This window comes from Rhinolophus sinicus, linkage group LG04 (assembly GCF_036562045.2).
Source record: "Rhinolophus sinicus isolate RSC01 linkage group LG04, ASM3656204v1, whole genome shotgun sequence".
Lineage (NCBI taxonomy): Eukaryota > Metazoa > Chordata > Mammalia > Chiroptera > Rhinolophidae > Rhinolophus > Rhinolophus sinicus.
In genome coordinates, this window is record NC_133754.1 from 111643645 (window position 1) to 111715733 (window position 72089).

At 43.7% G+C, this 72089-nt stretch overlaps 1 protein-coding gene across 11 annotated transcripts; it reads left to right on the forward strand.

The window, feature by feature from the left end:
* The first annotated feature begins 3514 nt into the window (after positions 1–3514).
* On the forward strand, positions 3515–49173 carry CDK20 (cyclin dependent kinase 20). 11 transcript variants are annotated; one of them, XM_074330230.1, is made up of 17 exons: positions 3520–3845; positions 4275–4388; positions 6764–6952; positions 7195–7316; positions 7506–7568; positions 8321–8444; positions 8885–9040; positions 16431–16468; positions 25324–25487; positions 25904–26022; positions 31046–31255; positions 34380–34538; positions 35728–35938; positions 37416–37594; positions 37680–37807; positions 46801–46916; positions 48531–48960. In XM_074330230.1, the coding sequence occupies exons 1-17, from the start codon at positions 3771–3773 to the stop codon at positions 48551–48553; spliced, it is 2190 nt and encodes a 729-aa protein (XP_074186331.1). In that variant the 5' UTR covers positions 3520–3770; the 3' UTR covers positions 48554–48960. The 11 variants fall into 11 exon arrangements, 10 of the variants coding, with proteins under 10 accessions (XP_074186332.1, XP_074186330.1, XP_019576754.2 ...); XM_074330229.1 differs by having other exon boundaries at positions 3518–3845; positions 34380–34442; positions 46801–49155; XM_019721195.2 differs by having other exon boundaries at positions 3518–3845; positions 37446–37594; positions 46801–49154.
* The last annotated feature ends 22916 nt before the right edge of the window (positions 49174–72089 follow it).

The following is a 72089-nucleotide window of genomic DNA, read 5'->3' on the forward strand; positions in this document are numbered from 1 at the left end:
GTCTGAGGCTGAAGTATTTCTATGTTGACTCCTCTGCCATTACCTCAGCCTGGGGATTCAAATTCACATCAGGGCATGCGGTTGGTTATTCACTCACATTCCTTCACTTTCACACAGACCACTTCTGTCAAGAAAGAACCACTGGACACTGGCCATGTTGGCTGCAGAAAAGAGCCTGCCTCCTCACTGTATATCTGTGCTAATATTTATATTTTAATTGATGAACTTATTAATTTTTCAAATATTTTATATCAAAATTAGAATTTACGATAACCATCAAACACTATCAAAGAATGAGCCCAAATTTACTGAATAGATATGATGTAAATCTATTAGGTTGGTGCAAAAGTAATTGCAGTTTTTGCAATTATTAACCTTTTAAACCGCAATTACTTTTGCACCAACCTAATATTTTGAGAGAGTAAGTATATAAATGTTTACTATAGGAAAGAGAGTGAGAGTAAAAATCTAGCAGGATATATACCTGGGTTGCAGCAGGGGCTATCCCCAGGTGGACATGATTACAGGAATGTCATGTCCTTTTGCTCATCTGTATGTACTAAGGTTGTTTCTACTAAACTTGATTTGAATGGTAATAAGAATGGAAAAAGGAAAAAAAGAAACAAACTACAAATGAAACTTTAAAAGTGACATATTGTTGGACTTTAGCCATTCCAATGAGTTCCCTGCTGCAGGACATTTTGGATCTATGTAATCCTCTGTTTTTGGGAATTCACACTGCACCTAGATTGACCGGGAGAAGTTATGTGCAATGAAATAAAAATAAAAGTTAAAAATAGATTGGAGAGGGAAAACATCAGCAAACTTGGCAAACTAAATCTCCGAAAATTCCCTCCAACATAAAAGCAATAAGAAAACTGGCAAAAAAATGGTCAGAATTAACATTTTCAAAACTCTATATTAAACAAAAATGTACAGCAATACAGGTAGTCTTTACTCAAGGACAACAATGGGATCTCAGTAAGAACAACAAGGTTTGTGATGTTTTCACTTATTTTGTTCCTATTTCCTACTCTCTAACCCCACAGTAGCTTTGAAAGCAAACAGTTCTCAATCTAGGTGAAAACCAGGAGCATGGCAGCTAATGAAGGGACCATAATGCTCTATGACTGTATTGGAGATCCTTCCACATCTCAATGTCAGAGCATGGTCATTATTTGGCTTATCTGGTAGTTCCCTGGAATACTCCATTCATAAGGCTATCTTTATTTCACTTGGCTTGCACCTTACCCAGTGAAAAGCTTTTAGTCTGGGGTGTTTGTTAAAAATATTAGAGGCAATTGATTAACTTTGTGGCTATGTGATGGAGAGCATGACAGTGTGGAAAATAACAGGCTAACCAAAAAGCTTCAAAGGAAAAGCTGAAGAATGAGATGCCTATAGGGGCTTTGCAAAGTTCTGTCATATTGTTGGGACTCTAGAAGGTGAAATGCATATGTAAGGATGTGTGCATGCCCAGGGCTGTGCATGTGCCCAGGAAAGCCTGAAAAGGCTGCCCTTCGGTGTGAGTTGCTGTGGGCTGCCACAGGCTGTTGTGCTGCCAGGAGCTGCCAATGGCCAGTGTGAGTGGGCGGTGGCCAGCGTGAGAGGCTGTGGGCTGCTGTGTGCGGCTGTGGGCTGCTGTGTGCTGCCCTGTGCTGCCATTAACAGCTGGTGACCAGCGTGAGTGGCTAGTGGGCAGCGTGAGCAGCCGTGGGCTGCTGTGTGTTGCCGTGTGCTGCCATGAGTGGCCGGTGGCCAGTGTGAGTTACCGGCAGCCATCATGAGCAGCTGGCCACCAGCGAGAGCTGCCATGAGCTGCTGTGAGCAGCTGACTGACAACTGGTGACTGACTACCTCAGCCGGGGAGAGCACAAGACTCATAATACCAGCATGGGCCAGGGAGCTGTGTCCTACACAACTAGGCTGAGAAACAACGACTTGAATCGGAGTGAGGGGGGAGGCGAAGGAAGGGGGGAATAAAAAAGGCTGACCTTGAGGTTCTGCACCAGCAAGAAGTGAAAGCTAAGACAGAGTTGTCAACTGCCTGGCTGAGTGTTCAGGTGGGCCTCAACACACACACACACACACACACACACACACACACACACACACAGCCCATTGGCAAAGACTGGGAAACATACTGAAAACCTCTCTCCAATTATCAGCTGACAACTAAGCTAACTGAACAGAGATTTTTGAGGCCACATATGATAAAGAAAACAAACATTACACAATTAGGACAGAAAATATACTAAATAAACAAAACACAAAATGCAACAACAACAAACTCTGGCGAGGGAAGATAATCCCTCTGATTTCCAGAGTTGCCAAAATATATTTGGGTTATTATTTGGCCTCTGCTATCATCAAACAGGGTGAACATCACTGTATGGACATCAAGGCCTTCTTCTGCAATTGTTAAAACAGTGGAATTTCTGAGCCAGAAAATATTTACTTTTTTGAAGAATTAATAAATTATATGGTTCAAAACCCAAAGAGTACAAAGAGGCCCGGTGAAAAGTTTGACTCCTACCCTGTCCCCAACTCTTCTAGTCCCTCCTCCACCAGGTAACCACAATCCTGAAATCTTGGTTATCTTTCCAGATATCTTGTAAAGCACAAACAAGCCTTATTTATCTTCTTTACTCCTTTTCATTTTACTCAGCTAGTGGTACTTTTATATGCTTTGTTCTGCATCTTGCCTGCTTAACTTAATATATCTTAGACATCTTCCTAGAACTGTACATAAAAAGTGTCCTTGTTCACTTTTAAGGCTGCTTAATTTCATTTGATAAGTGTATCACAATTTAGTCTCCTACTGATGGACATGTATGGTATTTCCAATAGTTTACTATTCAAACAATGTTTCATTTGATAACTTTGCACATATTATTTCACATGTGTGCAATATACCTGTTGGGGCAATTTCTAGAAGTGGGCTTGCTGAGTCTGAGGCGATATGTACTTGTAATTTGATCAGCACTGTATAAGCTCCTGTTTTCCCATAGCCTGGCCAAGGGTCTGTTAGATCTGGAATCTAGCCATCCCATAGGTGAAAATTTGTACTTTATTTTGCATTTATCTTGTGTGCGAAATTGAGAATCTTTTCAGAAATTTAAGAGCTACTTGTGTTTTCTATCAACATCCTTTGACGGATGGCATGCATTTCTTAAAATTACTCAAGCTGCAAATTTCTCCAAATGTTTCCTCATGAGAAACCTTTAGACATGGACTTTCCGAGTCAGAGTTTGAACTTCTTAATTAAAAAGTATCTATATGTTGCCAACTGACTTTCCAGGAGGGAGACCCCATTAATGCTCCCTCCACAACTCAGCCCCGGCCCGTCTCCCTTCATCATCATCGGCTAAAGGTCGCATAGGTGGAAAAGTGACACCTGAGCGTTGTTGAAGCTGGAACCTCCAGTTACCGCTGGGGAGGCTGGCCTGTCGGGGGAGGAGCCGGCTCCGCCCCATCACGCAGGCCGCCCCGCCCCCGGCCCCCGCTGCGTGCCCTAGCGTAGCTCGTTACGTGGCTCCTGGGGCGGTGCGCGGAAGCGGTTTACGTTGCTCCTGGCCCGGGCGTTGGCTTTGTCTACTCGCGGATGACTTCCGCCAAATGAAGCACCCAGTGGCATGGTGGCTGGGGCCTAGGAGGGCGCAGAAGAGACCCGCACGCCGTCCCCAGTTGCACTAGGCCGCCCGGCCCCGGCACTCAGAGGCAGCTCGGTTGCTAGGCAGCGCGTCTGGGCGCGGGAGGAGGGGCGGGCGATGGACCAGTACTGCATCTTGGGCCGCATTGGGGAGGGCGCGCACGGCATCGTCTTCAAGGCGAAGCACGTGGAGGTGAGCCGGCCCGCGTGGGCCGCCCAGGTCTTCCTCCTTGGGTACCGTTCATTTCTGTCTGTGAGATGTATCCGTTTTCCAAACCCAGGCGTGGGTCTTCCTGGCGTGTGTTCATCCCTTTAACCCCTTATAGAGGGAGGTCGTCCAGGTTGCGGCCAGCTGCCCACCACCAGCAATGATACAGTAGGCATCCCGCGAGTGTCCCCTACAGGCGTGGGGTGGATGCTCCTGAGCTGTTTGACCAGCCCTGCGACTGCTGGGTCCCAGGCTGGCGGTGATTTCCCTCCAGGAGGGGGTTGAACGGAGGCGCTTTCCACCCCCATGGTGTCCTCAGGCCTCTGCGTCCCACCCAGATGGCACATTTCTCGTCCTGTCGCCCCTTTCCCAACCGGGGGTGGGGTGGCAGTGCCTGCATACTGTCCCTCACAGACTGGAGAGATCGTTGCCCTCAAGAAGGTGGCTCTGCGGAGGCTGGAGGACGGCATCCCCAACCAGGCGCTGCGGGAGATCAAGGCCCTGCAGGAGATGGAGGACAATCAGTATGTGAGTGGGGCTTGGGGTCCTGGGACGCCTTTTCCTGCCCTCCTCCACTCACTCCCATTCTGGGGAGGTCCACACCCACTCTGTCCCCCATCTGCTTCCTCAGCCCTCATTTCCTTTCTTAGCCACTTATTCACCCAATTATTTCATTCCTCAGTCATTCACTCTCTTGTTCACCCACTTCTTTGTGTCCTCATTGATTGATTGATTGATTGATTCATTCATTCAGTAACTTATGACTTCTCAAAATGTTTAGCAATTTCTAATGGTAATGATAACTGCCACCTATTGAGCTGCTGTTAGGTTCTGCAGGCAGCGTTAAGTTAAGTGCTTTCCGTACATTGTCCCTCTGAGTTTGCTCCATTACTCTGCAAGGCAGGTTTCAGGATCTCCCTCTGTCAGGCCAGGGGATCAGGCTCAGCCACCGGCTCACAGGGGCTCAGCTTGTCCGTGGGGGCTTTCGCCCAGGTCTGATGGAGGAGTCAAAATGTTTTAACCTTGAGGCTTCCTGTAAGCCCTATCCTGTGCTGGGCACTGGCAACACTGAGAGGAACTGGCCTTCATCCAGCTGTTGAGAACTTAGGTGTGGTAGGGGAGAAGGACAGAAGCTACAGGGCCCAGCTGGTGTGGTTTGTGCTGTGACAGAGCTGAGAGGGGCTGTGGGCACATGAGGAGGGATGACTTACACCCCAGCTTCATTCTCTTCGTGGTTCATTCTCTTGTCCTCGGGGTCTTGTGCTTGCTGTCCCCCTGCCCAGAGCTCCTTCCTCGCTCCCTGCATAACTGACACCACCCCATCTGTTCTCTTCTGTCCTCATTAGAACCTAGACGTACCCCATAGGTTTGTTCACTCATTTGTCCATATCAGGAGTACAGAATGTGCTTAACTTCCTGGGGAGTAATAAGGTTGGGTCGACCTTGGGTGGGTGATTCGTTCTTTTATCTCTGGATATGTCCATGGTATATTGGGGGACAGAGGCACGTTATAGAACTGTTGGTGTCATCTGGTTTTGTATGAAAATATGATACGAGTATATATGTGATATGTGTGTGTGTGTGTGTGTATGTGTGTGTGTGTCTGTTGTAAAGTCTGGTGGAATGTAGGTGGTAGGGTTTTTCCTTTTTTTAAAATAATTTTTTAAAATTATTTAAATGTCTGAATGTCTGTGTCTGTTTTGATCTGTGTATTATCTGAATGTCTGTGTCTGTTTTGATCTGTGAAATGAGTGTATACTACTCTCAAAATCAGAAAAACAGCAATAAGGCCATTATTGGTTTTTGAGGAAAGTAGAAGGGTTTATTGACAGCCTGTACATTGCGGAGGTGGAGGACCCACAAGGCTAGTGACTAGGTCCCACCTCCTGTGGGTGAGCAGGCCTGAAGGGTCTATCTTTAAAGAAACCTTTAGATTTCACACTGACCCAGGCCACCATCACCTCTCACCAGAACAACTATGGCAGCCTCCCCTTGCTTCCCTCACCCCACAGTCAAAAAACATAGATAAAGTTGTTCATTCCCCAGCTTGAAAAGCCCTAGCGGCCTCTGTTCATACCAAGAGCATTGTTACCATCTGCTCCTGCCCTCTTCCAGCTCCTCTTTTTGTTCATTCAACACAACTTCTTAAGTATTTCTTCTGTGACAAGCCCTGTCTAGGCTCTGGGAACACAGAACAGAGCAGGCGGCCTTCCCCTAAATGACCCAACATGTCCCTCCAGCCTCCTTCCTGTTCTTGCCTTGGGGTCTTGTGCTTGCTGTCCCCCTGCCCGGAGCTCCTTCCAAGCTCCCTGCATAACTGATACCACCCCATCTGTTCTCTTCTGTCCTCATTACTACCTGGACCTACCCTATAGGTTTGTTCACGCATTTGTCAGTCGTCTGTCCTCTGTGCTGTGAGCTCCATAAGGTCCTGAAGGACCCACCAGCCCTTGCACTTGCTCACTGCTGTGCAGCCCGACCCCTGTGGCCCCATGGTCCCTCAGGAAGTACATACGATGTGTCTCCAGCTGTCCCAGTGCTGGGGAGCTGTGAGAGAAGGCCAGTGCCTTCTCTCAGTGTTGTGGAGGAAACAAGAGGAGACTTGGGCTTCTGTGTGTGTGTGTGTCCAGGTGATTTTCCAGTTTGTGGGCTGGGTGGGGGACCAGACACTGTCCTAAGTGGCCTCCCTTAAACCTTTTCCCTGAGTGTGTGTGGAGTGTTGGAGTGGGGACCCGCCTTCTCTCTCGAGAGGCGAGCAACAAGAGGGAACCAGCTCCTTGGTCCTGAGCTCAGATCTCATGTCACCTCCTCTGCTTGCCTTGTCCTCTGCCTGGGCCAGGGCTGGGAGTCCCAGAGAGTCTGAGTCATATGAGTCGGGAGCTGACAGGATGCCCTACCTGCAGGTGGTGCAGCTGAAGGCCGTGTTCCCACATGGGGCAGGCTTCGTGCTGGCCTTCGAGTTCATGCTGTCAGATCTAGCCGAGGTGGTACGCCACGCCCAGAGGCCGCTGGCTCAGGCGCAAGTTAAGAGCTACCTGCAGATGCTGCTTAAAGGTGTTGCTTTCTGCCATGCCAACAACATCGTGCATCGGGTCAGTCCCAGCGCTGGCGGGGCAGGGCCTGGGGACCCGCTGGGCTAGGGGTGGGCCAGCCCTTGAAAAACACATGGTCATTCGGTGTGTGGGGTGGAAGGGGTGGGACAGAGTAAGTGTCGGAGTGTGGTACTGCAGGGTTTGGGACCTGGGCTGACCCAGCTGTTCAGCCTTCCAAGTGATGCTGTCCCAAGGTCCTTTGGGGGCTCTGGAGGAACTGACACCTCCTTTGGTGCCCTTAGGACCTGAAACCGGCCAACCTGCTCATCAGTGCCTCGGGCCAGCTCAAGATAGCAGATTTTGGCCTGGCCCGGGTCTTTTCCCCAGATGGCAGCCGCCTCTACACACACCAGGTGGCCACCAGGTAGGGAGGGCTGGCTCCCAAGCAAAACCTTGTAGCGGACAGGCCCCAACCTTCCCACTGGGGAAGAGATGCTTCTGGACCTTCTGTCCAGACATTGCTCATGAGGCTGGTATGGGGGGCTGAGGTGACCTGGGTAAGCCTCCTGTCAGACCAGTGAGCTGCCTGTGACCGCCTGCCCTCCTCTCACAGGTGGTACCGAGCCCCTGAGCTCCTGTACGGTGCCCGCCAGTATGACCAGGGCGTCGACCTGTGGTAAGGGGGAATGTGGGTCATGGAGTCACCTCTTCCTCCTGGGTATTGGGGTCTAAATTTTGGGGGTTTCCTCCTGTGAGCTGTAGGTTGCCTTGGGGTGTCTTCCCCAGTTAGGGTATCTCTGAAGAGTTTGGGATCAGTCTTTCTCTGACATTTTTGAGCTGGGTGGGGGTTGGGTGGGATCAGAGTGGTTGTCCCAGTGGGAAGCTTCTGGGCTGGAGTGAGGGTGGTGGTCTGAGGCGGGAGTTGGGTGGGGGGAGTCTACGTTGCTATGCAGGGGTTATAACCCAGGATGCAAAGTCCCGGAGCTATCCAGGGTCCTGGGTCCCTGGATATGACGGCTCTGAGCCTTTATTTGGGGTAGGATGGTTTGTACATGCTTAAGAATTTGAGATTTGGGGGCTGTTTTGGAGGTCTGGCCAATGTGAGGAGGTGGCTGTGTGTCCCAGAGTGTGAGGCTCTAAGAATTCTCAGTATTGTTGAGGGGCTGCTGTGTGTTCCAGAGTTGAGGCCTGAGAGATTCTTGGAAAGGGGGTTTGTGCTCTGTGTTCTAGGCTTGAAGTCTTTGATTGTTTGGGGGTTGTATTCTTGGCTATGAAGCTTCTAGGCTACTTTGTGGGTGCCTTGACCCCAGTGTGAGGTGGGTGCTGATATGAGGAGACCTGTGTCCCCAGTGGGGAGTGATGGAGCTGGTGTGGGGAGATCCATGTCCATGTGTAGTCTGTGAGCTGTTTGGGTTTTTGTATCTGCAGGGCTGTGGGCTGCATCCTGGGGGAGCTGTTGATTGGATCCCCGCTTTTCCCCGGGGAGAATGACATCGAACAGCTTTGCTGCGTGCTTCGCATCTTGGGCACCCCTAGTCCTCAAGTCTGGCCGGTTTGCAGGGGCCCATGGTGGGGAGGGGTGGGGGCTGGTGTCCTCCATTTCCCCCAACAGCTGGCGGCTCCCCTCTCTTGTACCTTCTCTCATGAAGGTGCCTCCCTGAAATCCCAGACCACTGTCCTGGTCCAGCTTGGGGACTCCTCCTCCCCCATCATGCTGGAGGCAGGAGGGCTGTGTCCTGTCCCCTGTCCCTTCCTGCCTGCTCCTAGCACACTGCAGTTGTCACCAAGCTGGGGATGAAGCAGTTGACCGAGAGGGTAGGGGCATGAAGGACTGAAGGATGGAGTGAGTGTGCAGACAGGAGTGATGGGATGATAGCAGGGCACATGGATGGGGGAGCAGCCAGTAAGCATGAACAGGTGGGCAACAGAGCGAGGACTGACAACAGAGGGAGGTGGCAGGCTGCTGGTCCTGAGGCACCCCCTTCTCCTCAGGAGATCACAGAGCTGCCCGACTACAACAAGATCTCCTTCAAGGAGCAGGCACCTGTGCCCTTGGGGGAGGTGCTGCCCGACGCATCTCCCCAGGCCTTGGACCTACTGGGGCGGTTTCTCCTTTACCCCCCACGCCAGCGCATTTCAGCCTCCCAGGTAGGGTGACCCCCCGGTGTCCTGATCTCCTCTCTCATATCCATGTGTCCCAGGACGTTGAGGTCACTTAGAACTTGTGGTGGAGGAAGAGGAGCCAGTATGCCTGTCCTGAGCAGGCCCCAGAGGGGCACAGGTGGGAAGGGGTAGCCTGTTAGAAGGGCATGCTGACCGGCAGAAGAGCACACCGCCAGTTACTGGTGACTTGCTCTTTAATCCCTTCATTCATTCAGGAAGTATTTACTCAGCGTTGGCATGTGCTGGGCACTCTCCTGGGCCCTGGCTCAGTGAACAAGCCGAGGAAGCCTCTTCCCCATGAGGTCTCCACCCTGTGGTGAGCAGGGCAGCCAGGCTATGAGAGTTGGCAGCTTCCTGGAGGAGGGCAGGTTTAGGCACGGGAGGTATTTCCCCAAGAGAGACAATGAGCAGAGGCCTGGAGAGGAGGACTCAGGAGGGTGGGGTGTGGCAGGGCAGGAGGGGAGGACCATGGGCTGATGGCCTCTGTCAGGTGTACAATCCTCCTCTCCCCGCCTGGGGTACTAGCAGTGTGTGTTTATGCACACATCTGGTGACCAGCCATGTCCAGGGCCTTTCAGACCATACTGAGGCTAGCTGACCACTTCTCAGCCCCCTGCTGCTGCCCCCAGTCTAAGCCACCGCCACACTCCTACTGCCTCCCAGAGTCTGCTCTTCCTGCCCATCCAGTGTCTCCTCCACCTGGCAGAGAGTGTGATTGCGTCCAGGCCTGCCAGCACACCCTCCTCTGCAGGGCCCTCCTGTGGCTCCCTCAGAGGACAGGCCCAGGTCCTAGTGGCCCACAGGTATCACACACTCAGGGCTATGTCCTGTACCTCGGGGCCCAGGGCCCCCTCCATGTCCTGGGGTCTGTGTACTTCTGTCCCTGGACCTCACTCACCCACCTGTCCTGTCTCTGCTCAAGTGCCACCTCCCAGGGGGCCTCCTCTCACCACTCTTCAGACCGGCCATCTCTCCAGCACTAGTCATCTGACACTGACTGTCTTACCTCTTTACCTTGTTTATTGTCCCCCACCCCAGGCTTTGGGGAAGGTTCTGTTCACCGCTGCGTCCCCAGTCCCTGGAGCAGTACTCAGACAGTCAGCACTCAGAGATGTGAGTCAGCTGAGTGGATAAGCAAATGGAGGAATGAGCCTCTGCAGGGCAGTGCTCAGTCTCCCCATCAGGGAAGCGAGCTGAGGCTGGGATGGGGAGGTGACTGGTTTCCTTCCGCTGTCCTTTGCCACCCTCAGGCCCTCTTGCACCAGTACTTCTTCACAGCTCCCTTGCCTGCCCATCCTTCGGAGCTGCCGATTCCCCAGCGCCCAGGGGGACCGGCTCCCAAGGCGCACCCAGGACCCCCCCACATCCATGACTTCCACGTGGACCGACCTCTCGAGGAGTCACTGCTGAACCCGGAGCTTATTCGACCCTTCATCCCAGAGGGCTAAGCCGTGAGGCCCGGCCCCACCAGCCTGTCCCCCAGGGCCATTCGGGCCTCTTGTTCCTCTGCTTCAGGAACCTCCCACGACCTCCCCATGGCCACCCTAGGCTCACTCCATACCTGGTCCTGTCCCAGGCAGGCGATGAGAATGTCCAGCCCCAACAGCGCAGGAGACCGTGACTGTGCCTTTGGCCTCCTATCTGTGTGCTGCTGACGTACCAAGTGAGCAGTGAGTCCGCTGCTGTGCCCGCCGTAGTGCTGCTTCCTGGTCAGGGAGGGTCCTGGTAGAGCCATCTGTGGGGCCATAGAGTAGGATGTCCTCATGTCGAAACCCAACTGGGAAGGGAGCTTTGGTTTGCTTTTGTTCTCAGAGACATTAAACAATAATTCAGTTTTGAGATTTATTATAAAACCCCAAGTAGCTCTACCTGGTGTCTGCCTCTCTTCCATTCCTAGCAAGGGAAGTGGCGTCATCTGGCCCTCACTTCTTTGTGGTCACTGGGAAAGTGGCCCCATTCATGGCTACTCTAGTATTAGGGGCTTCATATGATGGAGCTCCCATTTGGAGTTGAGGTGGCAAAAGTCAAGGCCCAGGGATGGCTCAGGTTGCAGACTTAACACCTCAGGAGAAGGGTGAGCCAGGACCAGATGTGCCACCTCCTTACACAGAGATACCGAGCAAATAAGGAGACAGGCATTCCTGGAACTCATTTGTAAATCCCAATAAAATTCCATCTGGCTCTTGTTTTTCTTATTTAATAATTTGATAAGGTGAATGTAAAATATACATGGAAATAAAAGGGTTGAGAGGAGGAAGTGGCAGAAACAGAAGCGAAGAAGAGAAAAATGATGAAAGGACTTAAACCCTATCAGATACCAAGACATATCATAAGGCTGTAATAATTGAGACAGTGGTGTTGGTTCGGGAATAGATAAAAACAGACTAGAGAAATTTATTCATAGTAATCTTTATTCTTAAAAGACTTGTTTTATGCTCTATGTGGATAAACTTCTGTAAGCACTGAGGGCAGAGGTGACTAACATTGCCACAGTCACTGCTTTTAGAGGGAATATAAAACAGTAAACTCTAGTTGTTGCTTTCAGGGAAAAGTCTGACTGTCTCAGGTCTTGAAAGATGTTTTCGGGATCTGGCCTCTGCCTGTTTCTCCAGCCACATCTGTAAGCTGCAGTCTAGCTCAATTTGTGGTAGCTCTCACTTCCACATACATGGGAGCCTGTACCCACACCCTTGACCACTGACTCTCAACCAACCCTACTCACATAAGACCCTAAACTTTACCCCATCCTGACCTTGACCTTCCCCCTCACCTTAAGGCTTACACTGAACCTGACCCTTACTCATCACCCTGACGCTGACATACATATTCACCCTCACCCAATTCTTTGCCAGACCCTTACCCACCCATACATGACCTTGATTTTGGCATTGCCCTCACCCTCACCATAATTCTGACTCCACTTAACCTAGAACTTAACCTTGTCCATGAACTTGGTCATCATCACCTTCACCTTAACCCTCTGACATTCATACTGTGATGCTCATCGTGACCCTGATCCCAATGCTGACCATTAACATGGCTGTCACACTCATCCTGATCTTGACTTACACTTGATAATGAGAATTTGTCACACTGGTCATGACCCAGAACACTAGCATAAATCAGACTCTACCCTCAGTCTGATTCTCACTCTCAACTTCACTCTGCCCCTAGACTGAATCCTTACCCTAACAAGGACCCTCATACTGACCCACCCTGACCCTGAACTTGATTTGAGCCTCACCTTCAATTACACCATATACTCAAGCTGAAACTAGTCTGTACCCCCAACCTGACCATGACCCAGACCTCAATTTCACCCTGATTTTGGTCCACATTCTAATACTTTGAGCAGAACCTGAACTCACACTAGGCTTGTCATCGATTCACCCTAATCCCATCATGACCTTGAACCTGACCTGAAATCAAACTTCACATTGACATTAACCTTCATCATTATGGTGATTCTTATCCTCAGCTTGGTCATAGCCCACATCTTGACCCATCCTTGACCTTGACTATAAACCTAACTCTGACCTTCTGCTGTAGGTGGAATAAGGCCTGCCCCTAAAGATGTTCATGTTCTACCCTATGAATAAAGGAGTTTGTGGATGTGATTAAGGGTACAAACCTTGAAATGGAAAGAATATCCAGGTGGGTGTGCGTTCAAGAGAGAGAGAGAGGTATGGGGAGAGGTCTTAACTCTTTCCAGCAGCAATAGAAAACGACCTTCACCTTGACTTTTAATTGACCTTGACAATGAACATCCTGCTCACTCTAAGCTGAAAACTGACTTGAACGTGACACTGACTCTATCCTCACATTGATCTGGACCCTGAACCTGAACCTGGCCCTAATCCTGAACATCAACGTCACCCTGACCTTGACTCTGAATCCTACACAGAATTGGACATTCACTGTCAACCTGCGTCCAACTCTCAATTTACCTCACCTGACAATAACCATCCTGACCTTCATATTTTCTTATCCTCTAATGGATCCTCAGCGTGACCTTGATCCTGACTGTCACACTGATCTTGAGTTTGATCATGTACATAACTTTGGCCTAAAATTTCCCATACACTGATTTTAACCTTGAATCAAATTCTGGCACTGACCATGACACTGACCTCTCTCTCATACAGGCCTTTACTTAACCTGATGCAGAATTTTACCCTGAACTGGACACTCACCCTCACTCTAACTCTGACCCTTATCATCCTATCCCTGACCTTACCCTCATCCTGACTGCGACTCTGACTTGCTATGACCTTGAACTTGATCATGACTCTCACTCTTACATTAACTGATCTGAACTTGGCCAGGACCAAGTCCAGAGTGTGGTCCAGGGTCAGGGCCCAAGGCTAGGGTGGGGGCCAGGTTAGGGACCATGGTGAGAGAGACACCAGGTTTAGTTAGGACCAGGGCCAGCCAATATAAGAGGGAGGCTGAGGGTTAGGGCCACGGCAAAGTTCAAGGTGAGGGTGAGTGTCAGGATCAGGGTTAAGTGAGGGTAGGGGTGAATGACATGCTAGCAAGGACTAGGGTGATGATCGGGACGAGGCTGAGAAGAGGGTCAGAGTCAGGGCGAAGGCCAGGCAGGAGCCAGGTGAGAGGTCCAAGTCAAAGGCATGTATATTTGGCAAGGGTGAGGTCAAGGAGCAAGCCAGCACCACCGCAAGGGCACAGGGGGTGCCAGTGTTAGAATAAGATCAGGGCGACGGTGAATGTCAGTATGAGGAGATGGGCGAGTGTTAGGACAAGGGTCAGGACAAAGGCGAGGTCCAAGGGTAAAGTCAGAAGCAAACCAAAGGCTACGGAGAAGCCGGGTTGGTGAGCTATCGCATGAGGCTTCAGCTCGGCAAGCGGTGCGGATGCGCGGCGCGCTGGGCGGGGATTGGTTGAACCGGGTCTAAACGTAGCAGGCTGGGCGGGTTTTGCCTGCGGGGAGGAAGCGCGTTGGGCTAGGTGGGGATTGACCTGCGGGGCGGAAGTACGGGGGTTGGGCGGGGTTTGGAGGCTTGAGGGGCGGAGGGGCGGCGGGCTGGCCGGAGTTTCGCCTGCGGGGCGGAAGCGCTGCGAAGGCGTGGCGGAGCTGGGGCGGCGGACGAGATGGAACCGCAGCTGGGTCTGCACGAACTGTTGCACGTCTTCTCCTTCCTAGAGGCCCGAGACCTGCTCTGCGCCGCCCAGGTGGACAAGGTAGCGCGCCCAGGAGGGAGGCAAGGCTAGGTTCATGGTTACTGGTTGTCCAAAGCCGGCCCTTTGCCCTGGGCCCCATTTTCCCCATCTGGGAGGGGGCGTTCGACGGCCCTGAATCCGTGATCAGCAGAGGGCGCTCTTGGCCCTCGGGGTGATGACCTCGGAGGCCTCTGGAGGTGTCTCTCTGAAAGCCCCCTGACACTCCGCGTCTGGAGCGCCCGCGCGCTTGGTCTGCGGCAGGCCCTTGAATCAAGCGCCCAGCCATCAAGGTTCACCCCTGAGATCGGTTTTCTTTCTCCTCCCACTTCTGGAATTTCTCTCGCGGCCCTTCCCCGGAAAGTCACACCGACAACCCCCTTGAGCGGCGACCTCCTCCTCCGGACTCAGGGATGTACCCTCCCAGTGGCTGGCATCTTCGTCCTTTATGTGCTAAGTGCCCATTGAGTGCCTTAGTGTCATCTGCGCATCATCCCTTGTTGCGCTGAGCTCTTCCTAGGACTCAGAACAACTGTAACTAAACGGTCGTTTGTAGGGTGCATTTGTTTAATGTCTGCTTTTCCTAGACTCAATCCTAAGAACAAGGATGTAGTCTTTTATATCACTGTGTCTCTAGCACCCTGTGTATGGCTTGTCATTTAGTGTAATTTCAGTAAATATTTGTTGATTAAATGAATTTCTTTACTTTCAAAATTCTTTGTTATATAATTTTACAAAAAGATTAATAAACAGATCCTTACCTGAATTCTGTAATTATAATTTTTAAATGTGTCAAGTAAAATACTGGGTTTTCATCCGCATTTTTAATAGTAAGGAAGGTATTCAGTGAATGTGTTGTCCAAGATCACCCAGGTAGTCCAGAGCAGGGTTGGAATTGGATCCTTGGTTTTCACAGCAGCAGACTAGGGATAGCACAGGGACAGAGTTTGAAAGGGAGGTGACTTATACCTTTTGATGTCACCAGCTTCTCCAGGTTTTAGTTTCCCTGTTAGGTGAAATGAAGTCAGTTAATTCCAGTGTCACCATGTATAATTAAGGCCAGAATCTAACAGAGGGATCCTTAAATGTGGGTAGCATTTATTTTGCAGGTTGTATTACGTATTATAATTCTATATGTGGTAAACAAGATTTCAGTTGGGTTTTGAACTGGGAACTATACAAAAAGGAAATAAATTTCCTCGCCTGGTTTGATTTTGCAAAATGTCATTCAGAAACGTTACGTTTGTACCAGTCAAAAGGACTTCTTACGGGATGAGAAACTTTGATCTAGAAGGTGAGCGAGGGCTGTGGAAGTGAGAGCCTGGGCTCAGAGAGGATGGTCCTTTGGTCTGCCAGAGCCTGGAGAGCCATGTTTCTGGGATGGGACCCTCAGTGGGGCTGGGCCACAGAATGCTCCAGGGTGGTTTCCATTGAAGCTATGTAGGCTCCAGAATCCAGAGTAGCCCAGGTGGAGAGGCCAGGAAGTTCTAGGTTGCAGGTGTGGGCCTTCCAGAGACCACCTGAACCTCTTCCAAATACTTCAGAAGGCAGTTTGTAGAGCAGGGCTGGCACAGTGCCCTCTCCCTCCCTCCCCCCACCCCCGCCCCGCAGCTGTTCCGTTCCTCCATCTTGTCATCTCTAGGACTTAATTTACTCCATTGTAGCAGCCTTCTTATGTAGCCTGTTGCTCAGCCCTCATTTCCAGTCCTCACAGCAGCCAGAGTGATTTTCCTAACCACAGTTTGACCCACCACTCCTCCATTTGCAATTTTCAAGTAGCTTTTCACTGTTTTTCCCATTACAAACTTCTGGAAATTGGTGTAAGCCAGTCTCCAGCTCCTTTCCTAGAACCTTATTTTCTAAGTAAGGCAAATTACTCACCATCTTTCTCACCTTTCTGAATCTGCTGAGGCGGTTCTGTCTCTCCCTGGAACACTTCAGCCAGTCTCTTAGGGTACAATGACCCATCCTTTGGGACTTGATCAGCAATCAGCCAAGGGACCCCATTAAGTTGGTCATTCTCTCCTTCCTCACTCATTTAGTGATTTTTATTTATCTGAATATGTCTCTAATTCCGCAGGGTAAGTTTTCTTGAATGTAGGCACTGGGTCTAATTTACCTTTCTGTCCTCTCCACAGGGCCTGGCAGGCTAGGTACTAATTTCATATTGACTCTCTTCTCTCCCCTCTTGTTCCAGGTCTGGAATGAGGTTTCAAGGACCAAGGAATTGTGGAGGTGAGTAAAGGAAGAGCCAAATGTTGTCAGAAGACTGTCCTGCAAAGGAGAGATCGGTGCATGGATAGGTTTTTTGAGAACTCACTGTGTTTCTGGCTCTGTTGAGTACACAAGAAGGGACAATCCACAGCCCCTACCACCAGGAAACTGTTCCCTGGTTGGGAGCATAAGACTGTTTGTTTTGTAATAGTGTATTGAAACATAAGAGATTTTATTAATCAAATGGGAGGTTGATATAAGGCAGAGGTACCAAACTTAGGGGCAGAAATGTACGGCTAATGATCGCAACTGGCTGACGGAAGACAAATCAACAGTCAAATAAACCACTTTTATTTTACTTCAACTCTGATGTAACAGCCTAGCTATATAAAAGCATGTATGGTATAGGAACTTAAAAAATAAAACTCAAAAAATTAAAGTTGAAAATAAATACTTTAATCATTAAATCATTGAATTTTTCTTTCCTATTCATTTCTCGTTTGGAACCTGACATCTTTTCTTTTGCCCCAAGATGTGTCAGATCTTCTGCCTCTTGTGGAATATAGGACAGATTATAGCTTTGACTGTCAACTAGGAGCTATACTTAGAGTTTTTGTCACTCATGATGGAAAACAGCTGTTCACACATGAAGGTTCTTCCAAACATAGAGGGAATCTTTGCTTGATGGTTTTTATTTTTAGGATAACTGCATTAAGGTATTTTAGAATTGCGGAATGCCAATCTTGCCATATTTAGTTTTCAGTATCATATAGCATTGTTGTATTTGTTGCTTTTCTTTCACTTTTTATTGCTAATATTAGAAAAATGTCAATCTCTTTAGTCACTTTTGAAGTAAGAGAACTTTTATTGGATTTCAGTCTGTATGTATCTCAACAATTTGGGGAATATACTTTAGATATAACATTTAGTTCCGGAAATTGATTTATCTGTAGGTAAATGGACAAGGTTACGTCTTGCCAAATGTGACTCTCAAAGACATTGTGTTACTAGGAATAAATGAATTGACTTATGCATTGGTGTGAGTATTTGTGGAAGCCTTTGCAGAGCAACGTTCACCTGTTAAAATGGGTAGGATGCCAACTCTAAACCCTAGTCTTTGTTCTCATCTTTGCTGATAAACTGGAACAGGAATTTCCATTTGAGTGACATGAGTAAGTATATTTCTGTCAGCACACAGCCTGGCACGTACGTGGTCAGTGAGTGTACAGGCTATGGTGGATAGAGACTCCTTGTTGTATTTGTTTGGGCCATGGGCTGTTAGCTAGTTATTTCCCACCTGACCTCGTTCTCCCCTGTGAGACGTGAGTGCTGGACTCAAGCCCTGCGATGCCACATCAGCTCTGGTGACTGGAAATACTGAAAGCCTCTGTCCATAAAGCCTCCCTCATTCTCCCCCAGCCAGATGTCCACTCGTGCTCACGTCTTGTGGCACCATAGCTGCCCCATGTGAAACTTAGCATTTCTCCCCTTAATTTTAGTTTTTTCTTATCCTTCTAACTACCAGCTGAGAGTGCCCCTAGGGCACGAGCCATGTCTCACTCACTTTCATGCCCACAGAGTAGGTGGGGATTTAGTATTCTCTACAGTGTGGATGAGCTGATGTTTTGTCCTCAACAATCTTATGAGAGTAGTCACAAGTTAAGGATGCAGACTCTTGGAAAATGGTGGATTAACGATCCCTGAAATTTTTTTCCATAAAAGTAATGAAGAAACTGACACATTGTCAAAATCAACTTTTATAGAACTCTGGAAATTAACCAGAGACTTGCAGTAGTCTGGGAAGTGTTTATTCAAGGAAAAATGGCTTAAGCTCAGTAAAGACAGCAAGCTTTTATTTGCTCCATTCCTGTAACCGCCCTCCAGCTTTGTGTTAGCCTTGAATATCAACTGCTCACAATCACAGTAAAACCAGAAGCCTGACAGTCACTGAGGGGGAAGAATGTGATTAGAGAGTCTTCAGAGTGTCATTACCAGAGAATTGTCATTATTTGACCTATCTGGTGTTTCTTGGAAGACCCCACATACTGGTTCTCTTCATTTTGCCTGACGGAGTTCACCCAGTGTGAAAAGCCTTTACCTTGGGACATTTGTCAAAATAATTACAGATAGTTGGTTAACTTTGTGGCTTTCAGAGCTGATGGATGGCAGTTACAGAAACAATAGTCTAACCAAAACACTTAAAAAGCTGGGAATCTGATGTCCTTAGGGGTTTTGGAAAGCTCTGACATACTTCTAGAAATCTAAAAGGCCACGAGTACATGAAGGGCTTTGTGCGAACTCAGGAAATACCGAAGAGGGTTCTAAACTCTCACCTCTGACTGACCTTGAGGTTCTGTGCACACAGGAAGTGAAGGCTAAGGCAGAGTAGTCAACTGCCCGGCTGAGTGTTGAACGTATGCCCCAACATGCACAGAGCCTTTGGCAATGACCGAGAGACTTAGTGGTTCTAGATGTTTAGGAAATCTCTGTTAAGTCATTAGCACTAATTTAACTGAGCAGAGACAAGTGACCAGACATAATAGAATACAGACTTTACAACTGGTTTAGAAACATCACTAAACAACAACAAACAGCAGAAACAACAAACATGGAGTAGGGGAATCAGATTTCCAGAGTTCCACATTATGTCATTTAAAAATGTTCAGTTTTCAACAAAAGTTACAAGTCATACCAAGAATTAAAGTATGGCTAATAATGCAAGAAACAAAACAAACAGAAGCTGTCCCCAGGGAAGACCAGACATTGGCCCTACTAGACAAAAGACATTAAATCAGCTGTTTTAAGTACAGTTGACTCTTGAACAATGTGGGGTTTAGAGGCACCAACTCCCCATACAGTTGAAAATCCGTGTACAACTCCTGACTCCCAAAAAACTGAATAGCCTACACTTGACCAGGAGTCTTACCAATAACATAAACAGTCGATTAATACATACTTTGCATGTTACATATATTATATACTGTATTCTTACAATAAAGTAAGCTAGAGAAAAAAATCATAAGAGAAAATACATTTACAGTATTGTACACATTTATTGAAAAAAATCCACTTATAGGTGGACCCTTGCAGTTTAAACCCATGTTGTTCAAGAGTCAACTGTATGTCCTAAGAACTAGAGGAAACCATGTACTAAAGGAAAGTAGAAGGATAATGTCTCGTTCAATAGAGAATATCAATCAAGAGAAATTGTGAAAAATAACTAGAAATTACGGAATAGAAAAGTAAAGTATCAAATTAAAAATTTAAGAGCAGGTTTGAGTAGGCAGAAGAAGGAATCAGTGGACGTGGAGTTAGGTTGATTGAGATTATCCAGTCTGAGAAATGGAATGAATATAAAGATGAAGAAAAATGAATCGTGCCTAAGAGACCTGTTGGACACCATCAACTGTGCCAATAATGTGTAATAGGAGTCCCAGAATGAGAGGAGAAAGTATTTAAAGAAGTAATGGCCCCAAACTTCTCATATTTGATGAAAAGTGTTAACTTACACATCCAAAAGCTCAATGAACTGCAAGTAGTGAAACTCTGTTTCACACTGAGAGACATAATCAAACTTAAAAGTCAAAATCAGAGAAACTTGAAAACATCAAGAAAGAACAATTCATCATGTAAAAGGGACCTTCCTCCTCCAACGAGATTAACAGTTAATTTCTCATAAAAAAAAACACCACGGAGCCCAGAAGGTAGTGGGATGACTTACTGAAAGAAAAAGACTGTCACCGAGAATTCTGTATCTAGCAAAATGAGGGAGAAAATTAAGACATTCCTAGATTAATAAAAGCTCAGAGAATTTGTTGTTAGACTTGCCCTGCAAGAAATACTAAAAGGAATCTTTCAGGTTGAGGACATTAGACAGGAACTTGAATCCACATGAAGAAATAGCGCTGTAAAGTGACTATATAGGCATGTATAAAAGGCAGTATAAAATGTATTTTTTGTAACTTTTTCTCCAATGTGAGTTAAAATACAACTGCACAGAGCACTAACTATATAAATCTCTGTTGGATACATAATGTTTAAACATGTAATCTGACAATGACAGCATGAATGAGGGGGCATGAAATGGAGCTATGAGGTTGGACAATTAAATTTGCGAGCTCACCCTAGAAAAAGTGCGGCATACCTCATTGCTGAATATCACTAGGGTCACCTTCAAAGTACTCCCCTTGGGAAGCTATGCAGCGACACCAGCGCCTAGTCCACCCTTCAAACCAATTTTAGCACTCTTTTTCTGGAATGGCCATCAGAGCTGTCGTCTTATTACCCTTGATGTCCTGAATGTCATCACAATGTCTTCCTTTCAATATTTCCTTTATCTTCAGGTAAAGAGAGAAGTCCAGGTGAGTAGGGAGGGTGTTCCAATACAGTTATTTGTGTACTGGCCAGAAACTCCCTCACAGACAGTGCCGTGTGAGCTGGTGCATTGTCGTGATGCAAGAGCTGTGAATTGTTGGCAAAAAGTTCAGGTCGTCTAACTTTTTCATGCATCCTTTTCAGCATTTCCAAATAATAAACTTGGTTGACTGTCCAGTTGGTACAAATTCATAATGAATAATCCCTCTGATATCAAACAAGATTAGCAACATCGTTTCAAGAAGTTCACAAACTTAATTATTAGACCTTGTATATATGAGCAAAGTTTTTGAATACTATTGAAATTAAGTAGATATTAATCAAAACCAGATTGTTGTGAGTTAAGATTTTAAGAGTAATCCCCGAGGCAACCATTAAGGACTCCAGAAAAATATTGTGTGAGAAACGGCAAGGGAATTCAAGTAGTACACTAGAAAATATTTAATACAAAAGAAGGCAGTGATAGAGGAAGAGAAGGAATAATGCATAGAAATACAGAAATAAGCAAAATGACATATGTAAATGCTACCTTGTCAGTAGTGACATAGCATGTCTGTAGTCACACAACAGCCTAGCCAACTGTCCCCCCGTGTCTTTCCTTAAGGAAAGAAGAGTCTGTGAGACTGTGAGACAGGCTGGTGAGCTGCCAGACACTGTGAGTCAATGGCAGTCATATACGGAACTTACTCAAATAATCCGTGAAATGGGTATGAGACATGCTATTTTTAACCTCAACATGCAGGGCCCAGATGACGAGCTTTTTACAGCCAGCATGAGAGATCTGGTTTTGGACACTGCACCTGCGAGTGCTTTTGGATCCTTGGTTGCTATTCTTACACCGTATGTAGGGCGACGGATCCATGAAGTTACAACTGCCATGGCCACCCTAGGGGATGTTGAAAGCTGGAGGCGAAGGAAGTTAAGACAGGAGGTCCACACAGTTGAGACCTGGAAGCCCAAACCAAAGGTAAAGGGGTGAGGTCGCGGGCCTCAGAGAGTAACATGTGCACAGATGTGGCGCGATCTTGTGGCAGCAGGGGTCGATAGGAAGAAAATAGACCGACAACCCAATGCACTCCTGCTGGAACTTTGGAAACAGTTGCGTCCGGAACAACAATTCCGGAGAAGCATAAAGAAGGAGTCTGGGAAAGCACGACCCGTGTCCCTCCAGGACTTCATGCAGCCGCTTGAGGCCGACTCCTTTCAGCTTGATTAGGGGTGGGGCCAAGGTACCCGGTCAGAGGGGACGAGCAGGGACCAGAGGCCCCACGTGGAACTGTCCATACATTGGTCCCCTTCGAATGTACAGAGGGTTTTGGCTCTAGTTGACACTGGCGCCAACTGCAGTCTCGTTTATGGGAACCCAGAACTGTTCCCTGGACCAGCAATCTGCATTGATGGCTACGGGGGAAAAACTGTGACTGTGAAAGCCGTTTCCTTACCACTGGGTATAGGAAGGCTTCCTCCTCGTACCTACAAGGTTTATGTCTCCCCCGTTCCGGAGTATATTCTAGGGGTGGACGTGCTACATGGCCTCAGCTTACAGACGTCGGTAGGAGAGTTCCGTCTCCGGATCCGGGTGGTGAAAGTGGTGACACGCGGGCATGCTCACCACCCTCCTCAAGTGTTGCCACAGCCCTGGCGCGTGGTTACAGTGCGACAGTACCGCCTGCCAGGAGGACAGGAGGAGATTGGTCGTACAATATTGGAATTGGAAAAGGCACATATTGTGAGGCCAACGCACAGTCCCTTTAACTCCCCAGTATGGCCTGTCAAGATGCCAGATGGGACCTGGCGAATGACTGTAGACTATAGGGAGTTAAATAAGGTGACGCCACCCTTGCACGCTGCAGTGCCTTCAATTCATGATTTAATGGATCGTCTGACTGTCCGCCTGGGGACATATCACTATGTAGTGGACTTGGCCCTGGCAGGTCAAACGCCCCCATTGTCGGTGGTTGGGCCTGATAGCCCCATGGGGGGCCGGTTTGACTCATGATTTGCAAGCGACACCAGGGGTGGTGGCTGAGTGGCCACCGCAAGTGACTGTAGTATACAGAGGTCCCGATACCGGGATGATTTTGCGAGGAAACTATGTGCTCTCACTATGGCCTATTATGGGGTCCCCTGTTCTGTTACATGTTGAAACTATGCAAGGGACCCCAAGCACTGCCATAAAGGTCTGGTACCACAAACCAGGAAAGGTGCCAGTGGCAGCGACCCTCCTTTCCCAGGACAAAAAGCTAGCATGTATCCTCCCAGATGGAAGGGATTTGCCATTGTTGGTTCCTAAGACTACTGTTTCTTTTCGTCCGTAGGTGTCAGTAGGCTAATATGGCACAGGGACCCTCGCAGAAGACGCTTGTCGCGTAGATTGTGAGGCGAGACCCTGTAGGGGTGGAGTGTGGGGACAGAGCCCCAGAGAGTAGTTTACAGGCTCTCGGCCTCACGTGGAAGGGTGCTGGCTCGGGTAGTGGATGGCCGTCGGCTGTGGCTGATTGGCCGTCAGCTGTGGCCGGTTAGCCGATTGGCCGCTGGTATAACTGCTGCGGCTACGGAGGACTGCCGAGGAGAGAGGAAGAGAGCAGAGGAACAGAGTCGAGGAGAGTGGAGGAGAGTCGTTGGTCGGTTGGCGGAAAGGCGGACGGCAGGTCGCGAGTCCGGTGGGCCCAGCCTCCAGTGAGACCGTGGTGGTATGGCTCCCCTGCCTATGGCTCCGTGGGTGTTCCTTTTTGGCCTCACCATATCCTGCGTTCTTATGTGGGGAGCGGGACCAGAGACCCCGCAGGCCGGCCGCCCCGCACGACAAATGGCGCAGCAAGCAGGGTCTCCCGCACGACACTGTGCCTTTCTGGGACTCTGTTCCATCCTTGTGTTTACACCTTATGTCTCTCTGTCTGGTCTCCAAAAGATGGTTTGCAGCCAAAGACGGGTAAGATATCTCACGGGAGATACAACCTAAGCCAGGTGGAACCGAGTGGGGACCCCAATGAGCTGCCTTAGAAAAATATGGGAAGGGGCCTTGCCTCCCCTTCCCCCTGCCTGGGAAAAGCTGTTGCCGGCTCTGCCTTTTCCCTGGCACCTGTTTGTGAGAGAAGTTACAAAAACAGTAAAGATCAGTTCTCTCCACTTAGCTCAATGGAACTGTTACAAAATGAGAGACTTGACCCTGAGAAGGTACATACCTTAATTAAGACATTGTGGGACCTTGTGCTTCAGCTGTTGACTGACAAAGGGTGATTGAGATAAATATTTTTCTGTTATGATGTGTGAGTTTCAGAGACCGTGTAAGAAACAATGTTGCTTTCTCTTGTTTTTGTACACCTATTCAATAAAAACCCCCAGTCGGCCTTATCCTGGGCTCCAGTCCTTTGAGACTGAGAGATCCCTGGCCTTCAGAGAGATTTAACTGCATTAAGTCTCTGTTTGTTTCTTTCTTAAGAACTTAACCCAAACCGCCCCTTCTCGCACCCTCACTGCCTGTGTTGCGCTGGATGCGACACATGTCTATAAATTAAACTCTCCAATAAAAGGCAGAGGTTGGCAGGAGGGACTGAAAATACCCAACTTTATGTTGTCTACAATAGACACACTTTAGATTCAAAGGCTCAGGTTGAAAATAAAAGAACAGAAATAGAAACACCATGTAAACAGTAACCAAAAGAGAGCTGGAATGGCCAAGCTAATATCAGACAAAATAGACTTTAAGATAAGTGTTACAAATCTTGATTTTTCTGTTTTCGGCGTTGTCTGTTGACTTAAGAATATGAAAACCAATTATTTAAGAGTTATCTTTCTTTTTCTGCCCTGATCTCTCTCATGTGCATTTCTACCTTCTCCAGTATAAATATGTTATAATTTAGGTGACATACATAAGCATGCGGTCTTTACATACGATGTACATTAACCAATTTATGCCATTCATGACTGCCCTATGTGGTATGTACTATAATTAAATTTCCTTTTTTTGCAATAAAAAAAGTGTTACTAAAGACAAGGATATTTTATAACAAACAGGTTTATCCATCAAGATCTAAAAATTACAAACACATGCACCTAACAACAGCAACAAAATACATGAAGGACAGAAATGAAGGGAGAAATACAGTCCAACAATAAGAGTTGGGTACTTCAAAAATTGCTGACCCTTGGATTCCAGTTGCATGACCAAGGCTGCATAACCTTGTGTGAGTTGTTTGCCTTTCTCTGCCTCTGTCCATAAGTGTAGAAAGGGGATCAGGACCTACTTCACAGGGTTGCTATACGCAGATTGACTGGATACACAAAAAGCACTACACCTGACATGGTGAGCACTCGTCTGGTGTCATCATCATTTTCCCCATTTAACCGCGAGGAAACAGGCCTGCGTAGGCAAAGTGAGGTGTCCAACCCAATATGTAGGTGGTGAAGCCAAGAATCAAAGCCAGGCCTGGTGACACCACAATGCATTCTAATGTCTGCTCTGTCCTGTCTGGGACTGTGTCTTTTTCTGTCTTTTTCAGGCAGCTGTGTCTGAGACGCTGGTCCTCTTGTAAAGACTCCCAGATAACCCTGGGCACACAAACATGGAAACAGTACTATCTCTGCCGATCGGAGCTGGAGTTCCGAATGGAATCTGGGCGGCCAGAGAAGGACTTTGTCTGCAAAGTCATTGCTGGGCACAAAGGTATGGGGTGGGGAGTGTGGTAGCTGTGCTCTTTCCCAGCACTCAGTCTTCCTGGTTGAGTCTCATGCGGTTTTGTGTTTCAGCCAGTAAGTTTGAAAATGCCACTTGACTGGTACATACCACGCCATGTTCTATGTTTGTGTTAAGTCATTTACTTGTCACTCGAACCCTGTGAGGAAGGCATCATTACATCTGTTTCATGGTTATGTGGCTGGTAGGTGTGGGCAGTCCTGGGCATGAAACCCAAGATGTAAGTCTAAAGCCCTCCCTGTTCTGTCTGCCACTGTCCCCAAATCAGCACCTGTTGTGCTGCTGACAGGAAGAGGAGGCATTGTCTTACCTGCCCTTTACCAGGTTGAGTGTACAAGTTCCAGGTATCTGAGTGCACATTCAAGGCAAGTTTTGTTCTCTTTCAGGAGAGATAGATGAGGTAGCCTACATCTCCACCAACGAGTACCGCTTTGATGGGCAGGCGAAGTCCGTGGTGTGCACTGTGTCGTCGGATGGCACCGTGCGTGCCTGGGATCTGCATGAGGTGAGCAGCTGGAGGGGCCAGGACAAGTAGAGTGCCCTCAGTCTCATTTAACCATCGCAGGCAACTTCTGAGAAGGCGTGGGAGCTCCATTGTACAGGTGAGAAATCTGAGCTGCAGAGGCTCAGTCGCTGTGCCAGGACACGCTTGACACTGGAGTCTGACTGATCACAGATGACAGGCCCCTGACTTCTGGCTGCACAGTTCCCGATGGAGGAGGTTTGCACCAAGGGGTGGCAGCTGCCACGCTCAGTGCTGATTTCCACATTGGAGCTGATGCCGGCCCCCTGGCGGTTGTGCCCAGGGAACTGCAGCTTTTAGTCACCCCCCCATTGATAACTTGATTAGTATTTCACACATTGTCGGGGTTCATAGTTAAAAAACAATCCTGTCCGTTTTCTAATTTGATTCTCGCAGTAGCCAAGCAGACTTCGCGTTTTTATTATCCTTATTTTATACAAGTATAGACTGAGCCTAGAAGGGGGTATCTGAGTCTGTTGTCCCCTGTGAAAATCCAGGGTTCTGCCTGGGCCACACATAGGCGGAACCCAACCTCCTATGTGGATGTTTTCCTGGAAAACTGTTGATTACTTCATGTTTCCAGATGTCCTAGACAAGCAATGGTACCTCCAATGCCTCAAGTGAGATGGGTGCTCATCTCTGTGGCTCAGGTCTGCTGGAAGTGACAGGTGCCTTTCACATGAACGCAGTGCACATAGAGCATAGAGGAGTCCCTAAGCAGGGCTCCAGGAGGCTCCACCTAACTCTATAGATCACCCCTCCTCTGGCCCCTGTGAAGAGGGCACCCTGGTTTTCAGCCACCTCAGACTATGACCTGGGCCTGCCTTCTCAGTCTGCGCAGGAAGCTGGTAACGGGAGCTGCATTCTTGTACCCCTGTGCCAACCTTGGTGTCGTGCGGGAGCCCCTGCTCGCTGCGCCATTTGTCGTGGGCGGCGGCCTGCGGGGTCTCTGCTCCCGCTCCCCACATAAGAATGCAGGATATGGTGAGGCCAAAAAGGAACACCCACAGAGCCATAGGTAGGGGAGTCATACCACTATGGTCTCACTGGAGGCTGGGCCCACTGGATGCCGACCTGCTGTCCATTTTCTGCCAACTGACCAACGACTCTCCTCCACTCTCCTCTGCTCTGCTCCTCTACTCTCTTCTGCTCTCCTCGGCTCTCCTCCGTAGCCGCAGCAGTTATATTAGCGACCAATTGGCTAACTGGCCACAGCCGACGGCCATCCACTACCTGAGCCAGCACCCCTCCACGTGAGGCCGAGAGCCTGTAAACTACTTTCTGGGGCTCTGTCCCCACACTTGGGGTCACTGCTCTGCCTAGACTTTACATTAGAATCCATGAGAGGGAAGGAGTGTGAATTGTGTTTGGTGATGGGGGGAGGTGCTTTGAAATGGCCTACTGAGAGCATGGCCTAGTGGCTGCCGGTGTGTGAGTGAGTCTCAAAGTCCTACCTGGGCTCCAGCCAAGGTCCCAGACAGATGCAGGATAACAGACCAGGTCCTGTAAGGGACTCCAGAAACCAGGGTAGCCTTGGAAAGGGAGGATCAGTGGGACCGGGGGGTGGCGGAGGAGGGCCAGAGAAGTTTTGGAATGAGTTATGGTTAGTTATCATTTGTTTTGATAGTGAAATACTGTCAAGGCTTTTATATAAAAGGATAAATGGGACTAAACAACACTTTGTGAGAAGTAAAAACACTGCCCTCCTACGACTTTTCTCAGGTTCTTTTTCCAGAGGCAACTACTTTTCAGTCATTTCTGATTTTAGTTTTCCTGGTAGCTATCAATTTATCAATTTTTATATTTGATTAATACATTCTTTTTCTTCATCTGTATACTTTAGAGAGTGTCTGTTGATTGCCTGCTTTATAGAAACATTTTTAATTTCTAGGAACTCTTTCATATTCTCCAATTGTTCTTTTTTTGTTTAAAGGATACAGTTATCTGCATCATTTCTCTTTCCTCCATGGTCAGTTTTTCAGTTGTTTATCTTGGTTTTTCTTTGTCACGTGCTTGTTTTTTTTTTTCATATGTACACAATGATGTTTGACGCGGTAATTTCAAGTGGAGATCTCTGGTGATTGATTGATGGAGGTGGCCGATTTGTTTTTCATTGCAGTTGTGTTTCCCCATTTCCCCACAGGCCTCTCAGGAAAAGACCTGTCTTGGGTTGTGGACACATGGCTACGGGCAGGCTTAGGTTAGGGGATCTTGGGCAGGAAGCTCTGATGGCTGGGCAGTTCCATAGTTGCCAAAACAAAAAGGTCTGACTTGGGCCAGCCTGGTGGCCCAGGTGGTTGGAGCGCCGTGCTCCTAACACCAGAGGTCCCCGGTTTGATTCCCACATGGGCCAGTGAGCTGCACCCTCTACAGCTAAGATTGTGAACAACAGCTTTCCCTGGAGCTGCGCTGCCATGGGTGGCCGGAGTTTGGCATGTGCCGCCATAAGCGGCTGGCAGCCATCGTGAGCGGCCAGCAGCTCTCTCTCTGCAGTGAGCTGCTGTGAGCGGCAGACCAACTGCCTCAGCCAGGAGGAGCACAAGAGCTGTGTCCTATACAACTAGACTGAGAAACAATGGCTTGAACTGGAGTGTGGAGGGAGAGGCCGAAGAAGGGGGAAGAAAAAAATAAAAGGTCTAACTTGGACAGAGAGAACTTTGGTGCGGGGGTCGGCACACTTTTTCTGTAAGGGCTAGATAGCAAATATCTTACTTTGCCCAAATTGCAATGCAGAAACAGCCATAGACAACAAGTAAACAAAAGAGTGCTGTGATCCAATGAACTCTGAAATGTGAGCTTCATGTAATTTTCACATCATGAAATACTCTTTTGATCTTTTTTTTTTAACTAAAATACAAAATGGGCAGTGGGTTGGGTTTGGCTGCATGCCATAATTTACTGAACGCTACTTTAGGGTGAGGTTTGTTTGCAGACTGAGATTCAGAGTGGTGGAGTCCTCTACACCTTTCTGCCTGGGTCCCAGCCTTAATGCCCTTTATGAGTATTTGCTTCAACTTTATTTTTTAAAATTTCAGTCATTTGGTTGGAATCATGTAGTAGATACAAGGTGTGATCACAAAATACGGTGAATGCTGCTGCTGAGTGCCATCTAATGGAAAGGCAGGGATCTTCAATACGGGAAGTGGAACCTTGAACCTTAGTAACAGTGTGTGACAAGTTTCAACTTGTTTGCTGCAGTCAGTCAGGTGTGAGCTACGGTTGAGAGAAAGTGTTTTAAAGTGTGCTGTGAATCATCTTCCATAATGACAACTCTCCATGCCACACAATGCTTCTGGTATGGCAATTTCTGTCAAATAAAAACATTACGGTGTGTCCTCATTGACCTTATTCACTGGATCTGGCACCATGCGACTTCTGGCTCTTCCCCAAAGTCAAAATGAAGCAGTCATAACAGTGCAACTGAAGACACTCATGAAAGAGGACTTCCAGAACTGCTTCAGAAAATGGCAAGAACGATGGGATAAGTGTGTTCGAAACAAGGAGGGGTGTTTTGAGGGGGATTAATGGGAATGTGTCTTTTACTGTAATACTTTTTTTTAATGTAAACATTCACCGTATTTTTTTTTTTATCACATCTTGTAGCCTTTTCAAGCCTTAGCTTCTTTTACTTAGCAATATGCGTTTATAGTAATCCTGCTTGATCTGCAGGGATACCTTCTAAGATCCCCAGTGGATGCCTGAAACCATGAACAGTACTGAACCCCATATATACTATGTTTTTTCCTGTACATACACACCTGTGATAAAGTTTAATTTATAAATTAGGCACAGTAAGAGATTAATGACAATAATAAAATGGAACAATTATATATATTTTTTACATTTTTATCTTTAATTCATCAAGAATTATTTTTGCATATGATTGGAAGTAGAATTTGCCTGTAGTTTCTTCTTACATAGCCAACTGTCTCAACATTGTTTAATGAATAAACCGTCTTTTCTGCACTGACAAATTCCCATTTGTATTTGGGCCTCTGTTTGACCTCTTTTCTGTTTTATTTATTTGCATGGTTGTTGTGCTAGAATTGTGTTATTTGTATAGTTGTAGTTTAGCTTAATAAAGTTTTGAATATTTGTAGGGCAGATCCTCTTTATAGTTGTTTTCAAAATTTCCCTCATAGTCATTCTTCCATATGAACTTTGGAACCATTTTTCTGAGGTCTAAAACAAATGAAATTTGAAGTCTGATTGAAATGCATTACATTTATAAGTCCTTTGGGAAAAGACTGACATTTTATAATGCATTAAATCTTCCCATTGAGAAACATGGGCTGTTTGTATTTGTTTGGCTCTTATGTTGACGAATAAAGTCTTTGAATACTCTTTACTCCTCTTGCTAAACTTATTCTTAGCTTTTTATGTTGTTGATAATAGCTAGTAAGTTGCTAAATAATATGCTAGTAACAGCATAAGAATGGGATATTTTTCTATTTCTGTTTCTATCTTGATACTAGAGTATAAAGAAAATCTACTGACTTTTTTGTATTTGTATCTTGTATTACCCAGCTTAATAAAATCTCTTATGGTAATTTTTAGGTGTTCACTATTTATAATTATATCACCTGAAAATAATATATTTTCATCATATAATTTCTGTTTTTTTTTTTTTTTGAAGTTTATTGGGGTGACAATTGTTAGTAAAGTTACATAGATTTCAGGTGTACAATTCTGTAATACATCATCTATATATCACATTGTGTGTTCACCACCCAGAGTTAATTCTCTTTCCTTCACCACATATTTGATCCCGTTTACCCTCATCTACCACCCGCCTCCCTCCTTACGCTCTGGTAACCACTAAACTATTGTCTATGTCCAAGAGTTTTTCTTTCTTCATTTGTTTGTCTTGAGGGTGGGAATTGCACCCTTTTCACTTGAATGTCTCCATTGTGCACTGGGTGATGGCAGAATGAATGAAAAGAATGTGTGTTTATGAAATAAATGGGCCCTATATAAGTTCTTATTTTAATTTTGGTGTTGCTAGGGCACAGAGATCTGGTCAAGCCCTCTACAGCCTGCTGCTCTGGTGAATTTGGTGGCCTACCCTCGGCTGCAGCTGGTTGTCACTGTGGACGAGCGGGGACTAATCAAAGTGTGGGAAGCAGAGAATGGGTGGGAGTCAGCCTCCTTCGGCCTGCCTACACACTCGTCTGCGCTGGAGGCCTGCGACCACACCGAGGGCCCGGTCCTGCTGGTGAGTGACCCGGCTGTCAGGAGCCTCGGTGGGGGGTAGCCCTCTCCCAGCCAAGGGAACAAAAGTTGGAGTGCGGGGCCACACAAGGTTGGAGCTTTGGGTGGGTTATCAAGTGTTGCAACCTGAGAATAAGGCTTTGCTGGAAGCTCACAGACCTTGTACCTGCTGCAGCTCAACACCTGGTAGGAGTGAAGGGAAACCCTTTCTGGAAACGGGAAACATCATCCCAGGCCTCACATTATTTCTGTTTTCAAACACAGCATTCAGCACGTGCCTAAAGCTAACTAGGCGCACAAAGACATAAGCTAGTACCAACTAGACCTAGCAGAATAAATAGCAGACAGTGTTAAGAGAGACACAGAGGCTTCAGATACTGCAGTTATTAGACAGAGACACTAAAACACCTATGGTTGCTGGGATCAGGGAGATAGGTTTTAGCAGAGAACTTAAAGCTATAAAAAAGGACATACTGGATTTAGAAAAGTACCAAGTAGAAATTCTAGAACAGAAAAATTGAACAACAGAGGTCAAGAGTCAGGGAATGGATTTGATAGCAGAGTGGACAGTGGAGCCACACAGAGGCTGGGGAGGGTGGGGCAGCTCGTGGCCACTGACAACGTTCTACTTCTTAGCCTGGGTGGCGAAAGGAACACTTGCTTTGTAATAATTTATTGAGCTCTGTGTTTATGTTCTGTGCAATTTTCCATATGTGTGTTATGTACATCACTTAAAAAGTTAGAACACAGAAGAGAATTAGTGAACTGAAAGATAAAAAAATTATCTAGAACGAAATGGGGATATGAAGAGTGATAAGTGCAGAAGAGAGGGTAAGAGATTTGGACCCATGCTTCTCAGCTGTTGATGGGACACGGATCACCGGTGCATCTGTGTAAACACAGATTCGGATTCAGGGGCTCCTGGGGATGCCTGAGGTGCTGCCTTTTAACAAGCTTCGTGGGAATGTTGGTGCTGCCAGCCCACAGACCACCCTTTGAGTAGCAAGGCCCTAAAGGATCCATGAGAAAGTCTAGTATCCGATGTCCCAGGAGCAGGTGAGGCACGTGTAGCATCGCTTTTCTGTCGTCTTGATGCTGAAGGATGCCCTAGCTGGTACCAAATTCCTGCTAACTTTTCTTGAATTTTGTGTGACAATATTATTTCACTGTGCATTTCTGTGGAAAAGTCTACTGGCACCCTGACTTACTTTCCTTGTTAGACACTCGAATTTTTTAAATCAAAGGCCTTAAAGGATTTCTTGAAATCTTTTAAAGTCTAGTAGTTTTATTGTGACATATCTGCAGTGATCATCCTGAGTCAGCTTTTCTAGACTCATCTGAACCCTTTCAGTACATAGATTCAGACTTCGTTTATTTCCACAAGGTGTTACTGTCATGAATTTTAAGTACTGGTCTGTTATTTATTTAATTTTTCCTCTGTAGGAACTCATTCACATGTGTATTAGATCACCTTTGCCTGTCTTCTCGGACTCTTTCTGATTCTTTTTAGCCCTTTATTCCATTGCTGTTCTCTTGTCTGTTTTCTTTCTCCTCTTTAGTGCCTTTACTTGTTCAGTAGAATGTTTTCTCTCTTAGGCTTATTGTTAATCTTCATCAATGTCTTTCCTGAATTAATTTAACTCTTATTTCACATCTTGTTTTTTTTTGTCCATTTCTGGTGAGTGTTGAATTTCTGATTCATGGTGTCCCTTCATATCTGCAAATGCTTATTTTATGATATTTAACTCATGTCGGGTGTGATCTCTGATTCCTGGTGGTCATTTCAGAGGATAGTTTTACAAGCTAAAACGTGTTGTTTCTCACTTTCTCTTTTCATGACCTTGTTTGAATGTTGCCATTTTCTGTGTGTTTTGAAGTTTCTCTGTTTTCTTGGACAGTAAGAACAGAACAGAAAGTCCAGATCAGGTTCCATACGTCAGGGTCTGTGGAAAAGTGTTCATTTACAAGAGTAGGTGAAGGACAAGCTGTTCAAGAAACGGAGCACTCGACCATTGGGAAAGAGAAACTAAGCTATTCCCACATGACTACATTTGTAGAAATACATTTACAATAATGAAAAACTCAATGTAAAGGACAGTTATAAAATTATCTGAGGAATATGTACGTCGTTTTTTAAATCAACCTGGGATGTGCAAGGCCTCGCTAGGCAAGATACAACCTGGAGTCAAGAAAAAAATACACAGATTTGATTTACCTAAAAAACTAAAAACAAAAAAACAAACAAAAAAATATATAATTGACTGACTAAAAAAAACAAACACACAAAAAACTAAAAACATCTGAGCTAGAGTATTATAAAATTAAGACACATGAAAAATTATGAGAAAACATTGCATCTTATTTAACAAAGCATTAATATCAGATTATTTGAAGCATAGAAATCTAGTAGAAAAATAAGTAGCGCTATGAATAGTCAATTCATAGAGAAAAGTACAAAAAGCCAGTAATATGTAAAGGTGTGAAGCCCAACTAGTAATCAAGAAAGTGACATTAGAACAAGGCTTTTCACCTACTGGATGAAAAGCTTGGTTTTATAATAAGACAAAAAATAGGTATTTTTATACATGGCAAATAAGACTGTAGATTGAAACTTTCTAAAAGCTTTTTTTTTTCCTGTTAAAAGTTTTAAATCTCATACTCTTTAACCTGATAATTCCAGTTCTAGGGTTCTCTCAGTAGGAAATAATTGGCATCGCTGCATAAACTAGGAAGTAGGAGTGCTTATTGTCACCGTCATTATTCCTCCTAATAAAATTTGTAAACAACTTAAATTTCCATCAGAATGAGAGGAAGTAAAAGTCTTGGGGAAATGTCCTCTGATGGGGAAAGATTTCCAAGGAGTATTTTAAGTTGAAAACAGACAATGCAGGCTTCAGAGCAACACTTGATCATGACAGATAGAGAGGGTGCTAGCAGCCACACCTGGCCTTCTGCACGGAGGGAAGAGAAGGTTTGCTCTGAAGACTTAGGTATTGTTTGAGTGAATTCATTTTTGACTTAAAAATCACTGGCATTGCACCCCAGCGAGGAGGCAGTTATGCAATGACCACCTGCTTCTCGGGCGAGGACACGAGGACACAGGTGGTCACTGTGCCTTCACAATGCAGGCGGCCTGTGCGGATGGAGCGCTCTACACGCTGACGGTGCCCGGGCTGCAGCTGCTGTCAAGGGTGAGCGTGTCCCCGAACCTCCTCACCAGTCTGCTCTGCTCTCCTGACCGCCAGTGGGTGTTCACATTGACCCAGAACTCAGACCTGGGGCCCAAGGTCAGTGCTGGGCGTGTCCTTGGCCCCAGGGGCCTGGCTTTGTGTGTGCAGGTAGTGAGTTTTGTGCCCAGTCTTGCCGGATGTGTCTGAGAGGGGGGCTTCTTGTGCAGGACCAAGTCTGTGACCGCTCAGGGCCAATGGCTGGGTAGTGGTGGTGTTGCCTCTCCCCAGGGTCTCTGCTCTTTCTAGGCTGCTGTATTGCTCACAGGCTGGAAGGGGTCAGTTGCCCAAGGAGAGGGCAGAGTTAGTTTTGAATGGGGTTGGGGCCATAGGGACATCCCTGTGGAAAAGCTCACAAGACATTTAGTGGCCTGAGAACAGAGCTGCAGTGAGAGTGAGGACGAGAGTGTCCAGGTCAGGCAGGAGGAGATGCTGACAGTGTAGGACAGCATTGTCACCTGGAGGAGGCACAGCAGAAGCAGTGCCTGGGCCACGGGCCTGCGTGTGGCCTCCTGTGTGACTGGGTGGCTCAACCAGCACCAGTGCCCCATGACCTGGGGAGGGTTCCAGTGACCCTTGGGCTCAGAGACGTCCAGCCTGAATGCCAGGAACCGAACTGGAAAATGAGACCAGAGTAAGAACAGCTAGCTGGAGAGGGTCTTGAGACATGCTGGGGGTGGGTGGATGAGGAAGGACAGGAAGAGAGAGCAGGGGCAGAGGACAGAATTGCCAGTGTTGGGACCTGGTAGCCAGGAAAGGGGAGAGGTCAGGGAGGGGGCAACCAGAGCAGAGAAGCTGTGGGACTGATGGGGGAGGGGGGCAGCAGCCACCAGTTAGGGGGCCGGGGGGGACCGCAGTCCCAGGGACTGAGAGGAGGCATTTGGAGCCAGACTGCTGGAAGGTAGGAAGGGAACACAGGGACAGACACTGGAGGCAGAAGCAGGATGTGCTGCTGCTCAGAGACAAGTCGTTTACTGGAGCCATTCACCCCTCTGCCCTCACAGGGGCCAGACTCGTGCTGGGATTAACCTCGCTCACCTGGTCCAAGCCATCTGAAAAGGAGGGTCCATGACGGGCACAGCTGCCCGTGAGGCCAGTGAGGTCATTGTGGGTGTGGGTCCCTGGGCAGAGCAGCCGGACAGTGTGTGTGTGTGTGTGTGTGTGTGGCGGGGGGTGGGGAGGTTCTCAGAGTGTTCCTGGGTCAGACAAGTCCCTCCGCCACCGGGGATGACACTGTGGTGATCCCCAGGTTTTCCACATGCGCTCCTTGCTGTGTCCCTCAGACGACGTGCCTCCTGTCTCCACCACTCTCCCCGTCTGGCTGACTTCCAGAGCCTGCTGGGCCCCCGATGAGGCAGCCAGGCTGGTGGTGATGCATAGAAGTGACAATGGCATACAGTTGGTTGTCACCACCTGTGAGCTAAGGGCCAAGAAGTCCAGGGATGGAGTGGACATTCTGGGTAAGGATCCTGTATCAGGCAGGACCCGGGGGTCTGCCTGTCACCACTGTTGCATATGATGCTACAGGCGCAGATTCCTCATGTTTCCTTTAGGGCACTTTTTCTTTCCTCTCTGTGAATACAGTGATCCAACAAATGTTTCCTTGTTTGTGATTTTACATACTAGTTGGGTGTTTGAGTACCTGCTTCATGTCAGGCCCTCTGCACAGCCCTGAGATTCAGACATTACCTACTGTTCACTCAGTCTCCCTTCTCCTAACTTGTCTTCCTGCTTTGTTCATCCCTACGTCTCTTTTCATGACTGGGTCAAAGGCAGTGTTCTCAGCACCAAGTGCACACAAAGATGAATAAAAGCCACAACTGTCTTCCCCCAGGAGCTCCTAGTCCAGTAGGAAAATAAGACACACAGCCCTCTCCTTCCCTGTCTCCTAAACCCCACGTCAACTCTGATAGGCCTTCCCTATGGTCCTTAGCATTTTTTCTTTTGTATTATGTTCATTTGTTTTCATAACATCATTTGATCATAAATTTTTTTAAAATTAAATTTATTGGGGTGACAATTGTTAGTAAAATTACATAGATTTCAGGTGTACAATTCTGTATTACATCATCTATAAATCCCATTGTGTGTTCATCACCTAGAGTCAGTTCTCCTTCCATCACCATATATTTGATCCCCCTTACCCTCATCTCCCACCCCCCACCCCCCACCCCCCTTACCCTCTGGCAACCACCAAACCATTGTCTGTGTCTATGAGTATCTGTTTCTCGTTTGTCTTGTTCTTTTGTTGCTTTTGGTTTATATACCACATATCAGTGGAATAAGTCAGACAGAAAAAAGCAGAGAACCATGTGATTTCACTGATATGATCATAAATTTTAATCTAAGCTTCCTGGCAGCCAAGGAAAATGGGGAAACAGGATGTGTTATATAATCCCTTGTCCGATACGAGAAAGTGCATGAATTCTTCAAAAGAGGTAATTTTTTCTTCCTGGTGCTAACTCAATTAGGAAGTGATCAAACTGAATTTTTCTTTCCTTTTTTTTTTTTTTTTTTTTTTTTTTTAACAAGGAATGCTATATAGTGTAAAAAACAATATCTTCAACATTAGTTTTTGGCAGGTGTCATAAATGTCATAGTTCTCATGTGACCCTTTCTGACCTTACTCTTTCATAGATGGGGAAGGGTAGAAGGAAGGGTATTCATTTGCCCCATTCCCTGGATGGTGCTGTGTGCCAGATTCTGTCACCTCCACATGCATAGTTCTCCCTTGTAAGTCAGTCAGTCATGTTCAATATGTTAGAGCCAATGGATGGGAGATCTAGGGAGTAAACACATGGGTCAGGATTGAATGCAGCTGTAACTGTAAAGCCATTGCTCTTTTCAGTGTACTGCATCGTCTTAGGTGAGGCATGTCTGTTCCAGACTCCTGTTGCTATCGAGACATGACAATCTGTGTGTTTTTATTTCATAAAGTACAACAGATCGCAAGTTTTGTCTTGCCAGACACCACGATGCCTCCTCACCTTATGAAGGGCCACAGCTCCCAGGTGATCCTGCTGGGGTCTGGGTCAGAGCTGGTGCTCTTCACCATACACGGCCTGCAGCTGGCAGCATTCCAGGACCACCAGAAACCCATCACGTCCATGTGGGTGGTGAGTGTGGCACCCATCCCGCCCATGGCTCGGAGCCCCGCCTTGGGAGCCCACGTCCCCAACTCATGTGGCTTTTCATTTCAAGGACCAGAGCCGAGTCATCACCTCTTCCTTCGACCTCTCCTTGCGAGTCTACATGTGGAATAAGGACAATAAATTTCCCGTCCTCAAGAGCTGCTACCACTTGCTCGGGGGATCCCACCGGTGGGCCAGGTAATTGCTTCTGATTCCTTCACAGTGTCTGTGAGACAGCCTCCTCAGGCCTCCCAGCAGTACCTTTTTAAGGATACCATTGGAAAGGATGTGACTGGGACCTGGGGTCTTAGCCCAGCCTTCCCCTTACTACTTGGGGACCCAAGGAAAGTCACTGGTCAGAATCTGTTTCCTCCTCTTAAAAAAAACATGCCATGCATCGTCTGCATGGTCTTCATTAATGTACAAAACCAGCACCCGCAGTTGGCATCACTCAGGTTTCCCAGATTAAATGGAGGCTCAGAGATGTGGATATTTTGTCCAGATTCCCACAGGGACGCACAGTGAAGCTTGAGGTGGGCCCTGATGCAGCCCTGCAGCCCAGCTCTCTGACCCTCCCTTCATAACCTGCACAATCCTGAATTCATTTACCAAACCCAGGTGGCGGTGGGAGTCAGTGGGGGCAAGATTGTAAAAGTCCAAAAGAATGTGATGTTGCAATTTGTTTTAAAATTAGTATTTTGGAATCACTTACATTCTTTCTTGCCAGAGTAAATTCTACAAAGCGGGCAGGGCTTACACATTTCGTATTCCAGTTGGCTTCCTTATGGGGACATCACTGACTTCACAGTTGTCAGTTACCTGTCACGAGGGATGGGGTAAATGCAACCTCCTGTGACAAACATCATAACAATCTTGAATGAAAAAATACAATGCCCCAAACCAAATATTTCAAAAACTACAGATTTCTGTAACAAACTTCCCGAATTTCTGAGTTATAAATCAGTATTTGTTTGAAGATAATTACTAAAGCAAACTCCTAATACAGAAGAATCTTAGTTCTTTTCAGTAAATGAACTCAACTTTCTGAAAAGATAAAGAATTAGGAGAGATTCAAATTAGTTTTATGAGAATTGGCCTGTAAGTAGTTTTTAACCCTTGCTTACCTTCCTAAACAAAGCGTAAAGGCCAACTCAGTGCTCTGCATTCTGGAAAACATTTGCATCAACAACTTCTTCACTCAGAATTCCTCACTCAGTTCCTCTGAAGTTGGACGCCTGGGCTGAACCTAAGTGTTTGGGAGCCATTCCGTCCCATGTCCACATCTGCAAGCCGTGAAGTGCTGTGTTTTTGCCAATTTGCACTCTGATATGTTCTAGCTACGTCCGCTGCACTTGGGAGAGGCATCGAGTCCTTGCTCTGCTTTGTCTGCTTTTGGTCAGAGGCCAGCGTTTGTGAGGCAGGCCCCTCAGGCAGTGGAGGTGCTCACCATACACCCTACAACCACTTGTAGCTGTCAGTAATATTACCTCCCTCCAGTGGCAGGAAAACCTTTCTGCCTGCAAACATGCCTGTAAACACCTGTTCTTGTTGCCTTGGCCAGGTCGCCCTTCACGGGAGTGTGCTTAGATTTGGGCCTCACAAATGTGCTTTTGTGTGTGTGTGTGTGTGTGTCTTTTAATCTGTGTCTTTAAAGAATTCTGTACTGCATCTGCATTCCTTACTGCATCACTGCATCACTATATACCATCTATTACTGAGTGCTTAGCACATCCTTTCACTGAAGTAACACATTCTCAACTTAGCAAGCAAGTACTACTTTAGAAACTTCTTTTGTACATGTCTTTTAAACACTGCATTTCAGGTATCACATAAAGCTCAACACATCCACTCACTGTGCTTGTCGCGGCAAGCAAATGATCATGAAATCTTCTATTTCACATGTGTTTTCAAACACTGCACTACAGGCATTATAAAATGGTAAACGCATCCATTCACTGAAATGACACTGTTCTCACTGTAGCATGTAAGTAGCACTCTTAGAAACATCTCAAAAACATCCTTTAATGAGGACCCTGGAATGAATGGATCATGACCTAAAATTATGCCCCTTTTCTAGTCACAACAGCTTCCTCCAGAAATCCTTAACTGAGTGGTAATTTCTCTTTGGGAGCTTCATTTGGCAATAATACACCCAGAAATCTTGCTTCATGCTGTTCCTTGTAAGTTTTTAGATGGGCAGCATTTTATCTCTTTTCCAGCACCTTAGTGAATGCTACAAGAGATAACCAATACTTTCTAGGAGCTTTTCAGTTTCCTAAAACGTTGTCATCTGTGAATATGTATTCTGATTCTCCAAAGAAAATGTATTAGATATAAACTTACCAGCAACCTGTCAGCATGCCCTTAGGATCTACCCAAGAGAAATAAGACATACGTCTATGCAAAGAGAAATAGACACACATCTACACAAAAACTACACAGATGTTCTTAGCAGCTTTACTCAATGCAAAACGTGCAGACAGTGCAAATGCCTATCAGCAGGTAAATGGATAAATGCACTGTGGTACATCCATATAAGGGAATATTACTCAGCCATAAATAGGAATGGCACATTGACACACACTCGACATGGATGAACTGCAGAAACACTGTGTTACATGAAAGAAGCCAGATGTGTAAGATATGTACTGTAGGCTTCTATTTACATGACACATCTAGAAACGACAAGTCTGTAGGTGCAGAAGGTAAACGAGTGGCTGCTCGGGGGTGGGAGTAGGATGGGATTCACTGCTGGTAGGCACAACAGATCTTTTTGGAGTGATGGAAATGTTCTAAAACTGGATCGTAGTGATAGGGCCAAACTCTGTAAATTTACTAAAATATCAATTGAAGAAAGGAGGAATTCTCTCAAGAGAAAAGGAAAACAGATGCGAGTTCAACCTTCTTAGCCAAAAAAAGCAGGATGACCACTGGCTGGCTGGGTTATCAGGGAGAAGCTTCCCCTGCCCCCTGCTCAGCCCCTGAGCAGTTTTCTGAGAGTTTGGAAACTGCCACATTCCACTTTTGTGATTAATTTCTAAGTTACATAGAACTTTAGTTGCTACTTAAAGAAACTCAGTAAGTCAGCAGGGAATTTTTTTCACAAAGGCCAAAGCAGCAGTATTTCAGAAGTAATCTATAGCCCCAAACTGGGCTTCTGTAGGACACTCAGGAAGTTCCTTCTCTAGTTTTTCATGGTTTGGTTCTCTGCACACCTACTTCATTTTTCTCTCAAGCCACAGAGCAGCACATAGTACGTTTGTCAAGGCAGACACAGGTAACCTCGTGGAAAGTGATGGTCCCATTAGCTGCTGTATTTACATCTTCACTGAGACTGATGGAACTGATGATTCTAAATTCTGGGGAAATGACTCACCTGCTGACATTGGATTAGATACCCCTCCTCCTGTGTCAGGAGAAGTTTCCAGAATAGCCAGAGTCACTGATTCAGGCAGCTACTATTAGACGGGTCCAAACTGATATTCCCACTGCAGAACGTGATGGTGTTTGCTAATTGTTAGAAATGAAGGTAAGTCCTCGAGTCCAAGTCCAGGTTGAATGCGAACGGGTGGGCTGGGTGGAGGAGGTACGAGGTTGCCTGCGAAGGCCTTACTACCTAAACATTTGTCCTTGTCTCAAGTTAACACACAGCGTGTCCTTCCCTTCACAGTGGATTTACCCACGTGCAAAGTGACAGTATGAGCATTGTAGGCGTGGAAGCCAGAAGTGTCGGCACGAGTATTCTAAGGTCCTATTACTTCCAAGTGCAACAGGGCTGAGATGAGGACTGAAGATCATCTCACTTTGGCGAAGAGCTCATATACATACAAAGACTAACATGATTATTTTATCAACGTTGGGAAAGGAATTAGTAATTCGCAAGTACTGCTGGGGCCAGTACTGTGCTATGTGAGTTTATTTTTAAATCCTCACAGCAAGCCAGTGTAGTGGGTATGATTGTCTGTTTTTCAGACAAGGAACAGGAAATGCAACAGGAGAGTCATTAACAGTTGTTAGCTGTGGTCCAGGTGCCTAGCAACCTGCCCAGGGCTATTCAGATAGTGACAGAGAGGAGAGAATGCCTGATGGGGGGCTAGAAAGCTTACACTTACAGTGCTGGGATTGTAACAATTGTTCATGTTGTTCAAATATGTAAGTAAATATTTTTATCTTCGTATTCTGTGTAGTGTGCTTTAGACACACACTAATAGTTTTTGCTGTCACGTAGAATAGTTTTGTGGCACCATGCCGCATAGCTGTGGGGAGACTTGTATTTTGTGACAGTGGTGCCCCTGGACTTGGTCCACGCAGAAGCCCTGGCTGGTCAGGCGTGTCACTCAGAGTTCTTTCTGCAAGCAAGAGGAACAGCCAGCTGGTTAAGTAACACCAAAAGAGAAATTTATTGGAAGGAAAGAGTAGCTCACTAAGTCAATGAGAAGGCTAGAGAAACAGGCTTGGAACCAAAGGGAGCAGGGCAGTAGGCAACAGCAAGGAGCTGCTCCACTGAGGTCTGGCTTGGACCATCCAAGCTCTGCTGCTGGCACTACCATGCCCCCCTGGCTCTACCATATTGCTGCTACTGTACTTCGGTCACTGCTACCATCTGTAAACTTCCCAGCTGCCCCAGAGGGAGTATGACAACTCAAGACTCAGAATACCAGGGGTGTGTGTGTGTGTGTAATTTGCTGACGAGGTCATATGCCCACAACATCAAGGCCAGAATGGGGAGTCTGGCCCCCTCTGCTTCAGTAGTAGGTGCTCCCAACCCAGACGCACACAGTGAAGATTTCTTCAAAAGTAGTAAGGAGATTCCTCAAAAATAGAAAATAAGGATACGAAGCTCTCTACCGCAGTCTACTACTGCTATGGCTGCCCAATACCCCAATATACTCTATATATTTGCACTTTAACAACCTTTTTTTTTTTTTTTTTTTACTTAACAGATAGCAACTGTATGCTGCATAGCCAATGCAGTCATTTCTCCAAAAGAAAATCCAAAGCCTTTTTTTTTTTCTTTTAAAGCTAAGATAAGGTTTATTTTGGGTAATTTTAGACTTACAGAAAAGTTGCAAAGACAATACAGAGAACTCCCGTATGCTCCTTACCCAGCTTCCCCTTGTGGTAACAAACATAACTGGTATGTTTGAAAACCCAAGGTCTTTGTTAGCTCCCTAGGGGTGTGTATCTCTCTTATTTCTGTCACAATGTTGCTTGATATTCTAAAACTCGTGCACTGAGCTGTGATGCAGTAGTAACACATCCTAAATACAGTAGAAGGGGAAAGAGAAAGGGGAGGAGAAATTAGCGGCAGTAAATATAACACAGCAAGAAAGGAAATAGCTTTACCTTCAGAAGATGAAGGGAAAAATTCAGGTAAGCTGAGATACTAGGGGTTTTGCTGAAGACAGGGAAAGGATCTGGGGTTTTGGCAAGAGGTTGGAGATCAGATAAGGGAAAGTTAGTCAAGTGTATGGGTCCGCCTGATCCGTGGTGACTAGGAAAACAGTCCTGGTCATTTTTTAGGGGAAGGCAGCTAATCAGGTCCAGGCACTCTGTCCTCAGCTGCCGCATTAGGGTCAGGTTGTGTTGGTATGGAAGCCCTACTCAAGAACTTGTGCAGCTTTAGGGACCCTGCTGTGGGTGTGCGTGAGGCTTGGAAGGGAGTCTTCATGGCAACACAGGAAGTGCTGGGAGCGCCTGTGAATCTTGCTGAGCTGTGCGGCCGATGTTTTCTTATCAGGAAAACACGGCCTACCGAGGTGTGGTGCCGTGGCCCCGCAAAGAGACACTTAGGAAGTATGGTATGCTCTTGCCCTGTAAATCCAAGTTCTGAAGGCTTCCTTTACAGCATGCAGTGGGTACCATGCCCCTGGAGGACGTGACGACTTCACTGGCCCCTCTTGAGTCCTACAGAAGCATGTGGGCCTCTGCGAGCCTGCCTCAGATCCTTCAGCTAACCGCTGATGTAGCCCAACCTACTCTGTATAAAATATAAAACACTGAAGAAAATCTTCCTAGTGCTTGGCCACGAGTGACATCTTTACAAATCACAAAATATTAATTGCTAACCATAATTCAAATTCCTTTTTTTAAAAAAGAGTCCCTTTGAATACATAAATACATAGGATTTAAAACATTTTTTAAAGATAGATGGATTAAGTAGAAATAAAATCTCAGTGAAACTGGGATGGAAGATAATTTTCTTAATCTGATAAAGGAATCTAAAAGAAACAGTAAACATGCTTAATGATAATTAGAAAAATTTCCAGGGACGTTAGGAAAATGGAACGGTGACATTACTACCACAATTAAGTATTGCCCTGGAGGTGCTAATAAATGTAATATTTTTTGAAAAACCAAAATTAAGCTCTAAAAAATTAGAAGTATATTTACCATAATTTCTAAACAGTATTATCTGTAGAAACACAAGAAAATTATTAGAATTAGTAAGCAAAATTCTTCATGCTTGGTGAGTAGGTACATATTAAAATTAGTCTACCAACAATTAGGAAAAGTATCCCATTCACAATAACAGCAGAAACTATAATATGGAATAATCTTTAACACAAAAACTTTATGGAGAAAAGAAAGCTTTTCTAAAGAATAGATTCCTGTGCTCGCTTCGGCAGCACATATACTAAAATTGGAAGAATAAAGAGATTAAATGTTCATTGATAGAAGAATTACTGTTTTAAAGTGGCCATACATTGAAAGCAATACCAATAAAATTGCTACAGTTTTTAAAGTAGAATGTGAGAAAATGATTATAAAATGTATATGGAGCTGTAAAGGTACAAGAATAGCCAAGACAATCTACAGAAACAAAAGGATGGAGGATGAGGAGACCTGCCCTGTGAGTTATGAAGACAAAGTGGTATCTGCATGAATAGACAAACAGCATAGAGGATCAAGAAACGGACCCACGTATATTTTGAAATTTGGTATACAATATAGGTGACATTTCAAATCAGAGTAGAAAGATAATGCTTCAGTAAATTATGTTGGAAGGACTAGCTATCCAAATGATATAAAATTAGATTCCTTCATCATAACCATGCACAGAAATAAGTTTCTTATGTGTAAAGGATCTAAACAAAAAATAAAATTACAGAGAAAACTTTCAGAAAAAGAGAAGACTGCAAAGCAGAATAATACAAAAGCAAAACCTGTAACAAAATAATGTCTGTTATAATTTAAATCCTTTGTCCAAGTGACACCATAACCAAAAGTAAAGACATGCCGTTGACAGCAGCTCCAAAAATGAGCTAATAGGAAATGTAATTTACAGAAGGAAACAAATCAAACCCTAAGTATAGGATAAAATTCTCAAAATTGTTAGTAATCACAGCAAAATAAAACAATAATGACATGACTTTACACTATTAGGCTGGCCATAAAAGGGAAAAGTAGAGAAAGCTAGATAGATGATGCCAAGTGTTTATGGGCATATGACGATACAGGAGCCTAAGGATGGAGGCTGCCTTTCCCCCGGTCACAATCTGAAGGACTTTGGCCAATCCCAGGTATGTGTTCCAGTAGTGCAATCTGTCTATAGCAGGTTCAGGGTCACAGTTCTCAGCTCCCCAGCTCATCTCCTATTCCGGTCAACACCGAGGTTGCCTTCTCTATCATTCCCTGCAATTGGCAGTGGGGGTGCGTAGGTTTACATCCCAATCTCCTTGACTCTGAGAGTGCAGGTTTTGAGGTCCTGGCTCAGTGTGGGACCGATTGCTGTGCTCCTCTAGTCATGCCATCCAGCACCTAGGTGGCTGCAGTGTGTGTCTCAGTCGTTCCCCAAAGTGGGGGCACCCTGGTGCAGATGAGGTGCCAACGATGGGAGAGAAGGAAGTGTTCGGCGGAATTTGAGAAGGGACATATGTCCCAACTCAGCCCACACTTTGTACCCCTCAGGTCCTCCCATTATGTATGCCCCTCCGACTACACTACGATGCCTCCTCCATGGAGAATGAAGGCATCCTCACTCTAAGCGTGATCAGAGTCCCAGGTGGTGGCCAGTTCTGGTCTGGAAGCCTACAAGAGTGTTAGTGAAAAAGAGAGTCCCCTCTGCTGGATTCCCTTCAGTTTGATGGTACATTGGGCAGTCTCGGCTATTTACTTGGTGGGGTGACCCTTCATCCCCAAGGTGATGGTCATGGTTGTTTCTGTGCTCACTGAGATACATTGCTGGGTGATTCAGTTTAGAGAAAGCCCGGTTATTTCTAGGTTTCAGACACACTCCACCCTCCTCCCATTACATACCGGTACTAGCAGTCCTAGTCCTGACTGTCAGTTATAACCTCAGTCGTGATAGGCACTCCTTTCTTTGCCTGTTGGGCCACTGACAAAGAACAGAGTAGTCGGGTGGTCATCGCAGCTTCTACTTAAGAGGAAAATTGCTGTGACGCCTGAAAGAATTGTCTCCACTCCTATCCCCAGGAACTCGGGCCTGTCATCACTGAGAGCCCAAGGTTAGCTAATAAATGAATGAGAGCAGTAGTCCCATTTGGTACTTGTTTCCTCCAAATTCAAACTTCAAAGAGACCCACCAAAACTTTTTTTATAATCGGTGAGATATTTGAGGTGCAGCAACTTGCTCTTCACCTGAGAAGAAATGTCCTGACGTGCCTTTGGGAAGGTTCCCAGTGCATGGTGACCCTGGCCAACTAAGCAGGTTGGAGTGGTGATCAAGGTGCTTTTTGACCTGCAGAGATCTGAGGTGGTGTTTGATACACCATAGTTCCCTAGGGGTCATATAAATGGAGAACCAATGAGAGTGCTATTTATTTATAGAAACAGAAAAAACATGAGAATTAGTGAACTAGATGTCTTCCACCTCAGTGGAAAGTTAAGCTCCCACACCCAACTCCGGGCTCTAAACTTACAGATCCAGAGCACACTGATTGAAAGGAAGGTCAGTTCCTCTTGAGTAAAGTTCTAGAACTCTGTCACAAACGTGATGGACTCTGCTGGGTGGCTTCAGGTGTTTTCACCCAAGTAATAGTCGTTAATCAAAGGTGAGTGCCTCATGTCAATAACTTATCTCCTTCCAGTCTTAAATTCTACCTTCCCTCATCTAACACCAAGATTACCTTTAACACACATGCCCCATGCCCTATTATTAGGCAGGTCTTATAACTCTTTTGCTATGTAGGCATTTCTTCCCAAAGCAGAGTTTGCATTTCTCTTTCCAGGCTCTGCTGGTCCCTGATTCTTGGCACTAGACCGGAGGCAATAAGGAGTGAGGGGTGGGCCCTGAGAAGACCGTCACTGTGCAAGACACCCCCCTCGGGAGAGGCTAATACCCCTGGTAATGTGGAGGGGGCTGTTTCTGCCATCAGGAAGGGCAACTGGGGGGGGGAGGGTAAGGAGGGAGTCAAGATTCTCAGATTGTTCACTCAGATATCCCAATTCTTTCCGTATCTGGGCCTGATTTTTACAAGAGACCTGCTGAGGCTGTACATTAGTCTCCTTGGCAGCCCTGCTTGGTATCTTATCACAAGATGCCAGCCAGATTTTCAGCAGTCTGCCCTGTGGTGGCAGAAGGCAAGTTTCTCTGGCTTTCAGCGAATACCTTACATTGGAGGATGACTGTCATTTACTTTTTCTAAAGTGACATGTTATTGTACTTCATCAAGTACTAAAGGGGAAATTAATCTCAGATTGGTCATTGACCAAGAGAGAGAGAAACAGGCAGAAGTCACAGAGAATCTAAGAATTAGGTCACAAAGCGTCTTTCCCAATACGTACATCACACCTGCAGCTACAGAACACGTTTTCTTTGCAAATACACAGAGCATTGACCAAAAAACGAATGTACTGCGAAATAAATCAAGTCTCAGTAAATGTTAAAGAATTTATATTATTCAAAGTATGTTCTCTGACCACGATAAAATTATTTTAGAAATAAATGACAAAAACAATCAGATTTTGTTTTAAAATTAAGAAGCATACTATAAAATAACCACGTCAAAGAATACATTGAAAGAGAAGTTTAAAATTTTTGAGCTAAATGATGAAAATGTGACGCTAAACCAGTATTCAGTGAAATTTTATAGCCTAAGTGCCTACATTGGGAAAGAAAGGAAAGGCTGAAAATTAATGTGCCTCCATCCATCTTAAAATGTTAGAAAAGAGAACACAAAAATGAATTTAAAATTGAAATGAATATAAAAACAAGTTAAGAAAATAGAAAAAAAAGACATAATAAAGAGGAACAGCAAACGTTAAAATTTGGCTTTTTGACAAGACTAATTACATTGACAACTCCCTAGCAAGACTAACAAACATGAAAAAAAAAGACCACACAAAAAGCCAACAGCAGGAATGTGAAAGAGGAGAAAAGCAGAAGGTATTATGAATAATTATATACAAATAAATTCTTAATTTCGTTGACATGAATAAATTCCTAGGAAAGGATTACCCACAAGAAGGAATAAGAAAAGTGAATAGTCTTATGTTCATTAAAAATAGCATTGAAGAGTGTTGCGTGTTCCCCCTCAAATTAACAGAGATGTGGGTGGCAAATAAGCACAAGAAAAATGTTCAGTATCATTAGTCATTGGGGAATGCAAATTAAAACCACAGCTACTAGAATAGGTAAAATTTTAAAGAGAAAAAATGATGAATGCTGATGAGGATGTGGAGCAACAGGAACTCTCACACGTTGCTGGTGGGAATGCAAAATGGCACAGCCACTTTGGCAAATAGTTTGGCAGTTTCTTATAAAGTTAAACATGCACTTACACATGAACCAGTGATCTTATTTCCACATATTTACCCAAGAGTAATAAAATGATATGTGTACCGTAAGAAAGAATCTAACTCCATTAAAAAAAAATGTTGGGCCGGCCCAGTGACTCAGCTGGTTGGAGCGCCATGCTCCTAACGCTGAGGTCGCTGGTTTGATTCCCACATGGGCCAGTGAGCTTCGCCGTCTACAGCTAAGAACAACGGCTCTCCCTGGAGCTGGGATGCGGTGAGCAGCTGAAGGTTGTCATGAGCAGCTGTGGGCTGCTGTGTGAGGCCATGAGCTGCCGTGAGCTGCTATGAGTGGCCGACCAATGACCAGCGACTGACTGCCTCAGCTGGGGGAGGCCAGGCTCATAATACCGGCATGGGCCATGGAGCTGTGTCCTACGCAACTAGACTGAGAAACAACGGCTTGAACCTGAGTGGGGATGGAGGGGGAGAGGCGGAGAAGAGGAAATAAAAGAAAACAAGACATTGCCACAGCCAACCCAACCTTCAGCAACTACCACCCTGATCTATCAGCCACCAACATCAAGGCAAGACTCTCCACCAGCAAACAGATTATAACTCGCTGAAGGCTCAGATGGTGGTTAGCATTTTATTCTTTAAAAAATAAAAAGTTTGTTGACAGTTTTTAAACCTAAGACCTCTCTCTTACTCTCTTCCCCACATCTAGGCAAGCAGACGAGCTCAGCCCAGGTGCTCCCTTCCTTGATGAAGAGGGGAGTTTCAAACCATCAAATCCCTGCCCAGGCTCAGGAGCCCTCACCCTAGCCCCACCCCCCAACCACCATAAAAACCCCAACCCAGCCTCTTTTCCTTGATCTTTCGAGTCATTTTTGGCACCTGCCTGGTAGCCATCCTGCTCTCCCCAAAAAGCCTCATTATGTGAGTAAGAAGTCTTTTCTTGTGTGTGGGTGGCATTATCAGTCATGACATCCAGACCAAACTTGGCAGATCTGCCTCTGCAGGGTGACTGCATCTATGCAAACGCTGTGCATGAATGTTTATAGGAAATTTATTGGTAATAGCCAGAAACTAGGAACAACCCAAATGTTCATCAATTGGTGAGCAGGTAAACAAATTGTGGTTTCCTACATAGTGGAATACTACTCAACAATAAACAGGAACAAAATTCTGATAAATGCAAAAGCAAGGATGAGTCTCAAAAATGTTATGCTAAGTGAAAGAAGTCAGTAACAAAGGCTATGTACTGTATGAATCCACTTATAGGACATTCTTGAAAATAAATGCAAAACTATAGAAACAGAAACCAAGTCAGCAGTTCCTGGGCCTGGGGGTAAGGAGAGGAGATTGAACACAAAGGGGCACAAGAGAATTTTGGGGTTAATGGAAATGGCCTGTGGCATATGATGTGTATACGAGTATCTTTGTCAAAATCCACTGAACCGTATACCTATAAAGAGTGAATGAACTGCATATAAATTATACTTCAGTAAACCTGACTTGAAAAGAAAAGTTTTCCCTAAAATAAAACTCTAGGCATCACTGCTTAGTTCTGCTAAGTATTTAATGAAAAAGTAACTCCAAATCTTACACAATTTTCAGGGAATAGAAATAAGTGAACACTCCCCAACATTTTATAAGGCTAGCATAAAATGATACTAAAATCTGACAAAAGCATTAAAACAAAATTACAGGCCAGTGACAATTATGAACATACGTGCAAAATTTAAAAATAAATCCAATAATATAAATAATACATCATAGACAATATAGCATTGTCAAGATAAGAATACCGTAGGAATGTAAGGTTGTTGCAATATTAGAAAATCTGTCAACGTACTTCATCACATTAACGGATTAAAGGATAAAAATCATATGATAAACTTAAAAGATGCATAAATTTATTTACTTGAATTCAATATTCATTTATATTGATAAAAAATCTTAGCAAACAAGGAATAAAGGGTAACTGCTATTTTGAGAAATGTGTCTATATAAAAGCTACCATAAAGCATCCTTACTGGTACAACACTGAAATAGTTCCCTTTATAATCAGGAACAAAACAACCCACCATTACTTCTGCTGTTTAACATTTTTATTGGAGAAGTGAGCCTGAGCAACAAGGTAAATAAAAATAAATGCATCATGATTGGAAAGGATGAAACAACAATAAGATGTTAATTTATGTAGCAAGTCACAAATAATCTTCTGGTAAACTATTAGTATGATAAGATATTTTAGTAACTTTGCTGGATACAAAATGAACAAATTAAAATTAAAATCTACCACGTTTCAATTTTACATATCAGCAATTTACAAATGAAATAAAAGAGATACTAATCACAATGGAAGAAACATTTTCAAAATACCTAGGAATACATGTAACAAAATGTGTGCACAACCTTTTGAGGTAAAATTATAAATCTCTAATAAGATCTATTAAAGAAAACCCAAGTAAACAGAGAATATCATGTTCCTGGATCAGAAGACTCAGTGGTGAAAATATGTTAATATCCTCAGACACACACACACACACACACACACACACACACATTCAAAGCAATCTCAACACATTTCCTTCTGAAGTTGATAATATGATTCTACAACATACACAGAAATGCAAAAGGCTAAGAATAGCTAAGGCATAGTAAAAAAAAGGATATTAAGGTATGATATCAACACTTACTATAAATAAAATTAAGACAGTGCCGTATTGGTGGGGAGAGAGAGAGAGAGAGAGAGAGAGAGAGAGAGAGAGAGAGAGAGAGACTGATCAAGGTGAAAGAATAGAGAGCCCAGAAACAGACCCATGAATATATGGGAATGATATCACAGGGAAATGGCACTGAAGAACAAAGAGAAGAAAGGATAATTTTTAAAAATAAACAGTGCTGGGATAATCGGTTACCCATATGGGTACCCAAGTTGTATCCAAGTATCAATTCCATGACATGTACAAAATAAACTATGAAACATTTAAAAGAGTGAATATATAGAATAATATTTTTTTCTGTGTGGTATGTTAGGGTTGCTTGAATTGGTCATGAAAGAACTACCCATTAAGGAACAGATTTATAATTTAATTAAAATTTAAAAGTTTTATACATGAAAAGTACCATTTAAAAATTGAAAACAAAGTAAGAAGTGTCAGAAAATATTTGAAACATATATAAACAACAAAGAATTAAAATGTAGAGTATATATGTATATTTTTCTAAATTTAAAAATATATTCCAAAGTCTCTTCAATGAGAAAAAAGCAGGCAAAAAATAGAAAATGTGTGCTTCATAAAATGGCCAAATTATATGAAATTTTACTTAAAAACCATTATTATTCAAGGAAGTGCATATTAAACCATGCTGAGATACCGCTCTATACCCTCAGATTGGGAAGAAATAAAAAAAAGCTTGAGAGTTACAAGTGTTGTTCAGTATGTCACTACAGGAACTCATTCAGCACTGGAGATAGTGCATATTGTTCTGTCCCTTTAGAAAACAGTTTGTTATTAAGTAGTAAAGTTGGAGATATTTCTATCACCACTCCTAAAATTGTACCTTTGAGAAGCTCTTGACAAGCGAACCATGATATGTAAACAAGACTGTTCATAAAAGCATCATAGTAGCCCCAAATTAGAAACAATCCAAAATTCACAAATGGTAGAATGGATAAATAAGCTGTGGTAGAATCATACAACAGGAATAATAAACAATGCAAATAAACTAGAGCTACATGAAACAACACTGATGAATCTTACAGAAGGTTGAACAAAAGAAGACAAAAAAAATAAATCTAGGGGCCAGCCCGGTGGCTCAGGCGGTTAGAGCTCTGTGCTCTTAACTCCGAAGGCTGCCGGTTCGATTCCCATATGGGCCAGTGGTCTCTCAACCACAAGGTTGTCAGTTCAATTCCTCGAGTCCCGCAAGGGATGGTGGGCTCTGCCCCCTGCAACTAAGATTGAACACGGCACCTTGAGCTGAGCTGCCTCCCAGATGGCTCAGTTGTTGGTTAGAGCACGGGCTCTCAACCACAAGGTTGCCAGTTCAATTCCTCAACTCCCGCAAGGGATGGTGGGCAGCGCCCCCTGCAACTAAAATTGAACACGGCACCTTGAGCTGAGCTGCCGCTGAGCTCCCGGATGGCTCAGTTGGTTGGAGCGTGTCCTCTCAACCACAAGGTTGCCGGTTCGACTCCCGCAAGGGATGGTGGGCTGTGCCCCCTGCAACTAGAAACGGCAACTGGACCTGGAGCTGAGCTGCGCCCTCCACAACTAAGACTGAAAGAACAACAACTTGAAGCTGAATAGAACCCTCCACAACTAAGATTGAAAGGACAACAACTTGACTTGGAGAAAAAGTCCTGGAAGTGCACACTGTTCCCCAATAAAGTCCTGTTCCCCTTCCCCAATAAAATCTTTAAAAAAAAAAAAAAATCTAGTATGATTCCATCTATATACAACTCAAAAATAAGCAAAGCTAAATTGTATTGTTTACAGATGTAAACATAGGGGCTAAAACCATGAAGCAAAGCAATGAATGTCATGAGATTCAAGATTGTGATTACATGTAAAGTGGATTAAGAAGGTTTTGATCATAAAATTTTTTCTGGGGACATCTGGAGACTTTTGCTTCAATAGTATCCAAAAACTGTCCTCCTATATAGCTCATCCCTCACCTTTTATGTTTTTGCTTAACAAATTACATCTTTATACATTGGTGTCCATTAATATGGATCTTTAGTCATTATTTTACACATATTTTAAATCATATAGGAAAAAAATAAAGAGTAAAAGCCAAAAATATGATTATACTGATTTCTGTATGTCTATTCTGATTTCAGGCAACCCTCACATACCACACAGTAAAAAAGTATTCTATATGTTCACTCTTCTAAATGTTTTAGTTTCTTTTGTACATGTCATGGAATTGATACTTGCATACAATTTGGGTACCCATATGGATAACTGATTATGTCAGCACTGTTTATTTTTAAAAATTGTCCTTTCTTCCCTTTGTTCTTCAGTAGTTATGTTTACCAGTGTTCTTCATTTCTTTATGTGGCTTCCAGTTACTATCTAGTGTTCTTTCATGTAAACCTGAAGGACACACACTTTAGCATTTATAAAGAAGGACATGTCTAGTAGCCACAAACTTCCTCAGATTTTGCTTATCTCATAATATCTTAATTGAGCTTCATTTTTTGAAGGACAGTTTTGCCAGATATAGAATTTTTGGTTGACAGTGTCTTTCCCCCAGCACTTATTAAATATGCCACCTTTTGGCCAAGGAATCTTCTACTGAGCAATTGGCTGTTAATCTTATTGAGGATGAGTCACTTCTTTCTCATGCTGCTTTCAATATACTCTCTCTTTAGCTTGTGATATTTTAATTATGTCTTGGTATGGGTCTCTGAGTTTTTCCTACTTAGAGTTCATTAGCTTTTTTGATTTGAAGATACATGAATTTTATCAATTTTGGGAAGTTTTTGATTATTCATATATTCTTTCTGCCCCTTTCTTTTTCTCCTACTTATGAGACTCCCATAATGCATATGTTTGTATTCTTGATGGTGTCCTACAGGTCCCTTAGGCTCTGTTCTCTTTTGTTTATTTTTCTGTTTGCTCCTCGGACTTGATAATTTCAATCATCCTATTGTCAAGGTCTCTGACTCTTTTGTTTAAATCTGCTGTCAAAACCCTCTAGTGGACTTTTCATTTCAGTTATTGTACTTTTCAGCTTTAGAATATGTTTGATTTCTTTATATAATACTCTACGTTGAGGCATTTTTCTCTGCTGGTTTCCTGTAACTCTTCGACTATATGTAAGAGAGTTGAACACCCCTTGCCTCAACCTGGAGTGAGGTGGGGGCAATTTCCCTCAGGAGGTGGAGAGAGAGGCACCACTTAATGAATGTGAAGTAGACAAGAGGAACGGCCTGGGAGGTCAAGGGAGTGGGCAGCTTGGGGCTTCAGGTTGCAGTGTGTAGGGGGGCTATTAGAGGGGAGGCCCCCCACAGCTGGCTGGGTATATGGGATGTGGACCACCCAGCTCTTCCCTGACCCCTCCATTGACCAAACTGGAGAGGAGTGAGTGGCCTCTCCCCTTTCTACTCCTGACATGTTTTTTAGCGTTGGATAAGGTGTGTGTGTGTGGGGGGAGGGCGGTCAAGAATAGAAATGTCTGTTTTTCCTGGGTCAGGGGGAGGCAGTCTTTCTACTGCTCACCAACTTATCCCCAGTCACCTGCTTGGGTTTATCTCCATTTGTGGGGTGTTTGTTTGATTTTAACAGTTTGTTGTGTCTTTTGGGTTTCTCATCTAACTTCTCCTGTTGATCTCATTGCTCAGAGTACAATATTAAGGCAGGATTCTGCCACTGCCACCCTCCCACAAATGTATTTATGCTTCCTACCCTGGCAAAATGGGGAGAGGCCACAGTGTTCCCCACCACCCATCCATTCCCAGAGAGACCACTTGTTGTTGTTGTTGTTGCTGTTGGTGGTGGTGGTGGTGGTGTGTGTGTGTGTGTGTGTGTGTGTGTGTTTGCACCAAAGTGATAACTGGGTCAGTGCTGGGGGATAAAGCTGGCCTCCAGGGTGGAGGGGCTCCCTCTATCTGCTTCTCCGTGGTTTCAACAGTGTTAGCATCTGTGAAAAGACAATATTCTCTCTCAAGCAGTAAGAGGGTGAAGGGCTGGGGGAAATGACTTGCTGCTGCTGGCCCTCCAGCTCCCCTTTTCCTTGCACTAGTATTTGACAGCATTAGAAGTGTTGGGGGCAGTACTGTTGTGACTGAATGTAACTACCTCCACCCCTACTGAAGCCAGTGCAAGGGGAAGGGGGAGGACACTCTTTCCCTCTTTTCCTTCCCAATACCCTTAGCTAGAGACCTTGATCCTGAAGAGGCCTTAACCCTGTGAGGAAGTTTAGGAGGCATCCTCCCCCACCCTATCCCCTTCTGAGAGTGGTCAATGTTTACAAGCCCCTGAGCCCCTCAGCCCAGGCACTCGGTCCCCACCACGGTCCTTTCCCAGCCCATCTTCCCGGGCCCCAGCTGCTCTCCTGCCCCTCCCACGGTTGGGGTGGGTGCAGAGGCCATTCTGTAAACCCTTGTCTGCCTTGTACCCACAATGTCCTCCACTCCATGACTCACCTTCTTCTACCCGCCCCTATAAATACTCTCCCCAACACAACATGGTGTGAGCTCAAAAAGAAAAAAGACGGTTGATTTAAAATCTTTGTCTAGCGAACTCAATGTCTGTGCCTCCTCATGGACAAATGGCTCTTAATTTCTCCTGTAAATGGGTCATAGTTCATTGTTCGTTTGCATACTTGGTAATTTTTTGTTGAGAACTAAACATTTTAAATAGTATAATATGGTAACTCTGGAAACCAGATTCTTCTGCCTCATTAGGGTATGTTTTTGTTACTTGCTATGGGATGTAGTAGTTTGTTTAGTGACTTTTATAAACTTTTTGTAAAGTCTATTTTTTGTTGGGTGTGGTCTCTGAAGTCTCTGGCCTCTGCTCCTTTAATTTATGGTCAACTATTGTTTTGAAAGATATTTATTTGAATAAATGAATGAAAGAAAGAAAGAATGAATGAATGAATGAATAATACTTCCCCACTCTTCATAGATTGACTTTGTGTTGGAGTACTCATTTATTACTTAGCTAGGCCTTTTATAACATGGGAAAACAACTTACGGAAACCAGGAGAATGATGTCTCAACAAATAGAGGGTATCAATAAAGAGAAAGAAATTATGAAAAAGAACAAAATATAAGGTCTAGATTTGAAAGTTATAACTGAAATGAAATATTCAATATAAAAGTTCAATAGTAAACTTGAGGTGGCAGAAAAAGAATCAGAAAATATGAAGATATGTCAATTGAGATTATCCAGTCTGAGAAACTGAATGAAAAAGTAATGATGATAACAGAACACAGCTTGGAGACACCTGTGGAATGCCATCAAGCACATGCATAACATGCATATGCACAGATGGATTCTCTGAAGGACAGGGGAGAGAAAGGGGCAGAAAGAACATTTGAGGAATAGTGACTGAAAATTCTCAAATTTGGAGAAATGTCTATTCAGGTCCTCTGCCTATTTTTTAATTGGATTGTTTGTTTTTGTTGTTGAGTTGTATGAGTTCCTTATACACTTTGGATATTAGCCCCTTATAGGAGGCATTGTTTGCAAATATCTTCTCCCATTTGGTTGGTTTCCTCTTTATTTTGTCGATGGTTTCTTTTGCTCTGCAGAAGCTTTTTAGTTTGATAGCCAATAGACATGTGAAAAGATGCTCTACATCACTAATCATCAGAGAAATGCAAATAGAAACCAGAATGAGATATTGCCTCACACCAGTTAGAAAGGCTATCATCAACAAGACAAATAATAGCAAGTGTTGGGGAAGCTATGGAGAAAAAAGAACCCTCCTCATACACTGTTGATGGGAATACAGACTGGTGCAGCCGTTATGGAAGGCAGTGTGGAGGTTCTTCAAAAAATTAAGACTAGAATTACCATATGACCCAGCAATCCCTCTCCTGGGTATTTACCCAAAAAATATGAAAACATTTATCCATAAAGATATATGTGCTCTGATGTTCATTGCAGCTTTATTTATGGTGGCCAAGATATGGAAATAACCAAAGTGTCCTTCAACAGATGGTTGGAGAAAGATGATATGGTATATATACACAATGGAATACTATTCTGCCATAAGAAAAGATGAAATAGTGCCATTTGTGACAACATGCATGGATCTTGAGATTATTATGCTAAGCAAAATAAGTCACACAGAAAAAGCCAAGAACGATATGATTTCACTGATATGTGTGATATAAAACTGAAAGCAACAAAGGAACAAGACAAACAAATAAAGAAACAAAAACTCATAGACATAAACAATAGCTTAGCAGTTACCAGAGAGGCAGGGAGGAGGTGGGTGGTAGAAGAGGGTAAACAGGGTCAAATATATGGTGATGGAAGGAGAACTGAATCTGGGTGGTGAACACACAACCCAATGTGATAGAGATAATGTATTACTGAATTGTACACATGAAACCTATGTAACTTTACCAATAAACTTTAATTTTAAAAAAAGAAAATTCTCAAAATTGATTAAAAACATTAAAATACACATTCAAGAAGCTCAACAAACTCCAAGAAGAATAAATTCAAAGAGATCCATACTAGATACATTATAAAAGCCAGAGATAAAAGAATCTTGAAGGCAGTGACAGAGAAGTAACTCATCATGCAAAAGGGAGCCTCAGTAAGATTAACAGTTGATTTCTCATCAGAAACCATGGAGGCCAGAAGGCAGTGGGAGGACATAGTTAAAGTGCTGAGAGAGAAAAAAAAAACCACAGTCAACTAAAGTATTCTATATCTAACAAACTTTCCTCCAAAAATGAAGGAACATTAATATATTTTGAGTTAAACAAAAACTGAAGGAATTCATTTGTAACAGAGCTGCCTTACAAGGAATACTAAAGGGGTGGTATCAGCAAAAATGTCAGAGCAGGTAGTTCCCAAGCCCCATACCTCTACAGAAACACTGAAAAATTGAGCAAAAATTATAAGAATCAACATTGTAAATTGTAAGAATTGCTGAAAACAGGTTTACAAGCCACTAAAAGAATGCCGAATAAAAAAAGTAAATTTTAAAATGATAGGAAAGCACTGTAGTATTTTTACTTGTACTTGACCGACTCCCCTTGTCAGCTCGGCAGCAGTCTTGAAGAAGGCAGCCTGCATTCCCATCATGGAACCCTAGTCCCTGGTTCTAGAGGGAGCAGAGAAGACCTTATTTGCAATGAAATGTTTGTCTGCTTTGACCTCTCACAGACTACGTGAGGGACTGATAGAGGTGCTTGTCTGTTTCACCTCATTTGGAATTCTCTCAGACCTGAAAATAGGCTACATAGAGGGCATTCGTCAAAAATGTTGTAAGGAAAAGGAACAAACTGCTGCAACCTGGTTCAAGATTACAGTTGAGGCAAATAATAAACATGCCAAAACCTGGGAAGAAAAGCTAAGGAGTCTCTTTAGGAAATTGGGGCATTCAAAAGTGCCTGTGTATAGTGGGTAATTTAGAAAGACATGTATATAACCTGGGCATGACACATGACACAGAAAAGACATGAGAAGATCCTCAGCTTTCATCTCCAGGCTCAGTACAAACAGGAAGTAAAGGTGAAGGCAGAATGCAAATAGCCTGGCTAAGCTATAAAGGAATACCCACACACAGAATCAATCTGTAAAACCTGGGAGAGGTGACTTGTTATTTGTTTGTTTTCTGCTTTTTAAATTCTTAGCTATTAGTAGCTTTCTGGATTCCTAGGAGCTTTTCAAAGCCCCTGTGAACATCTCATCCCCAGTTTTTCCTTTTAGATTATTTGACGTCCATTGTAACTATTAGTTATAAATTTAGATAACTTCCTGTAATTTTTCTTAACAAACACCCTCAAGGAAAAGACCTTTCACACTGGGTGAGCTCTGACTAAGATCAAATAAAGTTAGCCCTGCAAGCAGGGTCTTCCAGGGAACCACCAGCCAGAACAAATAATGATAAAAATTCTCTGGGAATGGAGGTTTTAAAAAGCTCCAACCCCATTCTGCCGCTTCCAGTAGGGATCAGGTCGCTGTTTCTTCGCTGTGATTGGGGACTTTTTAGTGCGTGAGGCTCCCATGGAACTTGAGAGGCGGGATGGGAACGCATTGTAAAACACACTGCATTCTATTCTTACTGAGTTTCTGCTGTTTTCCTTGAATAAACACTTCCCAGCTTTCAGCAAACCTGTGACTAATTTCCAGGGTCCTGAGAAAAAATGATTCTGACAGTTTTTGCCAATTGTCTCAGTATTTTATAGAAGTGAGAGTTGTCTGAGGTTTGACTCTGCCATTTCCATTGAGTGACTCCTTCCCTTGTATCCTTTTGCTATGTTCCCATCATTAATCATTTCCTTACTTTTTGGCACTATAAGTCATTCCTGTTCATCTGTACTTGACTTCCCCCAGTCCTGGAATCAGCCATTCTCCAAAGAGACCTAGTCCCTATCATTGGAAGTACACACACACACACACACACACACACACACACACACACACCACACCCATAAATAAGCTAAAGATGCCCTGTATATTAGCCCCTGAATTATTTCTTCACAGCAAGCTGAGACTGTTAGTTGAAAGTCCATCAGCACCAAACTCAAATTTTCACACATCCAATTGTTTTAAATGCAGCCAAAGTAAGTATACTTTTAGGCATTTAGAGACTGCCTGCTTTGCATACTCCACGAAACTGTACCCAACATCAGCTAGCCATACACAAGAAGAATTCTAGGGTATGAAAGATCCTAACCTGCTGCTGCTCCTTGAAGGGCTCTGGCCCAGACACTCTCCCTTTTACTGCTGAGCAACAGCACTAGGCTCTTCTCCCCTTTCTCTCTCTCAGGAGTTCCTTTGCCCTCTTCCCTTTCTGGGTAGTGGTGCTGTGCAGCAGTCTCTGGAAGGTGTCCTGTGTGAGGGACTTCCTCTCTCAGGCAACCTGTCAAAATACTGTCAAACTAAGCTCGTCATGGGCCACTGCAATCCCACAGTCCGATCTTTACCTTGATAACCCCTTCCCCAAATTCTCAAATTCATCATTTAAGGCAGGATGTTGGTTATGATCAAGGAACTGGCATGGGGTGTACCCAGTCAGCAGGACAATCAGTTGGCAGTTTGATCCTGGATGGTCTTAAGTGGTTGGGACTCAAAATCTGGAATGCCTCTGCATCAATTTGGATGGTATCACTCTTTTCTGTATTGCAGTCTACATTTTCACAGCCTCGTCCTGCATCTCATTAGCCTGGCCAAGAGGTAGCACAAGTATTTGAGTGCACCCATAACATTAGAACTGACCTTGGAGATTGGAGACCCTGAGTCATCTGGGGATGGAGGGTCAGCCCATGTACATGACCACTCCCCGTTGGTCTTAATAAGGAGCTGATGTGGACCACTGGCTCTGGGGCCATCCTCAGCCTGAGTCAGCCTATTGTCAGTGTGAACCAAGCAAACCACCCACCATCACTTGGAGAGGCCACCCATGTACTTTATGGAGCCAACATGGACCTGCACCCGACACCCAGGAGATGGAACTAATTACGCTTATACTGGGTAACAGCACTTGCATGATGCTCAGGAGACAATCAGCAACCCTACTCCTAGCCGCATCAGAACCTGAAGATCACCTCAGACTTTAACCCCTACTCTGCTGCGATGCCACTTCCTTACCTGAGAAGTTTCTACCCATACCCATTCCATGTCCACTGGCAAGCACCCACAGAAAGACACACAACACAGGTCAGAGTGGGGAAAATGGGAACCACACCATTGACTCTATGGGTTGGCCAATCAGCACAGAAGCTAGCATCCCTCCTCCTAGCTCTACTACTGCTGGCAACACCTCTTCTGGTTAAGCCAGACTCTACGATAACACATGTGACTCACAGGTGCCTTCTAAGCCCTGTAGACCAACTATTACTCCAAATCAGATGGAACCCACTCCACTATTGTAAAATAGTGCCATTAAACAAACAGAGCAATGAGGCACTACCTACAAGTCTCATTTAAGGAGTACCCAGAGATAGTGTGCACCCAGTGTTACAACCAGCATGCTCATGATTGGTGCAGTCAGATGAAAAACTCTGTAATTCGGAGACAATACCAACAAACCTTATGGGATTATGGTGATAAAATGATGTCTCCTATTAATCCCTGAGATGATGACAAATATAACCTCTGTCAAGAATGTATGCCCTTCCAACTCTGGGCCTCTCTTTCTATTCATCACAATGATCTCTCCCTCTCTGCTATGAGCCTCATTTACAGAAGCAGATGGAGACTGCATGAACAAAGTGGCCAAGGGCACATTATCGTGGACCTCCTCCCTGGATGCTAACCAGTATATACAAGGAAGGCAAGGTATATAACCTACTATTACCTGCGCGTAGGCATTTCTAAGAAATTAGGGACTTTAAAAATCCACATATCACTGCACCCACACAGTTCAAGTCCATGTTGTTCAAGGGTCAACTGTATATACGTTTCAAATTGCTGTGCACCTAAAACAAAAACAATGTTATATGTCAATTATATCACGATTTTTAAAAAAATCTACATATCTCACCTTACAGAAGACAGAAACGATAATGAAAAGACCAGTAGTGAAGCTAACCTGGGAAGAAATTTATTGGTGTAGTCACACCATTGCCTCCCAAGAGCCCACCACGGATGCTTTGAAGGCTGTATAAACATCTGCCCTAGAAAAGTTTCCTCTACAGTGGAGCAGGTGGTCCCACAGTGAAACACAGCAATGTTGTAATAAACAAGGACAGAAATGGGCCACATGTATAATACAATTGATGTCTATTTTTGAAATAAGTTGGACCACCTGTGAGGATCCCATGTGTGAATGCCTCATAGTTCAGGATCTAATTTTGTGCATGGCTGAATTAACATTTTTTTTCAAACTGCTGAGAGTACCTGTGAAACCTACTGCACACCCACAGGAACACACTGATTCTACTTACTACTGGCAATCGCATGGAAACTCAATCACTAAGACACACCAAGCTGAGCAAGAAGGAACATACAATTGCCCATCAAACCAAACCTACCTATGGCCTTAATCATAGCAATACCTACCTATACAGGTAAAACCACATGCTGGGCTTGACTCCAACAACCTGATTTTAGTACACACGGCATTAAACCCCTCCTCTGGGCAAACTCCCATAAATCTCACTCATCAAGATGAGCCTATTCCCCTCACCACTGACATCCCACAAGAGCATCAACAATCTAACGCGTTTATATGAGAATAGTCACACAAATGTGTGGGCAATGGTGGGCTGAGCACATACCCATTTAGTTGACCCAGGTTCTGAGTGAGAGGTGGACAACACCCAACCTCATTTGACTATAACATACGCACCTATTCAGACTATTGGGATTTCACTAAAGCCACACAAACTTACCTTTCCTAGGAACAGAGTATACAGGCAGAAGAGGGAGCCTGGTGGACCTGAAAGAGAATCAAATTGCCTCTATGGATGGAAGAGGGGCCACATGTTAAACCTGACAAGCTCAGGAGACTGAAAATAATCACATAGGATGGCGTGAACATAAAAATTCCTAACTAAGGTGGGCCATGGCGGGAAGTCACGTTCTTGGCCTGTAGCTTCCTTGACAAAGGTCAATCTTCACCTTAAGTGAGCCTATCGCTTGTCTTTTTGCATCTAGGATAACATACCCTTGGAATATAAGGTTAATCCCTTTCCAGACCCCCCAGGGGACACAACCCACCACACCAGAGCAGGAGTCTACAGAATCCCTCATTGTTGTCTTTCCCAAATACTACTATATGTGCTGTAAAATGCTATTAACTATCCTGTACCCACCAATGTAAAAGAAGTGTGTGTCTCTCCAATTTACTTTTTATCCAACCCCAGACAGTTCCCTGCTTTACTTTCTCCCACCCCCTTAATCTACAACAAATGGATTTCACGTAACCTCCTGCTTTGATTCTAATGTATAAAATAAGTTGCAAAATGGCCATTTTCTGGAGCATTTTCTCAATACATTGAGACTTTGCTTCCCAGCAATTGTCATCAGTTTGGCTCAAATAAACTCTTACAAGCTTTCTCTTAGGCTGGATGTTTTTTCATTGATACCTCCCTTATCACAAGTTTTCTCCCCATCCAACCTTCCAATGTATTTCCTGCTCTTAGATTTGGCTCAAAGTTTCAGTAGATTTTTTCTCAGACTACCCCCTACCCCCATGCAATTGTTTCCATAAACCATGCAAGGCTAGCTGCAGTTCTCCAATGCACAAATGACCTCTCCCAGTAGTCCCCCTGGTACTAAACCCTCTAGGACCACTTATTCTGGGGACAGTAGGAAAAACCTATATGTGGGACACCTCACAACAATGCAAAGAAACACAGCTGTGTTTAGGAATTATCCACAGAAATTAAACAAATGGCCCAAGAACTGGAACTGGGGTGAATTCCAGAGTACTTTAGGGACCATGGGGTTACATAACTGCACAGCCCTAGATATTAATTAGCTATTAAATGCATGTGTGTGTGTGTGTGGGGGGGTCTGTGCACTTTTGCACACATTGCTGCATGTGGGTCGATAACACCAAGTTTTATAGATAGCCACAGACCTGTATCAAAGGGGCCATAATGTCAATATCTAGTCACCAAACAGATTGAACAAGTCAGAGGCTTCTCCTTTTCTGCTCTATTCTCCTGGCATCCCCCCACTAAGTGAGCCAACTAGCAGGAAATGGGCTTTGAAATCCTACTTCGTGCCCTTGTAGGATTTGGAGTCTTTAGAATGTTTAATCACTGGCTTCAAATTAAGGCATTACAAATAACACACAACTTAGACTATGAAACAACATGGAGCTGAGGGATGATTATATAAACAAGACAAAGATGCCCCAGTATGTTGTAGATCCTGGGGTACTGGCCCCCACGCTGCTTCCTTCTTCACAGCAGTCTCAGACCTCTATCTCAAAGCCTGTTGGTAGCAAACTCAAATTTTTACATACCCAAATGCTTTAAATATAATCCAAATAAACTCATTTCTAGCCATTTAGAACCTGCCTGCTTTGCATGTCTTGTGAAACTGCACCAAACATATACTGGCCATAGACAGGACCCTGAGCTGCTGCTCGTTGGAGCTCTCTGACCCAGAAACTTCCTATTATGGGCTAAGTTGTGTACCCCCCAAATTCACGTTGCAGTGCTAACCCCCAGCACCTCTGAACGCGACTGTATTTGGAGATAATGTCTTTAAAGAGGTAATTAAGGTAAAATGAGGTCATTAGGGTAGGTCCTAATCCAATCTGACTGGTGTCCTTATACGAAGAGATTAGGACATAGCTGTGCACAGAGGGAAGCCCATGTGAGGACATGGGGAGAAGATGGTCATCTACAAACCAAGGAGAGAGGCCTCAGGGGAAACCAGCCCTGTCCCCACCTATCTCAGACTTCAAACCTCCAGAACTAAGAGAATAAATTTTTTATTGTTTAAGCTGCCCAGTATTTTGTTACAGCAGCGCAAGCAAACCCGTACAGACGCCATCGTGCTGCTGAGCAACATCACCCAGACACAGGCCCCTCTTGGGTTCCTCTCTCCCCCAGGAGGTTCCTTTGCCCTGTTTCCCTTCTGGGTGGTGGTCCCACGCCACTGCCTCTGGAAGGTCTCCTGCTGTGAGGCACTTCCCCTCTCACACAACCTATCAAAGTGCCACCCAAATAAAGCTCATGTGTGCTGCTGCTATGCTGTGGTAATGCCTTTTCCTTGATCAGTGTTAACATCCTCAAACTTACTACATTATATCTCTATCTCTATATCATCTTTTTGGGGTACATACATACATATTTCTATGACAAGTGGTTGAGATCTAGCTAAGCAGATCGTCATATCTGAGATCCAACAGTATTGACGTGAGTTGAGAGTCTATACAACTGTTTCTTAGCCCAGAAGCTCCAGTTGTTACCTATTTCCAGAAATAAAACCACAACAATTGCATGTAATGAATTCTGACAATGTATTAGATGTTGTGCTAATAGATTTATATATATCACAGGATGACATCACAACAGTCTTCTGAGTTAAGTACTATTATTCCCATTGTACAGTTGAAAAATCTAAGCAACTTATTAAGGTATACACAAAGGTATATAAATGTAACTAACTTGCCCATTGTATCAAACAGTAATATCTGGCAGAATCCATGCCTGTTTGAGTGCAGAGCCTAAGTAAATTTTAAAGACATGCAACTTAATCCCAAGGTCTTTCAAGAAGTGGGCTGCATTTGCTCTGTAGTCACCCAGCAAATATACCATGATAAGCTGCTAAAAATATATCATAATTTAATAACATATATCTTTAAACAGGAGATAGGTAGATCAGTTGTAGCTAAATAGGACTATATATCCAAGCCCCTAAAGTCACCTTGACTTGCATTCTGATTGTTGGATCCTTTGTCTGTCCTGCAAACACATTTCAAAGTAGAACTATGAAGTTTTAGAATCAAAGAACTTCAAGCTGGATGGGGCCTTGGAGATCACCTAGTCCATTTCCCACATAGACTTGTAAAAACTAAGACGTAGGAATGGAAACAGACTTGCCGAAAGACCTAGGGTGTTGGTAGAAGAGCTAGGAATAGAATGTGAGCTCCATTATGTATTAATAAAAATAATAATTAAAACAGAATCAATTATAATACTAGCTATTATCATTTTGGGGTGGTGCAATATGCCCTGTATAAATATATTGTCTTATTTAATCCTTAAAGCAATCTTTTGACATAGGTGTTATCTCCATCTTGAAGAAGAGTTTATAAGTCCAGGATCACAGAGGTATTACAGGGCAAAAATCTACAATTGAATCAAGTTCTCTTACAGACACAGGATTCTATGCTTTCCTACTATTATTTCCATCCTAATTTTTGCCTCAACTTTTATTCATGCTATTAAAACTATAAAAATAATTGCAAATGATATCAATGAGACAAGAGCAGGCTTAAGGCAAACATACGTATTCCATGATCAATAGCAGAAAGATCTCTGCCAATAGCTAAGCTTTATTCTTGTCTCAAAGAAAGTTTGAATGGAAATAGTGTATGCACTGCATTTTACCACTTCAAGTTGTAAAGATACGGGGTCATCTGTAGAAAACAATGCCTTCTTCTTTCTTGATTCTCTTACAGACATTCCATTTTTACCTTCAATTGTATCATCTTTTTTTTCTTTTTTGACCTGTACCAGTGGTTTGTTATACTGCTTTCTTAAGTTACATGGAGATAACAGAAGGAGGTGCAGATGTTTTGTATTGAAGCTTTTCCGTGAATTCTTTACCTCCAGTGGCACTGATCACCAGAAGGGCTGTCGAGGAAAGTAGCCAGTTGTCTTGTGAAGCTTTCCCTAAAAATTCCTCAAGCTTGCTTTTTCTCTATCAATCTCCCAGAACCGGATATTTAAAGCCCTCTGGAGTTTTTGAATGGGGAGCCTCGTTCTCGTCTCCTCTCCCAGGTTGTTCACAAGAGCCTTTCGCAGGTATACAGGGTCTCCTGCTTTCACAGGGCTCTTCTTCATTGTGTAGCCCATTCCACCCATGTTCAAACTTTGGCAGAGGAGGTTCAAGACATGAGAGGCTGATTGTAAATGCCTCAGTAAAACAATTCTCCTATAATTTGGAATATCAGAACCATGGAACCATGGGAACAGAGACTCACAGAATCTTGGAGCTAAATGGCATCAGAGATTCACTTAGCCCAAAGCCTCATATTTATTGATCAGAAGTTTTTAAGCTTGTATATATTTTTAGATTAGAAACTGAGATGAGCATTTTGATAGACCAGAATGGCAATCAGGATGCCTGTTGCTGTTTTATGCTCACAGTCTCATTGAATGGTAAGTTCCTATAGGTACTCATAATCAGGATCAGAATGTTTATTAGAGAAATATTCAATGTTTATTAGAGAAGTAGATTCAATAATTCAGTATAGATTTAGAAGCTATCTCCATTCCTTTATGTATTCACTTGATGTTGCAAAATAATTGAGATTTTTGTCATTTGTCTAGGTATTGGACTGGACTTAAAGTTAAGAACTTTTTCATGAGGTATCTATTTTTCATACACGACAGGTAAGGAAACAGGAAAATATACATAAATCTATTCATGTGTGCAAAACATAGAAACAGTAATTATAAACTAAAAACTAAAGATATGCTAGCTATGGGACGGGACAAGGGGCAGGGGGCAAGGAAAATGGAAACAGGGCAGAAGGCATAGGAAGAGGGATACTTCTTTTACTATATCTTTAGTTGTTCTTACATTTAGAAATATGTTAATTTTTTGTGCCCAAAATAAATAAAAAAAGTATTGCAGGTGTACCCCACACTTTTTAATATGCATTCTAGGGTTGAACAAGAAGTAACGATTGTAGATAATGACAGCCAGGTTCTCTCTGTTGAAGAAAGAAACTATAAATAATGGGAGGAAGGCTTTAATGTACTGTGTGGTGCTGGACTGGAATTGGAGATGTAAATATGAAATAAGTGAATCAGATGAACTCCTTGTTCTATGAATCAGTATTATTTTGTTGTTCTATTAATCAGTATGAAATCATAGTTCTAAGAAACAGGATAAATTCATGGTTCTAAGAATCAGTATGAATCTGTTTCTTTATAAATTAGTAGGAATTCATGGTTCTATGAATCAGTATGAATTCACTAGAAATTCTGTCTCCAAACATGCGTTAGAGACTTAGGACTCTGTGACTCTCTCCAACATGGTTTGAACCCCATTTATTCTTGTCCTCAAAATTCTGAAATGGGAAAACAACAGATTTTATGTCCCCTGTCTTGGGGTTTTAGCTATGACTTTCACCTAAGCCTTGATTGTGTTATTTTATTTCTTTAAACATCATTATGAGCAGACACACGCATAATTCTTCCAGTCCTTTTTAATCAGGAGCAGAAAACCATGATAATGTACAATTTTCCTAATAAATAGGAAGGCACATTTCTCTTCTAACAGGATATTACTAATTTTCTTCCTTTTATTAAAATATAATACATATAACGTTATGTAAGTTTCAGGTGTACAACATAATTATTCGATTTGTATATATTGCAAACTGATCACCACATGTCCAGTTAATATCTGTCTCCAAACATAGTTACAAATGTTTTTCTTGTGATGAGAACTTTCAAGTACAGAATAGAATATTGTTAACTATAGTCACTATGCTGTACATTACAACCCCGTGACTTATTTTATAACTGGAAGTTTGTACCTTTTGAACCCCTTCATCCATTTTCCCCACCCCTGCCTCTGGCAACCACCAATCTGTTCTCTGTACCTGTCAACTCATTTTTTTTGTTTTGTTTTGTTTTATAGAATTCACATATATGTGAGATCATATGGTATTTGTCTTTCTCTGTCCGATTTATTTCACTTACCATAATGCCTTCAAGGTCCATCCAGGTGTCACAAGTGGCAGGATTTCTTCTCTTTCTTATGGCTGAGTAACATTCCATTGTATTATAAATACAATATTTTCTTTATTCACCTGTCAATAGACACTTGTTTCCATGTCCTGGCTATTGTAAATAATGTGGCAATGACTATGTGGGTGTAGATATCTCTTAGAGATAGTGATTTCATTTCCTTTGGATATGTACCCAGATATGGGATTGCTAGTTCATATGGTAGTTCTATTTTTTAAGTTTTTGAGGAACTTCCATACTGTTTTCCATAGTGGCTGCACCAATTTACATTCCACCAACAGTGCAAAAGGGTTCCTCTTTCTCCACATCCTCGCCAACACTTATTGCATCTCTTTTTGATAATAATCATTCTAACAAGTGTGAGGTATTAACTCACGGTTTTGACTTGTATTTCTCTGTTGTTCCCTGTTGTTGAACACCTTTTCATATGCCTGTTGACCATTTTTATGTCTTCGTTGGAAAACTGTCTATTCAGGTCCATTTTTAAATCAGATTATTTGTTTTTTGCTATTGAGTTGTATGAGTTCCTTATATTTTTTATTTTGGATATTAACTCCTTCTCAGGTAGATGGTTGGCAAATATTTTCTCCCATTGTATAGGCTGCCTGTTCATTTTGCTGTTTCTTTGACTCTGCAAAAGCTTTGATGTAGTTCCAGTTGTTTATTTTTGCTTTTGTTGCATTTGCTTTTGGTGTCAAATCTAAAAAATCATCACAAAGACCAATGTCAAGGAGCTCACCATCTATATTTTCTTCAAGGACTTTCATCAGGTCTTACATTCAAGTCTTTAATCCATTTTGAGTTAAATTTGTGTATGGTATAAGATAGGGGTCCAGTTGTACTCTTTTGCATGAGACAGTCCAGTTTTCCAACACCATTTATTAAAGAGACTGTTCCTTCCCCATTTACAGTCTTGCCTTCTTTGCCATAATTTGACTACATGCGTGTGGGTTTATTTCTGGGCTCTCTAGTCTGTTCTATTGGTCTATGTGTCTGTTTTTATGACAGAACCATACTGTTTTACTACAGATTTGTAATAAAGTTTGAAATTAGGAAATATGAGTTCTCCAGCTTTATTCTTTCTTCTCAGGATTGCTTTGGCTTTTCATGGTCTGTTGTGCTTCCATACAAATTTAGGACTGTTCTTTCTAATTATGTGGAAAATACCACTGGAATTTTGAAAAGGATGGCATTGAATCTATAGATGACTTTAAGTAGTATGGAAATTTTAACAATTTAATTCTTCCTATCCATGAAAACAGGGTATCTTTTCGTTTATTTGTGTCACCTTCAATTTCTTTCATCAATGTCATACAGAACTTTCACCTTCTTGATTAAATTTATCCCAAACTATTTCCTTGTTTTTGATGCTATTGTAAAGAGTATTTTATTTGTTTTTAAGATATTTGGTTGCTTGTGCATAGAAACACACCTAATTTTTGTATGTTGGTTTTGTATCTTGCACCTTTACATTTATTAGTTCCAATAGGTTTATTTGGTGGAGTCTTTAGGAATTTCTACAAAAACAAACAAACAAAAAAACATACATGCAAACAGAGACAATCTTAGTTCTTCCTTTCTAATTTGGATGTCTTTTATTTCTTTTTCATGCTAAATTGCTCTACTGAGAATTTTCAGTACTATGTTAAAATGGGGAGAGTGGGCACCTGTGTCTTGTTCCTGATCTTAGAGAAAAAGCTTTCAAACTTTCACCACTGAGGAGGATGCTATTCACTATGGGATTGTTATACATGTTCTTTAGTACTTCTATAACTAATTTGTGGAATGTTTTTAATCATGAAAGGATGTTGAATTTTGTTAAATGCTTTTTCTGAATTTATTGAAATGATCATTGATTTTACATTTCATTCCGTTAAGGCAGTGTATTGCATTTATTGATTTGTATATGTTGAACCACTAAAGTTCTGTGTCTGACCCACATTTGGTTGAACCTGCAGGTGTAAAATCTGCAGATACAAATGGCTAACTGTACTTTTAAAGAAAAGAATAATTATTAATGTAAAAGCTAGTGTTATTGTAACTACAAATCTTGTTTTCTATATAATTTAAGAAACATACATTTTTAAAAATTATTAGTTTATGTTTGGGTGCACACAATGTATAATGGTGTAATTTTGTAACATCAACAATCTGTAAAGGAGCAGAGTTTTTGTATGTCATTTAAATTATGCTGCTATAAATTCTAATTTGAATGTTATAACTTTAGGATGTTAAATGTAATCCCCACAGCAGCCACAAAGAAAATGTCTACAGAATATAAACAAAAATAAATTAAGAAGGAATTTAAATATTTCACTATAAAAAATCAACTAAACACAAAAGAAATCTGGAACATAGGAAATGAGGAACAAAAAAACTGTAGGTCATATAGGAAACAAATAGCACAATAACAGAAGTCCCTCCTTACTGCTACTTATTTTAAATGTAAATGGATTAAACTCTCTATAATCAAAAGCAAAGATTGGCAGAATGGATAAAAATACATTACTCAATTATAAGCTGTTTACAAATGACTCACTTGAGATCCGACAAAGCAAATAGGTTTAAAATGAAAGGATGGAAAAAAGATATTCCATGCAAATAGTAACCAAAACAGAGCAGGAGTGGCTATACTAATATCAAACAAAATAGATTTTAAATAAAAAGATTTATAAGCGACAACACAGGATATTACATATTCATAACAAGCTCAATAAGCAAAATGATATAACAATTATAAACATTTACACATTTAATGACAGATGATCAAAACATACAAAGGTCTGACAATTAAGTTTACGAACTTGTTGCAACAATGTTGCTAACCTTTTTTGATTATCAGAGAGATTATTCATTATGACTGTGTACCAACTGGACAAACAGTTAACCAAGTTTACTATTTGGAAGTGCTGAAAAGGCTGCATGAAAAAGTTAGGTTACTTGAACTTTTCACCAACAATTCATGGCTCTTGAATCACAACAATGCACCAGCTCACACAGCACTGAGAGAGTTTTTAGACAGCAAACAAAAACTGTATTGGAACACTCTCCCTACTCACCTGGTCTGGCCCCCAGTGACTTCTTTCTTTACCCGAAGATAAAGGAAATATTGAAAGGAAGACATTTTGATAATATTCAGGACCTCAAGGGTAATACGATGACAGCTCTGATGGCCATTCCAGAAAAAGAGTTCCAAAACTGCTTTGAAGGGTGGAGTAGGCACTGCTGTCGGTGCATAGCTTCCAAAGGGGAGTACTTTGAAGGTGACCATGGTGATACTGAGCAATGAAGTATGTAGCGAACCTTTTCTAGAATGAGTTCGCAAATTTGTCATACCTTCATATGAAGCAAAAACTGATGGAATTGGAGGGAGAAACAGACATTTCTATAATAGTGGAGACTTCAATAGCCCTCTCACAATAATGGATAGAACAACCAACAGAAGATGAGTAAGGGAATGGAGAATTTAACACAATAAACCAATTAGATTTAACATACAAAAGACACTCCACCCAACAACAACAGCATACACATTCTTCTCAAGGGCGTATGAGGTATATTCCAGGATTGACAGTTATGTTAGGTAACAAATTAAGTCTCAGTATTTTAAAAGATAGTTATCATACAAAATACCTTCTCTGACCAAAACAGGATGAAGTTAGAAATCAATAACATAAA

What these genes read in the sequence shown, in the direction of transcription:
- CDK20 (XM_019721187.2), top strand. Translation starts at nt 3,771, where the DNA reads ATGGACCAGTACTGCATCTTGGGCCGCATTGGGGAGGGCGCGCACGGC. An exon ending in CTAGTCCTCAAGTCTGGCCG is followed by an intron (nt 8,445 to 8,884) that starts GTTTGCAGGGGC and finishes CCTTCTCCTCAG; the next exon opens with GAGATCACAGAGCTGCCCGA. An exon ending in AGCGCATTTCAGCCTCCCAG is followed by an intron (nt 9,041 to 16,430) that starts GTAGGGTGACCC and finishes CTCTTGTTCCAG; the next exon opens with GTCTGGAATGAGGTTTCAAG.